Source organism: Microchirus variegatus (genome assembly GCF_963457635.1).
Source record: "Microchirus variegatus genome assembly, chromosome: 18".
Lineage (NCBI taxonomy): Eukaryota > Metazoa > Chordata > Actinopteri > Pleuronectiformes > Soleidae > Microchirus > Microchirus variegatus.
The window spans coordinates 3,518,360-3,590,448 of record NC_139819.1 but is presented as its reverse complement, the minus strand read 5'-3'; the positions used below and the strand labels follow the sequence as shown (position 1 = coordinate 3,590,448).

The 72,089-nt window shown below is 41.0% G+C and overlaps 4 protein-coding genes across 4 annotated transcripts in view; 3 read left to right on the top strand and 1 right to left on the bottom strand.

The window, feature by feature from the left end:
* adgrv1 (adhesion G protein-coupled receptor V1) overlaps positions 1–3,466 on the top strand; it is a gene marked incomplete at both ends in the record, with an annotated part of 129,106 nt that extends 125,640 nt beyond the window's left edge. Inside the window, one exon of the mRNA XM_083905111.1 lies at positions 3,348–3,466. Coding sequence (XP_083761237.1) covers positions 3,348–3,466 — 119 coding nt within the window. The remainder of the gene's footprint in view (positions 1–3,347) is intronic.
* Positions 3,467–39,833: 36,367 nt separating this feature from the next.
* On the bottom strand, positions 39,834–48,928 carry arrdc3a (arrestin domain containing 3a; the record flags this gene model as incomplete). The annotated part of the gene is made up of 7 exons (XM_083904388.1): positions 39,834–42,799; positions 42,890–43,032; positions 43,127–43,283; positions 44,346–44,705; positions 44,788–44,935; positions 45,405–45,486; positions 48,649–48,928. 7 exons carry the CDS (start codon positions 48,926–48,928, stop codon positions 42,731–42,733), a joined length of 1,239 nt encoding a protein of 412 aa, XP_083760514.1. The 3' UTR covers positions 39,834–42,730.
* Positions 48,929–52,060: 3,132 nt separating this feature from the next.
* arsk (arylsulfatase family, member K) lies at positions 52,061–56,069 on the top strand (the record flags this gene model as incomplete). The annotated part of the gene is made up of 8 exons (XM_083905109.1): positions 52,061–52,153; positions 52,708–52,837; positions 52,945–53,104; positions 53,204–53,486; positions 53,586–53,757; positions 54,112–54,336; positions 55,507–55,722; positions 55,795–56,069. The coding sequence occupies exons 1-8, from the start codon at positions 52,133–52,135 to the stop codon at positions 56,067–56,069; spliced, it is 1,482 nt and encodes a 493-aa protein (XP_083761235.1). The 5' UTR covers positions 52,061–52,132.
* Positions 56,070–56,661: 592 nt separating this feature from the next.
* Positions 56,662–71,128, top strand: skic3 (SKI3 subunit of superkiller complex). The gene is made up of 41 exons (XM_083905312.1): positions 56,662–56,689; positions 57,291–57,391; positions 57,510–57,653; positions 58,259–58,350; positions 58,452–58,527; positions 58,631–58,777; positions 58,919–59,017; positions 59,156–59,264; positions 59,370–59,510; positions 59,604–59,702; positions 60,068–60,192; positions 60,267–60,353; positions 60,468–60,571; positions 60,660–60,786; positions 60,908–61,087; positions 61,201–61,325; positions 61,422–61,672; positions 61,767–61,869; positions 61,978–62,160; positions 62,236–62,383; positions 62,474–62,552; positions 63,003–63,064; positions 63,139–63,195; positions 63,275–63,343; positions 63,440–63,514; positions 63,603–63,744; positions 64,313–64,406; positions 64,500–64,577; positions 64,662–64,786; positions 64,884–65,007; positions 65,893–66,117; positions 66,501–66,573; positions 66,740–66,793; positions 67,111–67,222; positions 67,337–67,465; positions 67,554–67,678; positions 68,328–68,492; positions 68,699–68,851; positions 69,376–69,506; positions 69,661–69,790; positions 70,648–71,128. The coding sequence occupies exons 2-41, from the start codon at positions 57,302–57,304 to the stop codon at positions 70,726–70,728; spliced, it is 4,713 nt and encodes a 1,570-aa protein (XP_083761438.1). The 5' UTR covers positions 56,662–56,689; positions 57,291–57,301; the 3' UTR covers positions 70,729–71,128.
* The last annotated feature ends 961 nt before the right edge of the window (positions 71,129–72,089 follow it).

Here is a 72,089-nt window from a genome sequence, read left to right as displayed (position 1 = left end):
ACTGCAACTAAAACAACAATAATATCATTCCAAAATGAATGTAAGTCAATGCAGTGTCCTCAGGAGAATAGCAGCATAAATCTGTGTGTGTGTAGAGAGAGTAAGTCATTGTGCTGCTGACCTTAAATCTCGCTGCTGCCAAGAAAACCATTCTTCCTTCACTGCCACATCAATGTTTAATGAGCTGAAGGCTCAGCCTGCTCACTGATTTATCATCAACACACGCACACACACACACACACACACACACACACACACACACACACACACACACACACACACACACACACACAGTGTCAACTCTGAAGCCACTGAGATCTTTGACCGCAGCATAAATTTGAAAATGTTCGCACGACTCGTTAAGTTTTGTCGAGCGTCAGCGATCAAAAACGTTCACGCAACGGACGACAAATGAGGCTTAAAACGAGGGTCGTGAAGCTCTTTGTAAAACAAGAGATTAACTCGTACGTTCTTATTGATTGTGTGGTGTTCAGGTCAAGGTGTGTGTGTGTGTGTGTAGGTGTAGGTGTCGTAATCTAATCCAGTGGTTCTACTCAAGTATCACCTGAGAAAATATTACATACAGTATATATAATAACATCATTATCACCAACGTTAGAATACAGTGGTTTTTAATAGATTGAAAAAAGTCACCTACAGAGTTTTCACAGGAGGCAGATTTATTCCCAATAAAATAATCTGCTCTCTCGTCATCCTCCTCTTCCTCACATATACACAGATTCCTCACATATACTTTCTATATGTAGAAAAAAGCCAGAATTCTAAGATTAAAGTCAGAATTCAGTCAGAATTATCAGATTAAAGTCAGAATTATCGGATTATAGTAAGAATTCATCAGAATTCTGAGGAAAAAGTCAGAACTCTCAGATTAAAGTCAGAATTCTCAGATTATAGTAAGAATTCATCAGAATTCTGAGGAAAAAGTCTGAATTCTCAGATTAAGGTCAGAATTCAGTGAGAATTCTCAGATTTAAATTAGAATTCAGTCAGAATTCTCAGATTTAAGTCAGAATTCAGTCAGAATTCTCAGATTAAAGTCATAATTCATCAGAATGTTCAGATTAAAGTCAGTATTCTCAGATTAAAGTCAGAATTCAGTCAGAATTCTGAGTTTTAAAAAAACAATGCTAAGTCCACATTCTTAGAAAAAGTCAGAATTCTCAGATTAAAGTCAGAATTCATCAGAATGTTCAGATTAAAGTCAGAATTCAGTCAGAATTCTGAGTTTTAAAAAAGAATGCTAAATAAAAGTCAGAATTCTGAGATAAAAGTCAGGATTCAGTCAGAATTCTCAGATTAAAGTCCACATTATTAGAAAAAGTCTGAATTCTCAGATTAAAGTCAGAATTCATCAGAATGTTCAGATTGAAGTCAGAATTCAGTCAGATTTCTGAGTTTAAAAAAAAGTTAGAATGCTAAATTAAAGTCAGAATTCTGAGATTAAAGTCAGGATTCATTCAGAATTCTCAGATCAAAGTCAAAATTCTGAGAAAAAGGTCAGAATTCAGTCAGAATCATATACCCTGGTATACACAGTAGAGCAGTACCACCAGAGGAAGCGTACCACAGTTTGAGAACCATAGATCTAATCTAACAGTGAAATCAGTGGTACATGTTTTCCTCTCTGTGTCACTGAACGTCAAATGACCTCTGAGCTGCATCGAAACAACAATTAAATCCTGAAAACTCAGCGGAGTGAAGCGGTCGTTCAGAGCGTAGCTACGACGCTAACTCTGTGGATGTAACTGTAACGGTGGACACTTGATCTCTGCTGATAAACTTCTGTTATGATTTAAACCCTCGTGGGTTCATAAGATGCCGACCACGACGTCGGGTTCATCCAATACTTCGATACAGTTTTTCGAAACGGAACAAAATGTTCTGGTTCTCCTCGCTGCAGCAGATAAAGGACGTTGGACTCGTCCCTTATGCGGTCGTTCAGCGGAGCGCGCAACACAAACGCGACATTCATCCTCAGTCGTTCTTTACAGCTCACAAGGCCTCGCTCTCTCCGCTCACACTTTCCCTGTGGCTGCGGGCGGTGAACTCTGACCTTTTTCACACACACACACACTCCGTAACCTGGTTTTTAATCTGTGCGCGGTCAGTGAGCAGTAAAGATAATAGCATCATCACAATTACATAACCCTGTGATGACCGTCTTCACACTTCATTTGGTCGTCAACCATTAACACACGCGCGCGCGCGCACACGGTGGATCAGTGGTGCTGAACATTAACATGTTTTACAGTCGCCGTGGACCCGAGTGTCTCCACGCTCCTGAGATTATTTAGAGTTTAGTCATGTGACTCTTAAAAGTTAATTATTACACTACAAAAATGACTGCAGTTAAAAAAGTAACAACCTTACATCACAGCACTTCAGCGATAACGGGAAATTATTTTATAGTCGAGAGCTAATTTAAAGATAATGACTTTACCATCATTGCCCTTAAGATAACAAAGACATGGATACAATCATGAATTATAATATATTGAACCATAAAACAGAGTTTACAGTAAAAGAGTGTGTGATCGCAGCTTTAAAAATATCCAAATCTATTGAAATCTGTTCAAAATAAACTTAAATTAAGAGGAGATTATAATTATATAAAGAGGTTGTTTTTATTTGATTGTAAAATTGTAAAAATTGTAAAAAATTATTGTCAATTGTAAAATGAGTACAAACGACGTGTTTCAGTGTCGAGTTAAAATGGCGTTGCTCTCTGTTTTTTACGATACAGAAAAAGCCTCAAACAGCAAAATAATAAAGTATAAGTAAGTATAAATTAAGAGAATGTGAGTTAAGTGTTGTTGTGTACTTTTGTTTTGTTATTGTTGCTGATATTCTTTGTTATCTACAGGCAGAAAATAAGCTAATTTTTAGTGATTTCACCAATTTTGAGTTGGAGATTCTGAGATTGTGATATATTTTTCTGTTACCACCAGGGGGCGCTATTTTAAAAACGGAATATTTTCACATACACATCCTCCGGGGTGAAATATAATTAATAATAGCAAGTTTGGTTCAGATAGGACTTTGTATCGCAAAGTTATAACGGTTTTTGTTTGTTTGTTTTTTTCGCATTTTTTACGCTACGTCATTATATTCATCAGAAATAATCTACACAATGTGATTTGACCAATTTCGCGTTGGATTATGATGATAATCCCCGTTGGAACAACGTACAGAATTGTGAAACTTATTTTTCTGTTACCAGCAGAGGGCGCTGTTTTTTAAAACGTAATAATATCGTACCTTTTATTAGCATCATATGTTTTGTTGCTCTGACTGAACCCTGGGGCTTTTATCCCGTTCTCTTTCAGGAACCGGCCTCAACTTGAGCGATAACGAGTCCATTCCCGGAAGCCACGACGGAGGGAGCGTCACCAACTCCCAGATCGTGGAGCTGCGACGGATTCCTATCGCAGACACTCACCTCTGACCTTTTCACCTCACACACACACACACACATCCTGAATGAGAAAAAATAAAGTTACTGTCCAGTATTTTTATAATGTAAAAAGCTTTTGCACTAAAATCCCCCTCCCCTTTTTTAAATTTTCATATAGATGTTTGATACTGTATGTGATTTTTACTGTACTGTTTTTATATATGTTTGTACATATATGTATAATCCGATACATAAATGTTTGACTAAATTAATTTTTTTTTAAAGAGTTGTTTTGTGAATGTAGAGAGACTTTAGACGACGATAAAAACCCAGATGTGCCCCCTTTAGCACAAATGCTGCTGCTGAGGATGGAGAATGTGTAACATTGTTAATAAATAATTGACTTTATATTTACGTATGGACGTGCGGAATGCATTTTTTTTTTACGGCTCGTAAAGTTTTGATCCTAGAGAGAGAGGGAGGTTTTGTCTCTGTGACGGTTATGTAAGTGGGGTCAAAGGTCACGCCCTCACTAGGGCCGGTTCAAGTTTTGTGATGACTTGGGTTTCACAACCTGGTGAAACCAGGAGATGCCGGACTGCTCTGGTGTCTGCACAGAGCAATAAATCCGTCCGGACGCTTGAAGTGCTTTAAAAGTGTAATCAGTCGTACTGAATCTGTTTAACGTTAGCTTGTACCGCATTCATGTTGGACCTGTGTGAATTTGCTAATTTCTTCTTCTACGTCTGCTTCATTTTTGGCATCAACACATCATCATTTCCCGTGGGGAACAATAAGATGCGCCATTCCCCCATCGGTCCCGGAAAACCTGATGTGGAAAAGTGTGGCTACTTAGCTGTAGCGGTAACGACTTGACAGACTATGTTTAAAAAAAAAAAGTGTAATTTTACTAATTTTACTAATTTTACCAAACAAACACAAGCGTCTAAAACATGAAAACATTTGTTTTATAGAGAAATAACCACCTACGGAAAGTCTGACTGGAAAGAGGATAAATTCAACTGAAGCAGTGTTGAGAAGGGTGAGTTAGCTTAGCGGAGGCTAATCAAACGCTCACAGCCGCACATGAACCGAGGTTCCCTGACACTTCTGTGTCTGTCGTGTAAGATATTAGCATAAAACTCCAACCTTGGTTGTTTAAACTACTAAATTATACATGAACAAAACAAACACAAGCTTCTAAAACATGAAAAACATTTGTTTTATAGAAAAAATAACCACGAAAACAGTTGGATGTATGGAAAGACTGACTGGAAAAAGGATCAATTCAACTGAAACAGTGTTGAGAAGGGTGAGTTAGCTTAGCGGAGGCTAATCAAGCGCTCACAGCCACACATGTTATCTAAGATATTAGCATAAAACTCCAACCTTGGTTGTTAAACTACTTATATACTTAAATATATACTACTAATATACGTGAACAAAACAGGACCTGTGTGAATTTGCTAATTTCTTCTTCTTCGTCTGCTTCATTTTTGGCATCAACACATCATCATTTCCCATGGGGAACGATATGACGCGCCATTGCCCGATCGGTACCGGAAACCTGATGTGGAAAAGTGTGGCTACTTAGCTGTAGCGGTAACGACTTGACAGACGATGTAAAAAAAAAGTGTAATTTTACTAATTTTACCAAACAAACACAAGCGTCTAAAACATGAAAACATTTGTTTTATAGAGAAATAACCACCTACGAAAGACTGACTGGAAAGAGAATAAATTCAACTGAAGCAGTGTTGAGAAGGGTGAGTTAGCTTAGCGGAGGCTAATCAAACGCTCACAGCCACACATGAACCGAGGTTTCCTGACACTTCTGTGTCTGTTGTGTAAGATATTAGCATAAAAGTCCAACCTTGGTTGTTTAAACTACTAAATTATACATGAACAAAACAAACACAAGCTTCTAAAACATGAAAAACATTTGTTTTATAGAGAAATAACCACCTACGGAAAGACTGACTGAGGATAAATTCGACTAAAGCAGTGTTGAGAAGGGTGAGTTAGCTTAGCGGAGGCTAATCAAACGCTCACAGCCACACATGAACCGAGGTTTCCTGACACTTCTGTGTCTGTTGTGTAAGATATTAGCATAAAACTCCAACCTTAGTTACTTAAACTACTAAATAATACATGAACAAAACAAACACAAGCTTCTAAAACATGAAAAACATTTGTTTTATAGAAAAAATAACCACGAAAACAGTTGGATGTATGGAAAGACTGACTGGAAAAAGGATCAATTCAACTGAAACAGTGTTGAGAAGGGTGAGTTAGCTTAGCGGAGGCTAATCAAGCGCTCACAGCCACACATGTTATCTAAGATATTAGCATAAAACTCCAACCTTGGTTGTTAAACTACTTATATACTTAAATATATACTACTAATATACGTGAACAAAACAGGACTTGTGTGAATTTGCTAATTTCTTCTTCTTCGTCTGCTTCATTTTTGGCATCAACACATCATCATTTCCTGTGGGGAACGTTATGACGAGCCATTGCCCCATCGGTACCGGAAACCTGATGTGGAAAAGTGTGGCTACTTAGCTGTAGCAGTAACGACTTTACAGACGAAAAAAAAAAAAAATAGTGTAATTTTACTACTTTTACCAAACAAACACAAGCGTCTAAAACATGACAACATTTGTTTTATAGAGAAATAACCACCTACGGAAAGACTGACTGAGGATAAATTCGACTGAAGCAGTGTTGAGAAGGGTGAGTTAGCTTAGCGGAGGCTAATCAAACGCTCACAGCCGCACATGAACCGAGGTTCCATGACACTTCTGTGTCTGTCGTGTAAGATATTAGCATAAAACTCCAACCTTGGTTGTTTAAACTACTAAATTATACATGAACAAAACAAACACAAGCTTCTAAAACATGAAAAACATTTGTTTTATAGAAAAAATAACCACGAAAACAGTTGGATGTATAGAAAAGACTGACTGGAAAAAGGATCAATTCAACTGAAACAGTGTTGAGAAGGGTGAGTTAGCTTAGCGGAGGCTAATCAAACGCTCACAGCCACACATGTTATCTAAGATATTAGCATAAAACTCCAACCTTGGTTGTTAAACTACTTATATACGTATATATATACTACTAATATACGTGAACAAAACAGGACCTGTGTGAATTTGCTAATTTCTTCTTCGTCTGCTTAATTTTTGGCATCAACAAATCATCGTTTCCCGGGGGAACGTTATGACGCGCCATTGCCCGATCGGTACCGGAAACCTGATGTTGAAAAGTAAGTGTGGCTACTTAGCTGTAGCGGTAACGACTTTACAGACGATGTAAAAAAAAAAAAAAAAAGTGTAATTTTACCAAACAAACGCAAGCTTCTAAAAAATGAAAACATTTGTTTTATAGACAAAAAAAACATGAAAACAGTTGGATGTATGGAAAGACTGACTGGAAAATGGATCAATTCAACTGAAACAGTGTTGAGAAGGGTGAGTTAGCTTAGCGGAGGCTAATCAAACGCTCACAGCCACACATGACACTTCTGTGTCTGTTATGTAAGATATTAGCATAAAACTCCAACCTTGGTTGTTAAACTACTTATATATTTATACTACTAATATACGTGAACAAAACAGACATTTTGAAAATGACAAAGGAAGTTGAGAAGCTGTTGACTGTTAAATCGCCATTTTCTTTAGAAGAACTTCTCCCCCCCACTGGCTAATGTGAGATTGAGGGGAAGGAAATAATTAAATTACCTTTTCTTTGACACATGAATAGTTAAGAAGAGCAGAATTCTCTCTCAGCTCACAAGTCCAGAGTTTTTCTTTGTTTGAGAGCAAACTTTCTGAAAATAAATTTAAAAAAACCTGTTTTTGAGCTTCATATTTCAATGAGAGGAGACCACATTTTAGACTCACTATTTACTCTTTCCTCATGGGGGTTTACAACAACAAAAAACACTGATGTAATGAGCAATTATTCATTGGACAAGCTAACACTCCATGGCTACAGCCTTCTGGGTTTTATTCTCTCCTGCTGCTAATGAGCTCGTAACAGCGCGGCACAAACTTTTGATTGTCGTCTAACATTTCCACGGAGGTTTTTTAATTGTTCACGTCCGTCTGAAAAAAAAAAAAAACACACAAACATTTTTCCATTTTCATACGCTATCGTCGGCTGCCGTCGCGACATCAGCACAACCTCCCGTCGTACTCTCGTATTCCAGCGCCGCGCGCGTTAGCGTGAACCGTATTGCTTGTGCTTGTGTGTATTATGTCAGCGTTGTTAATGAGGCGCGGTTGAGCGCGAGGCGGAAACACTCGCTGACCTTTGGTCAGATGTGCTGATAAGTGCCGACGTATAATGCGCCGACGGCTCGTTAACTCCGTGCGCTTGTCATTTTTAGCTAACCCCCACGTGCTAGCTATGCCATTATAACTACATTATATGCTGCTTTTATTACTTTATTTACTTATGTAACCTTCTCTTAACAACTCATTGAGATTGAAATTATCTTTTGATAAGACAATATAGTCTGTACTTATACAGCACTTTTCCAGACTTCCAAAGGATCCAAAGGAAAGAGAAGACAGATGCTAACTGCAAATGAAATTATGAAATAAAGCTAAAATACGAGAACAAACAAACAGCTTTTGTGAAAACAAAAGTCCATAATATTCGTTTACAGAATGTTATTTAGAATTAAGAAGGTTTAGAAGTTGTTAATTCATAAAATGCTTCATTATTCACATGCTAGTGGCACATTGAGTCATGTGACAGCTATAGAAGCAGGAAGTGGTGTTCGATGTTGTGATTTATAAAGTGAGGTGAACAGTCAAGTGCATCCTGTTGTCTTTATTTAAAGAATTCTGCTTTAACTGTAATCAACAACTGCTATAAAACACCACAACAAATAAGAATCGTACGACATCGTAGCAGAACTTAACAGGCCCCTTTTTTTTCCCCACTCATCTGAACAGGAAGTGAAGGGGGGAGGGGTAAATCAGTGACACCTGTGAGTGAAAGAGTGGGAAACTAACAAAGTAAGTTTAGAGGAGGGTTGAAGTTTGGGAAATAATGGAAAAATTAGGAAATAATCTCAAATTTTATTCAGTTTTTGGAAAAAAAGAAGAAAATGAACTGCGACGCAAACTGGAAACAAGACTCTGGAGAAACGAGATGATCCTGAAGCTGGTTCTACTCTGACAACACAACTAACAGATAAGTCCAAACTTTTCTCTGAAACTCTCCTGGCTTCTCCTGACCTCTGACCTCTGACCTCAACAGAATATGTAGCTGTAGTAGTTGTTTCCTCCTGTATTTATTTTTATTTGTCATTTGCTCTAAGTATAAATGAAGCCTGACAAAGACATATTATGTGACAGTTAGAGGACGATGTGTTTGCTGTGTTTACTCAGACCAAACAAATCCCAGCTGTTTGTCGGGTGTTGTCAAACTTCTCCAATGTATTAATTTCCGACAAATGACTCTTGTCCTGTCTGATGCCTGACATTATTATGGTCTGTTTGAGAAGCTCACACAGATCATGTGGATTAAATGCTCAGATTATAGCCCCATTTGGACGTGGATTAGTTTTTATTAAGGAGAGGTGGAGTTTCTCTGAGATTTTAGTCCAGTATCCAGAGTGTCTTATGTCGGTAATCATTACCGGACGATGTCGGTTAAGATCGGGCGACATTTGAGTAAAAAAAAAAAAAAAACGTTGTAAAAAGGTCTAGAAATAGTCCTGTGCGAATAGACCAACAGTAAATATGTGCGTAAATATTGTGTCATATCCAGTTTACAGGTAGTTTTCCACAGCTTTTCAAGCATTGACAAGTTAGAAAAGCATTTTGTTTAGCACTGAGTGGTCAGATAAGTCCAAACCTTGGGTGTTTTTTCGGGAATACGACAAACACCGTTCTGAACCAAACGTCTGACTTCTGATTGATTTAGAAACCGATGTTCTCCCCAAACTGAAGTTAAACGGCGTTTTATCCCTGGTCTGGTTTCACATTTTAGGCTTTTTAGCATTTTTTTTCTGTGCTACGTTGTCGTACGAACACGACGCCCAGGAGGTTGACGTCGTTGCGTACGTCGTTTGGCCCCTCCCACTCGTGCTAGTGTCACTGAGATGTCTTATCCCGTGTGAATTGGCCTTTAATATCGCAGATTACGCCACCTAATCCCGTCTGAAGAGCGTTATGACTCAACACAACAACAACAACAAAGTCGCTGTCATGCGAAGCCTCAACATCCTTGATTCCTAAACTGTCCGACTAAATAAAGAAGGGAACAGGATGAGGAAAAAGAGCACGTCCTCCCTGCAGTTATGTCCTATTTAAAGAACAATCCGTGATGCATATCTCTCGCCCCCTTAACAATTCGCCCGTCTTTGTTCGTAAAGTTACGACTGGGGTTTTTTTTGTGTTAAAGTGAAAGCTTATGATATGAAGTTACACCGGCGCACAATAACTAATGGCTGTGCGGTTATAGACACTCAAAGTGACGTGTGACAACGCCGATATCCACGGGTTACATCATTCTTTTAATTCAATGGGGGAAGAAACGCGATAATGTCGCCTGTTCACTGTTTCCTGTCACTCAAAAAAAAACATAATGTAAGGTAAGACGACCTGTCTTTATGTTTTTGTCAGTTAATGCACAGTTTGAAATGAACAAGTCGAACCTTTTTTTTAAAGGAACACACTGACCCAGATCCACCCGCACAATAAGGCCCAGCTTTGTCAGCCTCTGAGTGAGCGAGGGATCTTTGGCTCTGGGATGAATAGAAGACGTCAGAGGAATAATTACCTTCGTGTCCTTGTTAAAGCTTTCCTGTTTTCGCATTTCCTTAAAATAAATCGGTGTTCCTGTGGAAACTCGCCTCGTTACGTGCGCCGTGTTTATCACTGTGAACACTGATGTCAGTGTGTTCACAGTGTAACAGGATAGGAAATCAACTTTCTTTCGCCCCTTTTAAAATATGTTTCCGGTTATGTCTCCACTTAATTTAGCCTCGTGTGACGGCAGGCATATACAGGGTAACCTCAGGTGACTATAATGCCGTGTTTCCATCATAGTACGGTACAGCTTGGAATGGTAAAGTCCTGGGTCAGGCTTGTGTTTAGAATGAAAACGGTACCTTTTACTTGGTCGTGCGGGTGTGGGCTGTGTCCGATAGCTTGTTGTGGCGTTAAAGAACGACAATATTGAGCGCATTACACAGACTTTTTGAGTTTAATTTTAAAGCAACACAATGTTGGATTTGCTCCCTGGGTGCCCCTACAGTTGCGAAATGGTATTGTTGAAAAAAATTCAATAAAAGCAGGAAAACAAAGTGACTTTGAGGATCAGTCACTTATACAGGAAGTGAGCAGAAGCTCACGATCCTGCTGCTCCACAATCTCCTTAATCTAGGTGTTATATTATTGTTTTGATTGAGAGAGTGACTCCTAGTGGCAGAAATGAAATACATACAATGCATATATAAAGAAATCGCAATTGAAATGGTGGCGCAGTGGCTAGCGTTGTTACCTCATAGCTACATCCGAGTGTGTTAAAAGTTTCATTCATGCTCTTTTCAAAAACAGTTTATTTTCTATTTATGCTAGTTTCCTAGCCTGCAGCGTAATTATAATATTTAAAGACTTTCTTACAGGTCCAACATGCAAATGTTGACACCAGTGGAGTTAGACATTAAGGAATAACATTCTCTCACATTACTGTAATTAGGTTGTTTTCCCTAACCCTAACCCTGGGTTATTTGGAGAAAGTCACAAACTCCTTGACTTGTTTGATTTGTAGATTTGCAGTATGACTGTTGCTAAAGACAAGTCTACAGACTCTTACACGTGAGTCTGCATGTGGCACATTGTACCTCCTTAAATGTCCCGGTTTTATTTTCTTATTGACAGTCAGCATGCGGCATTGAGAGTCAGAATGTTAGACTCGGGTAACGAGGACGCCGGTCGTGCGTCACACCGTCAGTCAGTGAGCGTATCTCACTCACCTAACAGATAACAGCTCGTTTCTTCTCATACAAAAAATCCATGACCTTTAGAACTGGGTCAAGTTCAGGTACCGACTCGTTCCGTGTGAATCTGCGTCTTACGCACATGGCACTTGGTTTCGCTCACTACATTCCCCATGTCCCCGTCAGTGGGATCTGTTGCCATTAAAGTCAACAGATGCTTCTTTCGTGTGTGCAGAGCTGGATCAGGTGAGGTGAGAGGTGTGGCTCTGAACTCGGGTAAACATGTTTATTTGCACGAAGGTGCTCGTGTGTGTACCGTGTGTTTGCATGTGCTGAAGTTATCGTCCGTCTCGTAGCGTCTTCAGAAAACTTTCTCTATGAGGAAACTCGTGTTCTGGGCCTTCAGTCTTTACTTATGTACATTTTTGCACTAGTTTTCACTGTGTTGAGTGTTTCTCTCTCTTGTCTTTGCAGCTCTTGGAGTTTGCATGTCCAGGCTCTTTGGTTTCCTCCCACAGTCCAAAAACATGCAGATTTTGGGGATTAGGCAAAATTTGGACACAAGTGTGAGAGTGAATGACTGGCGACCTGTCCAGGATGTAACCCCCTACTGAGATACTACTTTTAGGTTTTACTGCAGGACTGATAAAGGACCAACTTATTTATTTATTAAAGGGATCGTTCGGAATTTTGGACATAAGACCTATTTTCCAACTCAGCCGGTGTGATGGAGACGTCGGGATACGTTTTCAAGAAATTTCATTCAGTTCTTCCAGATGCCGAGTTCGCTGGTGCTATGGCTAGCGCAAGTCAATGGTACACGCTAGCGTCGCATTTGAAAAACTCATACCGACTCCACACTGCACCCGAGGCAAATCGATTGTAACGGCAGACTATCGATGTACATATCTGTGTTGATGGAATGTTTGAAATAAAACCAACCTTGCAATTTGAAGGATTTATGTCTCAGCAGCAGCTGCAGCAGCGCGTCATACTTCCTGTTAGGCTATGGCAGCGGCGGACTGATTCCGCTGCTGCTGAGAAAGTAGTCCCTCAAAAATTCATGCGATGCGAGGTTAGTTTTGTTTCAAATATTATTCCATCAACACAGACGTGTACATCGATAGTCTACCGTTACAATTGGTTTGCCTCCGTGCTCTGTGGAGTCGGTATGAGTGTTTCTAATGCCATGCTAGCTGGTACCATTGACTTGCGCTAGCCATAGCACCAGCGAACTCGACAACTAGAAGAACTGAATGAAATGTCATGAAAACGTCTCCAGACGTCTCCATCACACCGGCTGAGTTGGAAAATAGGTCTTATGTCCAAAATTCCGAACTATCCCTTTAACTCTAACAGACCGCACAGGAGGACATCCAGCAGCTCTTTTTCCCCCCTTGCTCGGTTTGTGGCTGTTTATATCAACAAGACGTCAAGCTTTTTTATGAGAATAGGCCTTTAATCTCAGACCAATTAACCAATTACTGTTTATTGCCTTCACCCCGGGTTTAAAAATCCTTGGTATACCCATTACTTTTATTGTGAAAATGTACAAAGTACGTCCAAAAAGTGTCACAAATATGAATAATCAGTCATAGATTAGTCAGAGAATGAAAATGAATGAATGAATAAGCAGCAATTATAATATGAAGAGGTTCAAATCATGAAATAAAAGAAATGCAAATATATATACTCGGGTTATTAGGAGTCTGACGTCTGCAGAAAGTCCTCAGCAGAGCCAGTGATTCTCAAACCTCTCGTATGTCTCTATTATTGGGTGAATTCAGACGTAGACTTTGGTCTCTCGTGGCCTAATATGGACGCGTCTAAGAGCAGGTAGCACTTTTAATATAGAGAGAGTGTTAATAATAGATTTACAAGTTCAAAAGCATCGTAAAAACCTTTGTAGGTCAACGACGGCATCTTTGCAGATAACGGCTTATTTTACCACCTGACAACAGCAGCAGCCACTGACTGACCAAATATGATGTTTTATTTCATGACAGAAATGCAGTAAATGATTATAATAAAAACAATTATATCAGCCAAAACACAGTCGGTCATACTTTGGAGGTCTGGACTTTTTAAAATAACTGGATTGTGTGATCGTGTTTCCGTCTCAGGGTTAACTTTCGCTCAAAGATACAAAAATGGATTTTAATTGAAATCAAATGCTCGCGATTCTTCTCCGTCACTCACTTTCAGCTTAATTAAAATTGTTGCGATGCACTCGAGCGCTCGGATGTCGGTTGTCAAACATCCGCTCACTCTTTTTAAATATATATATTTGAAGCTGCTGACAGGCCGCTCAGATAACACGACCTTTGCACTCTTTCCGTCCACCGGCTCCAAAGGTCGGGGGCAGATTTCCAGAGAGCCTCGAGGACAGGAGAGTTACAAAGTGCCTCGTCTTCAGTTCCAGTTTTGGAAATCGTAGATCGATATCGTGCTGAAATGACGCTGCAGAGGAGGAGGAATGAGGAAAAGATAGAAGGAGAAAATAAACAGGACAGACAGACTTTTTTTTTCCAGTTGGGTCTTTGATGCCTTGTGTTGTGGCTGCTCTGGGATACATGATTCTGCAAAATGAAAGACGAGACCCTTTCACGGAGGCTTTGCCAACATGGCTGACCCTTTGCCAGCGTGAGTGCGTGTGTGCGTGTTCTTGTACTTGCGGCATACTGAGGACCAGTGAGGGTTTTTAACCAACAAAGTGAGGTCATTTTTATGGAGTGAGGACATTTTGGCCGGTCCTCACTTTGTTTTCATTGAAATCACTTCCTTAGGTTGCTATAAAATGCTATACTCAATTTGTCAAAAATTTAAATTTTGGACGACTTTTTCTCAAATTTTGGACCATAATTTTTTTTTCAAATTTTGGACCAAATTATTATTTATTTTTTTCGACCAAATTTTTTTTTTTCACATTTTGGACCATTTTTTTTTTTTAATTTTGGATCAAATTTTTTTTTTTTCAAATTTTGGACCAAATTTTTTTTTTTAATTTTTTTTTCAACCTTAGGACGACATAGTATAGAATAACGTTTTTGTCAAATTTTGGACCAAAAATTTTGGGTCAAATTTTTTTCTCAAATTTTGGACGACATAGTATAGAATGACATTTTTGTCAAATGTTGGACCAAATATTTTGGGTCAATTTTTTTTTTTAAATTTTGGGTAAAAAATTTTTTTAAAATTTTGGGTAAAAAAATTGTTTTCAAATTTTGGGTAAAAAAATTGTTTTCAAATTTTGGGTAAAACATTTTTTTTCACATTTTGGAAGACATAGTATAGTATGACGTTTTTGTCAAATTTTGAACCAAAATTTTTTTGTCAAATTCTTTTTAAAATTTTGGTCGACATAGTATAGTATGACGTTTTTGTAAAATGTTGGACCAAAAATTTAAAAAATAAAATAAAATCGAAAAAGTTTTTCAGCCCTTTTTGCTCTTGGGCTCCACCTGCAGACATTTTATGGTACTGCAACCAGTAGTTCTTTGTAGATGTCATTCATGAAGTAGATATTTGTAATTGCGTTGATTTATAAAGTGGAAATGCGGGTCCTCAGTATGCAGCAAGTACAAGAGTGTGTGTGTGTGTGTGTGTGTGTGTGTGTGTGTGTGTGTGTGTGTGTGTGTGTGTGTGTGTGTGTGTGTGTGTGTGTGTGTGTGTGTGTGTGTGTGTGTGTGTGTGTGTGTGTGTGTGTGTGTGTGTGTGTGTGTGTGTGTGTGTGTGTGTGTGTGTGTGTGTGTGTAAATGCAGGGTTGGACGCGGCGTAAACGTATCGGGTCTGCGTACAACGCACTGTCTGGTTCTCACTATGCCGTCTGACTGGCACAGAAACCAGACCTCTGGCATGTGCCTCGCTTGTGCTTGTGCTTGTGCTTGTGCTTGTGTGTGTGTAAATTAATGTATGGCCGTATGTTTGTTTGTCCACACGCTTGTTAATGTGTTTACCCTCACGGCGTCGTTCTCCCGTGTTGTCTTTGCATGCGTGGTTTTCATGTGCGCTTGAAAGTTGACACCAGGGCCTCTGTAAATATATACGCGTATGATTTTAACCCCCGCAGCTTGAAATAGTCGTCACGTTTGAGAATTGAGGTCAACGGAGCAGCAGTGAGACCTGGAACCTGTTGAGCCACACTTTTATTCCTAGTGTCCGTGTGCTATAATGTGTTCTGTTTGCTTGTTACAACTCCATGTGTGTGTGTGTGTGTGTGGGAGCTTACCCTCCGCAGGCTCAGACCAGTTCTTACTGCTGTGACACAGAGATCTGAGCTCTGCTGTCGTCTTCTGCCTCGTTCAGCTGTTTCTCATCTAGAATCCAGGGCTGCGTGATATCAGGGAAACAATCCACATGCAATATTGTTGAATATTGCGCTGACTTAAATGACATGCAATACGTAAAAGAGTATATTGTTTTTATGCCAGAGAGAGGAACCCATGATAAACACTGATCAAACTGCATTATTTCCATTCCATTCCAGCAACGTGGCTTTATTTATAGAATAGAATAGAAAGCCTTTATTGTCATTGTACAGGAACAGTAAATGTATGGGCTGAAATATGTGCCACCAGAAACTGGATGTTTAATTTGAATGATTGCATTGAAAAACTAAATCCCTGAACTACCCGGATGTCTGTCACAGTAATTTGAATCTGAATTGTGAGAACTGAATGCGAAGAGATATGAAGTGTTGAATTTGAAAAATTAAATTTCAAATTATACTATTCAGATTTAGTTTTTCAGTGCAATAATTCAAAATCAACAATACACATTCAAATTATGTGAGAAACTGTTGGAATTTTCCCGATAGCACAAACCGTCGCGTAATTACGCTAATGCAAAGCGCGCTACTTTAGGCAAGGGCCTTGATTTATGGCGGCGGCCATCTTGTGCCGCCATGTTTCTACAGAAGCCTGAACAGAGCGTGTGTTTTTACATTGAAGCAAAACGGTGCTGGGCGCGTTAGCGTTGATGCCGCGTTTCCATGACGACTGACCGGAAAAAGACTTGCGTGACGTCATGTTTACGTGACTCGGGATTGTTAAAAATTTGTCTCTAAAGTAACGCTAAAATTAAACTTTTTGTTTAATAAACAGACCGCTCCAGTTCAACTGTAGGCGCGCTAACGGCGCTAATGCAGCTAATGGAGCTAACTGGTAAACGGTGCCTTGACTCCAGTGTCGCGGCACGTAAACATGACGTAATGTGCATCTTTTTCCGGTCAGTCGTCATGGAAACGCGTCATGCGTTATCATGTGTTAAAATGCATTAACGTGCGCTAACCTAGTGCCCAGCACTACTAAAAACTATGCAGAAGCCGCTGTAGTTGAGTTAAATCACCATCTGATGTGACTTTATAACACACTGGACCTTTAACGTAAGTAAGAATAAATAACCCTGTCATTCAAATGGCTGAATGTTGTTTGTGCGGAGATTAAAAAGCAACTTCCTGACCTCAGTGCTAAGGATGCACTCTCTCTATAAATACACCGACCTTAGCACAATAAGTGGAAATGTGGTTGTAGCGTGCTAGCAGTTCTGTTAGCGTTAACAGACTCGGTTCAGTGGCTGTAGAGGGAGAATACGAAGGGAAATCGGCGTTGACCTCAGTGTAAGAGAAGGGTGACCTTTCCACAGGAAGTGACACATCAGAAGAGAGAACCTCAGCAGGTCACACTGGTTCATCTGTGTGTGTGTGTGTGTGTGTGTGTTCAGCCAGACTCTGCTGGTTTGATCCAGTGCTTCATCTACAGCAGCTTCGCGTGAGCCTGAGACGGCGTAACCGGTCCCATCAGGATCTGACGGAACGCGCGGGACAATGTCGGCGATTGTTTTATTCGTGACGCGTCCGTGATGAAATGTCACAAAGCGAAGGCAGTCGGGGTCAGCGCCCTGAAGGTCGGTGCTGGGGAAGCTGGGCTGACTGGAGACGGAAAACAATCGTCTCACTGTGAGGAAAATAAATAAATAAATAAGAGGCTTCTGATGAGTGAAATGTTCATTTAACGAGAACTCTCTTCAACTTCCCCGTGATTTCCCCGGAAATCGTCAGACATCAGTGTTCAAGCTGTTTGATGTTAGTGTAGTTTTCATCTGAAAACTCGGTCAACGCTTACGTTTGAGAACTCTGGACTTACTCGATTTACCGTTTTACTCAGTCACGTATTTGACAAACATCAGAATGGACCAAGGAGTCGATAAGCCAAAGTAGATCACTTAACTCTTAAGCTTTTCCATTTTTCCTTTCACCCCAACCCGTCTAGGCAGATGCTGCACATCTCTGAGTACGGTTCTGTCAGAGATTTCTACAATTCTACAATTTTTTACAACTCGCAGAGTCCGAGTATACGCGCGGAGTACGTCTGAATCTGCCTCCATAGGTGGCGCTGTATGTCTCTATAAGCTAGCAATTGTGAGAATAGTTAGCTTTTACTCAGAAAACTCAGAAAAACTGTTTTCTTAGTCTGACTAAAATCAGAATTTTTTTTTAACACACAGTAGACGGGAGGCATCTTGTGGTTTTATTCATTTTCATTTTTATCACTCAGTGGTTGGTGTTTTGAAATATAATTTCCTTGCCTAAAAAATGTTATTATTTGAAAACTACATACAAAACTACTTAAAGATGGTAATGCAAGTTAATTTAATTGAATATATTCCACCCATAGTGGTGCTGCAGTATTGCTTATTGGACTCTTTGTTGTTTCTGATGTTCTGAAAAGCTCAGAAACCTGACTGAGGGAGCATTTGTGTGTATACAGCAGCAGTGCAGGGGCGGGTGGGAACAAGAGGCATTCATTTTTTTTTACCATCAAACCACTGCATGACTGCGTGAATTCACATCTGAGCTTCTTTTGTGTTTTCACTCTTACGTCTGTGCCGCCGTTGCCTGCGTCCGTTGTGACATAAAACAAACGACCTCCAGTGTGCAGTGACGTAACGTTGCCAGGCGACACGAGCTCTAAACGCCACTATTACTGAGAGTCGCGTGGAGCCGATGGACCTCTGTCAAAAATGGTGCGTGGAGCGTTTCTTCGTATTCAAAATTGTCCGACTGCAGCTTTTAAATTAAATAAACGGGTGCGTGTCTCCCACCCCGGTGTTAATTCTACCTTTAATATCCTTCCTGGAAGCTGTTGTTTCAGAGTCACTGTGGCTCATGGCGCATGCTTCACAGGTCACTCTGTTTACAGTCGCCCACCTGTTGCTGCTGATCCACGGTCGTGTGGCAGCGGCGGCGCAGAAGGGAAACACGTGCAGCGTCTAACCGTAGTAACTCCGCTGTTTGCCGAGTGGGCGTTCAGGTGCGTTCAGGTGCGTTCACCGGCCTCTGTGAAGAAAACAACCTGGAATGTGTTTGTGTTGAAGGTCTTTACTGAGGTCAGAGGGCAGAAGACGAGATATTTAATACATCAGCGTGGTTATTGTTGTTGTGTCGCTGCTGTTATGGTGCTTTATTTTAAAGGTGTTGCAGATTAATATTCAAGTGTGTTGTTGAGCCTTGAACTATATCACATCATACACTATGAGCAGAAACGGAGTGGAGTGCCGAAAACTCGAAAACAAGCTTAGCATAGCTTAGCTTAGCTTAGCCTTAGCCGGCTTCAGGCATGTACCGCTCTGAATCTCTGACCGGCAAATAATGGGAACTTACTGCTTGTCCTTTCCTTGTTTTTACTGCACGTTCCGGTATAATTTAGCACCATAGAAAACAACCCCGTGTAACTTGCAGTTCCGAGATGTATCCGCCAACTAATTCCTTATCGGGGATTTGTGTCCTTAGACAACTCACGCCGTCTGCTCATGGACGTGTCCGCTTCTCTCTGAGAAACAATGGCGGCATTGGCGAGAGAGCGAGCGCGGGGCATTCTGGGAGTTGTTGTCATTCGCGTACATGAGCGATAAATAAATTTTTCTGACTTTCTCAGCCAAGAAGGCACTTGCTTCAAATATTATTTCACATTTCTACTACATAGATGACCTAGTTTTAATAGACATTCATCTTCTCAACGGCGGAGTGTCCCTTTAACACCAAAATACAAGATTCGGGGGTAATGAGCTAGCTCTCCGCTGTTCCCCCATCTTTCCTTTCACCCCAACCTGTCTAGGCAGATGCTGCACATCTTTGTGTCCGGTCCTGTAAGAGATTTCTTCCTGAAATGCTGAAAATGGGCAGCAAATTCAACGTTTTCCGCGTCCCGTTAGCTCACGCCATTAGCATCACTTGATAATTTGTGTCCTACCTGGGGCTTGTGTTGTAGCAAACAAAAACATTCACAGTTTTAAGTTGTAATGTTCAAGAGAATGAGAATCGTTTCAAATTTTTAGGACGGAAAAAATAAACACGTTAATTTATCAAATTAAAGCTGCACCTTTGACGTTTGTTGACGTTATGATTCTGCCTCTGTTTGTTCTTCACGACATTACTGTTACTGCAGACTGAGGGAGCGTTTGTGTGTATACAGCAGCAGAGCGGGGGCGGGCGGAGATAAGAAGATTTTCATCCCATTGACCAGTTGAACTCAAACCGGTTTGCAGCTGTCTCGCTTTATTATTGCCTCTATTTTGGCATTAAACAAAACCACTTCCTGTGTGCAGCGTGGCACCGTCAGTGGGCGACACAAGATCCAAACACACAGAGAGAGTCACGAGGAACTTGAACTCCACATCATCGCACAACAATTTGAACCTAACAGTCATGTTTAAATGTTATACGCAGCATAGTTTTAAATAATCGTAAAGTTAATAACGTTCCTGTAGCCGTGTGTCTTGAGCAACGAGTTCAACGTGATTTTAAAATAAACATCAGAGGAGAATCTGCGAGCACATGGCGAGCAGAGACCGCTGACATGTGTCACACATTCCTGTGTCAGACGCACACGGCGCGGCGATGATGAGCGAGCGCTCCTCATTTTGAGGGAAAACAGAGTCGCTGCCAAATCCTGACTCAGTTTGATGAAATGAGAGAGAGAGGCCTTTTAGTCCATTTTTCTCTCTCTCTTTCTTTCACTGGGCAGTCGTCCCAAATGATTAAAATGAGTCACAGAACTGGAGTAGACTGGACTGGACTGCCCTTGTCCTAAAATGACTCTAGTGTGTGTGTGTGTGTGTGTCTCGTAGATTATAGTCTCAACACTTTGTAGCAGAGGGAGAGGATAAACTGAGCCGGGTTTTATTGTTGACAAGTAAAATAAGAAAACTAAAAAGTACAACTTTATATAGAGGTCAGATTCCATGACGGTTAAGAACAAGCACACTTCAGATTCACGTGGAGGACATAATACTGTGAGCTGTCGGAGGAGGAAGCAGCATGAGTGGACACAAAGTGAGGGTGCGGTCCATCCCCCCTTTACTGATTGGCTGAATTCTGTCAGCCGAAAAACTTTATCCACTGCCCAGAGACCCAGGACCTGCATGAGTCAGTGGTGATACTGTAGAAGCAGGAGAAGAAGAAGAAGGGACAGGAAGTGAGAACATATATATTTGGAGCTGCAGGGGAAAGTGAAAAGCAGAGGGAGAGATGTGACATGAGACATGACACTATTTTTTTTTTTTTTTTTAATCTTAACCCTGACCCAGGATCCACTCCCAGATCACCACCAACAAATCAAATCCTCTTTCCTTTCCCAGAAAATGTCATTAAAATCTGTTCTGCTCACAGACAGACGACCAAAAACATAACTTTGGTGTAGGAAATGAAAAGCAACAGAGTACTTGACACTTTTTTATTATTATTGTGTGTTTGTAGGAAATCAGGATTTAAATCAGGGTTGAAAAACATTATTGTTTACTGCAGCTTTCTAATATTACCAATTTTAACCACTATAAAGGTACAATATGTAGTATTTATGGGTTTATATAACCCAAAATCCACTTTTTTATACATATTATGTGCTCCTGCATTGTCTAGTCGCTGTATAATAGTTTTTGTTTCATTTTCGTAGTGTTTCAAAAAGTCATGTTAAATAACATGGTCACAGGCCGCGGTTGCATAGCCACTGTTAGCAGCAAGACGCCATATTTCTACCGGAGCCTGTAAGGACAAACGCGAGAGAACAAATCAAGCGTCTCTTTACTTGTAGCAGGAAGTCCCGCCTCCTCTCTCTCCGCTTCGTCTGCTACGGCCGCGGTAGCTCCGCCCTCTCCCTCGCCTCACGAACCTCATCTGCTGACACGGAGAAAGACGACGAGGACGACATTTGACCAGCTGAGGATACCGTAGCGCTCAGGGAAGGGAGGGGGTGAGCAGAGGAGCAGTTCTTTGTTGTAAATTTCAGCCTCTCCTCTAGATGGCACTATAAACTACTTTTTTCCCCTTTAACTTTACTTTTTAAAGATTTTTTTAATTTTAAAATAATGATTTTAAATTGCATTAATTTTTGCGAAGATATTTAAATTGTTTAATGTTTTAAATTGTTTTTAGTTCATAATTGATTTTTTAATTGATTGTGTTTTAATTTCAAATGTATTTCCTGCCTGTAAAGCACTATGAATTGTGGGATGGCGCTGTACAAATAAACTTGCCTTGCCTAGGAGGCATTGACACATAATTAGCACTAGCTAGCTTTACATGGACTCAAGTAATCGCAACAAAAGCCTGATAGGAATAAAACTATGTCCTGTAAACGTGTACACACAACACAATCGGATCGTTTCGTTTTGCGTCTATGTAAACGATGGAATCGTACATTCAAATCGCCGTGTTCCATTTGAGAAATGAGGGGAAAAAAACACGGAAGCTAACGTATGTGCGGCTAGCAATCGTTAGCCACTGTTAGCATAAACAGTTGATAACAATGCCGCGCTGTAAGTGGTACATTTTGATTTAACGGTAAAGAGGAGTTGGGGAAAAAAAACAGAAGGACATAGCTAACAATATCTATGACTGTAGGGTTTTGATATCTTAACGATATGTTTGCTACTCGTTTTCGTCGTAGAAGTTTATAAACCGAACCAAACCCCATAGCGAAAATCAGCCGTTTTGAAGCCAAAAGTGATATTGTACGACTTTGGTGTTTGAAATCATTAGTTCGATTTTACCAACGTGACATAATCTTATAAAACAAGGCAGACGTCGACCGGCGCCTTCTGTTTTTCCCCCATGAGCTAAAAACATTAATGTTCTCTGTGGACTTTTGTAAGGTTGTCGTCGAGGCTAAGAAAGAGAGAGAGAGATGAAGTGAAATTGATTACGATTATGTGAGCCATTTGTTAAGTGGCTAAAATTAGTTTTCCCTTCTGTCGCTGTTGGCAGCCATGTTTGCAGAGAGAGCAGAGCGAGGGTCCAGGGTCCAGGATCCAGGATCCAGGATTTGGTCCATGTGTTGGTTATGTTTCAGTAACTCACACAAACCAATGTAAACGGCACTTTTCAGAAAACTGAGGTGACGCTAACGGTGCTTTTTTTTTAGACGCACTTTTATGATATGTTGTTGTTGTTTTCGTCGTACGTTGTCTGTTGTGTAACTGTGATGTCACGGAGCCAAGTGAAAGCCCGTCGACATTTCAGCAGCTCTCACTTTGTTATTATTAATATCCTTCATGGCTTTCATCAAACTGTCATTGGGACGCAAGTGAAAATGTTGCCAGGGGACAGTGTGTGTGTGTGTGTGTGCTCTTGTACTTGCGGCATACTGAGGACCAGTGAGGGTTTTTCAAATTTTGGGTAAAATTTTGGACCAACAATTTTGGGTAAAATTTTGGACCAAAAATGTTGGGTAAAATTTTGGACCAATTTTTTTTTGTCAAATTTTTTTTGTCAAATTTTGGACAAATTTTTTTTGTCAAATTTTGGGTCAAAATTTTCTCCTTTTTTTTTTTGGATGACATGGTATAGTAGGACGTTTCTGTCAAATTTTGGACCAAAATTATTTGGTCAAATTTTTTTTTTCATTTTGGTCGACATGGTATAAGTATGATGTTTTTATAAAAAAATTTGACCAAAAAAAAAAAAAAAAATCGAAACAGTTTTCCAGCCCTTTTTGCTCTGGGGCTCCACCTGCAGACATTTTATGGTACTGCAACCAGTAGTTCTATATAGATATTCATGAAGTAGATATCTGTAATTGTGTTGATTTATAAAGTGGAAATGCTGGTCCTCAGTATGCAGCAAGTACAAGAATGTGTGTGTGTGTGTGTGTGTGTGTGTGTGTGTGCGTGTGTGCGTGTGTGTTGTTGCCACCTGGCCGTTTCCAAACCATTCCGGGCGTTCGGTGACAGACGGCGTTGTTTACCGTGTCCAGTCCACACTGGACCGGACTAAACCCGGAGCATGACCCGGAGTCTCAGGATGTCTGGCAACACATTTAAGAGACGGGGGAATATAATATAAATCTTGCCGGTGAAGGAGATCAGATGTTTACACATGAGATGGTGATAAAGTCTTGGATTAGAGAAGAATTTTCCTAACTGGAGCTGCTTAATAACACATAAATTATGTAGTTTGTAACTTTTAAATAGGGATGTGAGTCTTTGGGTGGCTCACGATTCGATTCAAAGGCTATTCTCGATTCAAAAAATTGATACAATGCATAGTGTGTTAAGGCAAATTATGGCATCAAAACAATACAGTTTGTATAAGATAATGTGATAATGTGATCACACAAAGGCAAACTTAAGACAAAAGATAACATTTATTCATTCAAAACAAATAAAAACTCACTTACTGTATAAAAACTGTAAACTGTACACAAGAATTTTCAAAATTTTTCAAAATAGAAACACAAATATTTAATTCTATTTTTAAAGGTGCATTATGTTATAAATCTAAAGCAACTGGCCATAAAATCCTCCTAATATGTCACAGAGACTCAGGAATAATGTTCATATAACAAACTGAACTCACCAACAACAACAGTACAGACAAAATATTTTGCAGACTGCAAATCATGTTTATGTTTTGAAATCATGTTTTGGCATGTGGCGCCACCTACCGCCGTCTACCAACCAATGCAGTCAGTAGAGTCTCAGCCGTCGAGCAACCACGGGTTGCCAGTCACGTCAGAAAACGAAACCTAAAAGACTTAGGTATTTTGAATTTGAATGTAGTAACTGTTTTTGGCCACATTCTTACACATGGCGCCTTTAAGTTTACGAATCGATTCAGCATCGTAGATGATTAGAATCGCAATTTTTTTTTTCCCCCACCCCTACTTTTAAACATAAACAAATGTCTGTGTCATTAAAAAACATGACACTGATTAAGCCTCTCTCTCTCTCTCTCTCTCTCTCTCTCTCTCTCTCTCTCTCTCTCTCTCTCTCTCTCTGTTGTGCTCTGTATACGTTGTGTTGCTCGGCAACATTCCCACATTCACTGTGTGAGGAGGGGAATGATTTGTCTTCTGTCAAACTGTCCCTGTGCTGCTGCTGCTGCTATAGACACACAAATACACAAATGTGGAAGTGTAGTCGTTGGATGGATATTCTGACAAATATGGCATATGTATTATGTGCATAAATATGTATTTTAACACTCAATGTTGTCTCTAAACCTACTACTAAAAATGTTGTCTCTAGATGTTTACTTCAGATCCCACTGCAATTTGGAATTTGATCAACTTCTCGTGGATCACGTTTCACTTCAGCTCATTTATAGATGACGTTTCACACAGACGTTTTGTGACTTCTCCTCACTACAAAGACTGTTAGCGTCTTCGCGGCACAACAGCAAAGCTAAAGGTCACGTTAAAGTACGACCTCAAAGTAAAACAAAAAATGAATTCTGCCTCTGGCCTCCGTCTTTGTGAATTCCTGGAAAACATTTACTCAGCGCGGTAAAGTAAGCACGCATGCACACGGGGCCTCAGATATGTGTTTGAAAGGTGACCTGCAGTGTTTGCACAAGAGATAAGGAGACATTATGGGATTTACTTTTCTAGTTTTGCTTTTGCTTCACGGTGAAACCTTTTCAACAAGTAACACGCACGATCAAAAACCTCTCTAAAGTCTTGGTAAACACACGAGTTTGTTTCCCGACTGAAGCCGCACTGTACAACTTGGCCTATTTTGCGTCGTGGACAAGGCCACCGTGCTATTTTGGATGTCAGTAGGCTATCGCTCACAGAGGGTGTTGGAAAGAGATCTGGGTTAGAGAAGGAAAGGTCATGTGACGTCTGGAAACTACTGCGTGCACAACACTAGTGATGGGAAGCGTGTTAACTGTTAATCTCCACAAAACACATGACTGTGTTTTGTTGAAGTTCAGGAATAAAGTTTTTAAAAAATCACAATCAGGCCTCATTATAATCACTGAAATATCTGCATCTACAGGCTCATTTTGCAGGGAACTTCCCCAAGGGATGAATAAGTAGTTTCTATTTAATCTAATATATAACAGACTGTTTTTAAATAGGAACTTAAAGGTGCATTATGTAATAAATCTAAAGCAAATGGCCAAAAAATCCTGTCACAGAGACTCAGGAATAATGTTCATATAACAAACTGAACTCGCCAACAACAACAGTTCAGCCAAAATATTTGCATTAAAAAAAATATTTTGCAGACTGCAAGTCATGTTTTGGCATGTGGCGCCACCTACCGCCGTCATTGCAGTCAGTAGAGTCTCAGCTGCCGAGCAACCACGGGTTGCCAGTTACGGCTGAGCTACAATGGCGGAGAAAACGAAACCCTAAAAGACCTCGGTATTTCGAGTTTGAGTGCAGTAACCGTTTTTTGGCCACATTCTTACATATGGCGCCTTTAAGTTTACGAATCGATTCAGAATCGTGGATGATTGGAATCGCAATTTTTTTTTTTTCCCACCCCTACTTTTAAACATAAACAAATGTCCGTGACATTGAAAAAAAACACATTGTCATATGGCGCCTTTAATTCTGACTGAACCAGACTCAGAAAAGTGCAGCTATAACAAATGAGGGAATAAGAAATAGTGTCAGATCTGGATCCTGCAGCCCTGGTTGTTACAGGCATCTGCAGAACAAATATATATATAAACAAGTGTCAAATGACAAAATTGATAATATTATAATAATAATAAACCCATCAGCTCGACAGGACTCTGGCTCTGTGTTGTTTCTCACTAAAGTGGTGTTTAGATCCCGTTGCTAAACTTATGGCTCTTTTCCATAATACAGTTCTAGCACTACTCAGCCCAACTGTATGTGAATAAAAAAAAATACTATATATATTTAATATTTAGACTTACCACTAGTGGTAATAATGAGGTTTCACCCTGAAGCTAAAATAACAACAATAATATGTCAGATGTGGATCCTGCAGCCCTGGAGTCACAGGTGCCAGTTACAGGCTGATTTTTTTTACGTCACAGTAATATGAATATATGAATACAGAGGCAGAGGGGTTTTAAATTTAATTTAACAAGGTCGTCCTCACGGTATCGCTGTTGTTATTTGTCCGTCTCGCCCTCGCTGGGTCAGCGGAGAGGTGGAACAAGTGCACGGGTAGAGCAGGCGGCGGGTGAAAGGGTTTAGAGGTGGATAGGGAGGAGGTGACAGAAAGGATGTTTGGAACGCAGAGGGGTGAAATGACAGCGAGGAGCGAGTGGAGGGATCGGACGCGCTGCCCAGCAGACGGGTCACCCGCCGCCGCCGCCGCCCTCCTCCTCCTCCTCCTCCTCCTCCTCCTCCTCCTCCCTCTGCACCTGTTGTTTTTCAAGAGTAAGACACACGAGACACGGCGAGGGAGAGCTGCGTTCGCTCCCCGTGACTCAGGAGAATGTGAGCAGGGAAAAGAGGAGAGAGGGGAGTGAGCTGAGCAGGGACTTTGCACCAGACCCCAGAGGAGGAGGAGGAGGAGGAGGAGGAGGAGGAGGAGGTGGGACTGTGCTATGAGTCAGCTGTGGCTAAAAAAAGGAAACTGTGGTGTAAAATAAGACGAGTGGTGAAACGGCACTCTTCAGCCCTGACTCCTCATCATCCTTGAAACTCCACAGAAGGTGACCAAAATACGTACACGGTGCGGGCGGGGGGGGGGGGGGGGTGACGTCAGAGGGTTTCAGGTTACATCTGGATTAATCAAACTTAAAGGTGCCACATGTAAGAATGTGGCCAAAAACGGTTACTACATTCAAATTATAAATACCAAGGTCTTTTAGATTTCGTTTTTTTCTGAAGTTAACTGGCAACCCATGGTTGCTCGGGAACAGCTGAGACTCTACTGACTGCAATGATTGGTGATTATTATTATTATGTTATCAATTTTGTCATTTGACACTTGTTTATATATATTTGTGCAGGTGCCTGTAACCAGGGCTGCAGGATCCAGATCTGACACTATTTCTTATTCCCTCATTTGTTATGGCTGCACTCTTCCGAGTCTGGTTCAGTCAGAATTAAAGGCGCCATATGTAAGAATGTGGCCAAAAACGGTTACTGCACTCAAATTCAAAATACCGAGGTCTTTTAGTTTTTCCGCCATTGTAGCTCAGACGTAACTGGCAACCCGTGGTTGCTCGGCAGCTGAGACTCTACTGACCTGCAATGACGGCGGTAGGTGGCGCCACATGTCAAAACATGATTTGCAGTCTGCAAAATATTTTTTTAAATGCAAATATTTTATCTGTACTGTTGTTGTTGGTGAGTTCAGTTTGTTATATGAACATTATTCCTGAGTCTCTGTGACATATTAGGAGGATTTTATGGCCAGTTGCTTTAGATTAATTACATAATGCACCTTTAACTGGAGATGCACGTTGTTGGATATCCTGCATTATAACGCCACACACACACGCTGACTCTGTGTAATCTACCATCTCTGCTCCTGTTGAAGGAGATTATCGATGCTATATCAGGACATTTAAAATGCACTCGGCTACGAACGCAGACGTTTAATCAATTCTCCTTTTAACAAGGTATTAACTGCGATGTCTTCTGGGCTTCCATTGGCAGGCGTTCCCGCGTTCTTTTTTTAGGACGACAACGGGATTTCGTCCGCGCTGTGTTCGCGAGCCAAGTCCTCGGTGAATAACGGGACCAGGAGTGGGCGAATAAGATGTCTCCCATTCCTCTCTCTCCGAGAGTTCTCAGAATAGAGCGTTGCTCGCCATGGTTGAGGAAATGCCGTAATCTGAGTCACACGTTATATCGCTTAACGACGAGGGCTTGTGGTCATGGTCACTTTGCGTTTATGCCTATAGATCCATGTCATACTCGAGTTCTTAGAGGGGTAACATTCAGTATCCAGGTTTCTCCTGAAGCCAACCAGGAATGGTCAAGACAACCTGCTGAAGTTCAAAGAGAGGTTAAATTAAAGTGACTTTGACTGTGGTTGTTGGGCACTGACAGACTGCTCTGAGCATGTTCTCTAGGGTTTATAGAGAATATCCGGTTCTCTGGGTGAAATTGTGTTGTTGATGCCGTGGGTCAAAGGAGAACATTGTGAAGCTTGAAGCAAAAGTGCTACAGCAGCAGAAAACAGCACTGCGAGGCCATTTCCTGACACTTTATTTGGTGTTTGTAGTGATTTGGTGCTGCACAAATACACTACTGTTCAAAAGTTTGGGCAAACTAAGAAATGTAATGAATATAACATTAAAGGTGCATTACTATTATTATTATTATTCATGTAATAAATCTAAATCAACTGGCCATAAAATCCTCCTAATATGTCACAGAGACTCAGGAATAATGTTAATATAACAAACTGAACTCACCAACAACAACAGCACAGCTAAAATATTAGCATTAAAATAATATTTTGCAGACTGCAAATCATGTTTATGTTTTGAAATCATGTTTTGGCATGTGGCGCCACCTACCGCCGTCTACCAATCATTGCAGTCAGTAGAGTCTCAGCTGCCGAGCAACCACGGGTTGCCAGTTAGGTCAGAAAAAAACGAAACCTGAAAGACCTTGGTATTTTGAATTTGAATGTAGTAACCGTTTTTGGCCACATTCTTACATATGGCACCTTTAAATTAATCAGAAACACACTCCATACATTGTTAATGTGGTAAATGACTATTCTAGCTGCAAACGTCTAATTCTAATTTTAACGTTCTAATGGTACAGTGTGTTCACGTTAGAAGGCTGTTGGATGATTAGAAAACCCTTGTGCAATGACGTCAGCACAGCTGAAAACAGTTTTGCTGGTTCTCGTCAATGTCTTGACTATATTTTCTATTCGTTTTGCAACTGTTTTGATGAATAAAAGTGTGACTTTTAATGGAAAACACAAAAAGAATTGTGTAGGTGACCCCAAAAGCAGCTTTGGAAACACGTTGGGTGATTATTAGGTGACACTTTAGATGGAAACTCAACAGCGCGGCTGCTCGTCGTACTCGAGATGACGGAAAAAAAAGAGCGAGATCCAAATTGTGCGTCCGTCGCGGGCGAACTCCGTGCGACTCTTTCCACGTGTAGTTTGAACGTCCCGTAAATCAGGCCCGACAAAGTGTTTTGTTTTGCCTCTGCAGGCTGCGACGAGCGTTCAAACTGAGCATCGGGGGGCAGCACTTTTTAATCCCGTCTCCCTGCAGACTTTATAACACGAGTCAGACTAACGTCATCTCTGCAACTGAGCTCGTTTATGCGTGACAGAGTGGGCTCGGTTACAGCGGCCACTTAAAGCGCTCGATTCAAACAGCGGCGTCTTGTGTTTCACTGATGACTTTGAGGATTAATCTCACCGTGCTGTGTCTCTCTATGGACATTAAGATGACACCTAATCTTACCTCTGACCCCCGACCTCTTCCTTTAACTGCATCTATTTTAGACGTTAAAAATAAAAAGAGGTGCGAGCTGCACAGGACATCTCCCAGCGGTAGCAACTGCGAGGTTCTGAACTTGTAGTACGTTAGAGGTATGTGGATGCCAGATGAGGGCACTGGAGGTGTGTGTGTGTGTGTGTGTGTGTGTGTGTGTGTGTGTGTGTGTGTGTGTGTGTGTGTGTGTGTGTGTGTGTGTGTGTGTGTGTGTGTGTGGAGGCTGCTCAGGGGGTGGAATGCTGACCATGCTGGGACTTTGGTATGGCAGCGATGGAAGTCCTGGCTTTGGAACATGGCACAGACTCGCTGTGGCTATCGGGTTCCTCTCCATGCTAGAACACGGAGGGGCCTGAGCAGCACTTAGATTCTCCACTGAGAATCATTTGAAAGCATTTTCAATTAACACGCGCATCGTGAATTGCGATCCGTTGCCCGTGTGTCACGGGCGAGTTTGATATAATCACTGATGACCAGCAATCCTTTCATGGAGAGAGACACTCAACTCAAATGACCTGGGGATGATTAAAGTCATATCGCAATAATGGTTTTCGTTGCGATATTTCGTAGAACGTCAAAATAAAAGTGCCTGCTTTGATATGGAACGATAAATACACGTATTTGCGATGCAAAATGAGTCTGTAAATTAAAAAGTCGTTATAACTTGATATTAAAGGTGAAGTAAGTAGTTTATAGTGCCATCTAGAGGAGAGGCTGAAATTTACAACAACAAACTGCTCCTCTGCTCACCCCCTCCCTTCCCTGAGCGCTACGGTATCCTCAGCCGGTCAAATGTCGTCCTCGTCGTCTTTCTCCGTGGTGCGGGCGTACGGTCAGGTACTGGTGTTCCTTTATCTGCTGTAAAACACGCATGGTCCTCCGTTCTAAACGCGTTAAAAGATCCGCTCTCAGCCTCGTCTCGGGCGCTCAATTTGTTCTCTCGGGTTTGTCTGTACAGGCTCCCGTAGAAACATGGCGTCGTGGCAATGCAACCGCGGCCCGCGACCATGTTATTTTACATGACTTTTTGAAACACTACAAAAATGAAAGAAAAACTATTATACAGCGACTAGACAATGCAGGAGCACATAATATGTATATAAAAGTGAATTTTGGGTCATATAAATACTACGCAGTGTCCCTTTAAGTGGAAGGTCACATGAACTTGATTTGGGGGGGGGGGGACAACATCTACAGGGTCAGAAGATCTGCATAGGTTTTGAGATTTTCAGCATAATGCACATTTAAATGCTTATTTTCCTGCACAGTCCATGTATTTAACGGTTGTTTCTTAATGTTCACATCCCCTGACCCAAAAAACATCATTAGCTCATTCATTAACACCCCACTTATCACTTTTTGGAGTTATCATTCATATTTCTACAAATATGACAATCCAAAATCCCATCATTTTGTCTCTAAAGTGTCAACAAAGTGAAGGGAGAGAAGTTTAATGAGTATTTATCCCCTTCAACTGTTGTTGGAGTAAACAGTTTGTTCCCGACAAGGTCAAAAAACAGTCGGCGATGCTGCCGTCGACCTCTTCGCGAAGAGGTGAAAATAAACCAGCTGTCAAGAAACGGCACAAAGAAAAAGCGATTAAAAATGAGTGAACTTTGCTGCCTCCTCCACTTCTATCTGTTTTTCCCTCGGATCACATGTCTGCACTCTGGTGTGATGGACAGGGAGTGAGTATAGGGATAATGGGAAAATGCACTATAGTCTAGGACAGGGGTGTCAAAAAAATATATTTTCGTCCATAGGTTATTATGCTATTATTTTACTGGTCCGGCCCACTTGAGATCAAATTGTGCTGCGTGTGGTGGCCCCTGAACAAAAATGAGTTTGACACCTTCCGGTCTAGGATCATTTAAATGTGTTAAATTCCCATTTCGATTACATGGTGTCATGAGTGATCTAGTGTCCAAGTTCGCCTTATTGTCAAATTTAAGTCAAAGACATGTCATGTAGCTTCTGTGCAGCAGTCTGTTGTTAAGGCCACTAAATCTGACCTTTGACCTCCAATAACATTATCACACATTAATCTGCAAAAAGGTGGCTTTTCTTTCTTTTTCTAGTCATTTTCTGGTGGTTTTGTAACCGCTTCCCTGCAACACTTCAAAGTTCTCCAGCGCAGTTCAAAGCCTCGCTGACCAATTTCAAAGTAAACCACAAAGAACTGGGTTTAATCCTTTGAATCATCAAAGGACAAAAGTCTTTCTTTGTCTATAAAGTCAGCATATCGTCGAGTATGCAAGCTGTCATTAAGCTTTAGGATATAAGAAGAAGAAGAAGAAGAATGTAACATACAGTATTGCAGATGTTAAGACGGAGAACCAGCTGATGGAGCGTACGCTGAGTGATTGAGAAACTGAGAGACCAGGGAATAGTCAGGAAGCAGAAATCTGGGAGCTGGAACAGCTCAAAACATCGTCCAAAACCTGGACCTGCGATTATCAACCAGAGCAATCGGATCAAACATGGCTTACAAAGCTATCGGAGGTCTACTGGGGCAACTTCAAATGGAGAGAACCACAGCGAAAATACATTTCTGTCATTTGGTCGAGAGTATAACCTGGACTTACAAGACCCTGTCAGAGGAGGAGCTCAGAGACAGTTTTTACCGACTCAAAGTAGGAGCTGAGAAAGTCATGGAGGCGAATGAAAAGCTGGAAGCTGGACTCTTGGCAGAGCTAGAGGTGGTGCCCGACTTGACCAAACAGCAAAAGGCCGACCTCACGCAGACTGCAAACGAGTGCGAGCTGAAACTTAATGAGGTCAAAAGCCTCATCCGGGAGACTCTTTGGGTCAATTTTGGGAGCTGCAAGGTGTCGGCGGCGCTCCGGGCAGCAGTGTCGGGGTTCGAACACACGGCTGCCACTCAACCCGGCGGAAAGGAGACGTGCGAGTTCATGCTCAACCGCCTGCAAGGACTGATGAAGACCGCCAAGGAGATTTACGTCGACTGGAAACGGTGGATGCCGCAGGAAGACCAAGAGAGCATCCAGTCCACTCTGAGTCGCCTCGAGCTCCTCATTCCCAAGTTAATTTACGGCAAAGCTGACGTCAAACCACCGGCGGCCAGAGAAGATTCCGGAAGACGAGCGCACCGAGAGATTTCCCCGACCTACGCCGTGACAAATATCAAGGTGAAACCGACCGCTCCTCCCAAGTTCAACGGCAACAGGTTTGATTTACACGGTTTCAAAAAGGACTGGGAACCAGTGAGGAATCAGACCAAGTCGGACTCCGGTCCCACGGGCTGCGTCGTCTGCGGCAACGCGAAGCACAAGAAGAAGCTCTTCTTCTGCAAGCAGTTCAGAAACCTGGAGCTGGCGGAGAGGAAGGCCGCGGTGACGAAGCTGGGAGCGTGCACCAAATGCCTGGAGGTTCACAACAACAGCGGACCTTACAGCTGCAAGCTCGTCCATCTGTGCAAAAGCGAGGGGTGCGAGGACGAGCATCACTTCTACCTGTGTCCCAGCGCCGAGCCGTGCAAAGGCGGAGAGCACCAGAAGAACGGCCGGGCCGCGCCGGGTCCGGAGGTTCTCGGAAGGACCGTCGTCACGAGACACCGACCGGCGATGTTGACGTGTTGTTCGCAAATGTTGACCTCGGAGTTCGCAACCTGGCAGAACTTTGACGCGTCGGCCGAGCAACTGATGCACCACCGAGCTCCGGGGGTCATGAACTTCAACAACTAACAATGGAGGTAAAGTTGTGGGAGGTGGGGGGAGGGGGAGAAAAGCCACAGCATGAAATCACATCAGCGTGCCAGGTATCATCGGACAGAAGATCCAACAAACAGCTGAGGACAACTTTCTGAGAACAGAGAAGACGGAAAATGATTTAGGCGAACGCCGAGCGAGCGCCTTTGATGCATGAGCCATCTGCTTTACCACGGCAACACACACACAGACATCAAAGTCACACGATGGCAAACAAAAATGCAGAAAAATGGGTGCGTTCCACTTAACTTTCAAAGCTAAAGAGTCACAACTGAGTTGGGCGATAGCCATTGTTAGCCGTACCAGCCGATAACAACACAAGTCTGTTAACAGAAAAAATTTATCTAAGAGTCAGGAAACAATACGCACAACTGTATTTAAAACACCACACAAGCGTATATACATATATCTATGTGTAATTTAATGTTGAGCAGAGGAGTTCGTGGGCCACTCTTTCATGATAACATGATAAATCGATTTGTGGGCCGTCACTTTGACGCCTCCGCTACGCCACGTCTAAAGATCGAACAGCGCTATGTGTACGACTTATTTAACGTGAAACAAATAAAACAGAAGTGCAATCATCGACAACAACAAAAAGAAATCCGAGCGATTTTGCTGTCGACTTCTACGTTGTTTGTTTTGTCCAGTTGAAGGAACGTCGCCTTAACTCGGGAAATTTCCGACTTCCGACTACAACTGGAACGCACCGAAAAGGTTTTATGTTTCATCCGAATATTTGTGTATTTATTTCTATCCTATAAATGTCTGACAAAAGCCTAAATGTTTGAAAGTGAACATCGGAGTATGGATGGAAGGGATCTTCCCAATCTGCTTTGTTCCTGTGACAAACAAACAAACATTAGCTTAGCGCTAATAAGCTAATTTGACGCCATGTGAGTGATTTAAGAGTCTGCCAGACATTGATTGATGTCTACATACAGTACGTTTTGTTTTTTTAAACAAATCCCAACAGACTCACGAAAGATCTACACGTCTAACAAATAACAAATAGCGGCCACTGACAAATCAAGCTGTTGAAGTTGGAAATGGTTCAGTCCGTGAATGGAAACCACTTTTGTATCTTAGGTTAAATGCATCGAGTTTTTACGAGTGGGGAAATCTTGACATTGCCAATGGGTTTGAACCCTTAAATACTCGATTTAATACTACGATTATTCCCAATAATACAAGTAACAATGGAAACAAGTGGTTAATCCCACAATTACTAACACATGCTAACATTATAAAAACGGTCAGCTGTGTTTATTAAAGCTGTTCATAAAATCTGTAAGAACTGCGTAAAAGATGTGTTTAAATTCAGTGTTGAAGAATGTGTGTATGAAATGGTGTTTTTTTGTCATTGTTAAAATATAAGTGATAATAAGTAGACACCGATTGATCTTTTCTGTTAACTCCGCAACTCAAACGATAAATCTGTATCTGCAGTGTTTGTTCAACAAGAGTTTTAATAAAGAAGAACTGATCGTCATGAATTGGTGCGTTTTTGAAATGTTGTGCTGGTGATGACTCGTAATTTAAAAAGTCCCAAAAGCAACTGTTGCAGTAAGGACGGGTAATATCTTAAACTTCTATCATGATATCGATTTAAAAATGGTCTGTGTTGATGTGGAACAATATGTAGTTCACAATAAGAGTGTCTTTATGATTCATAATTAATTTAGTATTCAAAGAACATATGAAAAGATAGCATAGCATCGGGTAGGACGGAACAATTTTGTCTAAATATCTTAATTGTGATTGCGATATGATTTGCGATATCAGAGGGAATGGTCATTTTCCCTTTTACCTTTTAGTTTGAATAATATTTAAAATGATGACTTCAGTCTGTAGAATATGATGTGTGTGTACAATATTTAGCTTTTTGTGCGGTCGGCAAATAAATTTGCAAGATTTATTTAAAGGCGCCATATGTAAGAATGTGGCCAAAAACAGTTACTACACTCAAATTCAAAACACCGAGGTCTTTTAGGTTTCGTTTTTCTGACGTAACTGGCAACCCGTGGTTGCTCGGCAGCGGAGACTCTACTGACTGTGATGATTGGTAGACGGCGGTAGGTGGCGCCACATGACACCAAAACATGATTTAAAAACATAAACATGATTTGCAGTCTGCAAAATATATTTTTTAATGCAAATATTTTGTCTGTACTGTTGTTGTTGGTGAGTTCAGTTTGTTATATGAACATTATTCCTGAGTCTCTGTGACATAATAGGAGGATTTTATGAGTATAACATTTTATAAGTTTAAACACTCCAGAAAATGTATATTTAGCACCATTTTGCTCTTGTTGTATATGAATAGAGTTGTTTATTTAAGAATATAAAATAATATGAAAGAACATTTGGGGATTTATTAAATCTCTACTTGGATTTATTCTAAGTTCCTGTGTGTGGATCCTGAGTTTTGTCCGATTTGTCGTGATACTGCACTTTCCATTGTTTCCTGGAACGTGTGAACTCACAAAAGACACTGAGCTCAGTGTGTGTGTGAATGTGTGTGAATGTGTGTATTACTATTATGTCACAGTGATGATGTGGCAAGTGTACGGGGGGCCGGGAGCCGGGGGGGCCCCTCCGTCCGTCCGCCCGTCCGTCCAAATCTATCCCCTCCGTGCTGAATGTGCCCGGTCACAGCAGAACCTCGCTGGGAACCTCTGGATCACAGCGGCTTCTGGGCGCTGGGATTAACTGGTGAGAGGAAACAGCTGAGGCCTGTTCAGCGTCAGCACTTGCTAATCAACACACACACACAGACACACACAGACACGCACGTACACCCAAATCTATGCTCTCCTTGCATAATTCCCTCCTCCCTTTTTTGTGTCAGTCCACTGGGGTCAGACACCCACAAAGGCCTGGGCACACAAAAGTCAAACTGGGAGTTGCAGACGCACTGTGAAGTGCTTGGTCAGAGCTGACAGGACTGCTGAGTCATCACTGTTTCGTGTTTTAACGTGACCCGTTTAAAGGTACAGCGCGTAACACTTATCGCATAGTTGAATATAGGCCACATTATACTTCTCCGACTGCGTAATGCGTTATCCGTCTGCGTCACCACGTAGACCACTCGAGCCTTCATACTTCTGCGTCGTGGTGACGGATAGGCGCTGCAATTTCCCGCCCGATCAGTAGGGGTCGCTGCGCAAGGTTGTTGTGCTTCTGGCTACAGTGAGCAATGGCGTCCGAGGGAGAAAGACTGTTGTTGTTGAAACAGTGGCCGTTTGTCACTTTTCTGTGTCCCGGAACGCAGTTTTAAGATAATTTGAGGCGAGAAATTGGCCATTTAGAGTCTAAACATGTGCTGTGTGTGTTAAGATATGACGTATTTATAGTTCGGCAGCGCCGAAGTCGGCGGTGTTCAGCTCCGCCCTCTGTGGACGCTCGGTGCTCACTGTGAGCCGGCTCTGTTGTCCCTTGACGGAGTGATGGACACTTAAAAAATATTCTGTGAAGCCGGAGATGACGCAGAGACTCTACAACAGGTTCTGCATCGACGCAGAGGACCCTGCGTGGCCTACGCAGAGCACTTTACGCAGGAGTATAAATTGGGCTTATCGCTCGCTTCACGCTGCCCTTCCAAGTGTGTCGGTGAAGCTACGTAGCCTTCAGTTAGCGTCAAAACTCCATAATACTCTACTTGTTGTTTTTTTTTTTTGGGGGGGGGGGGGGGGTCATACCTGGTGCTTGTTTTAGTAGCTGCTCTGTTGAGGACAGGATAAAGAAATAGAAGAAAAGACGAAGTCACGGAGGAGTCGACGTTAGCATCGTTGTTTAGCTAGTCCGGCAACGACCCCGCCTTTTCGCTCCATATCAGCTGAGATAAAGTGTGTAACATTTAGGCACATGTATTGCATAGTATCCCTCACTTCACGCTATGTGTCGGTGAAGCTACGTAGCCTTCTGTTAGCGTCAAAACTCCATAATTGAGTTCTAGCATGGCTCGACTCTAATTGTTGTTTTTGGGATAGTACCTGGTGCTTTTCTTAGTACCCGCTCTGGTGAGGACAGGATAAACAAATAGAAGAAAAGACAAAGTAACGGAGGAGTCGACGTTAGCATCGCTGTTTAGCTAGTTCGTCTACTTCCTGTCGTCTTCTGACCACGCCTCACGCCCTTTGTCAACTGATATAAATTGTGTAACATTTAGGAAAATTTATCGCATAGTTGAGTATCCCTCACTTCACGCTGCCCTTCCAAGTGTGTCGGTGAAGCTACGTAGCCTTCAGTTAGCGTCAAAACTCCATAATTGAGTTCTAGCATGGCTCGACTCTAATTGTTGTTTTTGGGATAGTACCTGGTGCTTTTCTTAGTACCTGCTCTGGTGAGGACAGGATAAACAAATAGAAGAAAAGACAAAGTAACGGAGGAGTTGACGTTAGCATCGCTGTTTAGCTAGTTCGTCTACTTCCTGTCGTCTTCTGACCACGCCCTGTCCGCTGATATAAATTGTGTAACATTTAGGAACATGTATCGCATTGTTGAGTATCTCTCACTTCACGCTGCCCTTCCAAGTGTGTCCATGAAGCTACGTAGCCTTCAGTTAGCGTCAAAGCTCAAAAGATGTTTATGGCACTTTTCCACCTAATAGAGTTCTAGCGTAGCTCGTCTCTACTTGTTGTTTTTGGGATCGTACCTGGTGCTTTTCCTATTACCGGCTCTGGTGAGGACAGGATAAACAAATAGAAGTGAAGACGAAGCCACGGAGGAGTCGACGTTAGCATCGTTGTTTAGCTAGTCAGACTACTTCCTGTCGTCTTCTGACCGCGCCTTTTGCCCTATGTCAGCTGAGATAAAGTGGTAAAAGATGGATACAAGAAAAGCAGAGAAATAGTAATTATGGTAGCCCCTCACGAAACGACCATCCAATCACAGACGAGATTCACCTTAGCTAACGTTTGACTGACAATTAACATGATTCCTAAACGGTTGAATAACTGCCAGATATTGAAAGTGAAAGTTATCTTGGATGAAGGTTCTTCTAGAAGGTTTCTAGAAGTAGTTTCCCTCTTTTCTACCCACAACAGTTGCCACAGTCTCTGCAGGTTTTTCGACATTTAGAAATCGAAACTAAAAGTTACGCAACGTTGCGAGCGTTCCAGCTTCTTCTTTCTTTAATTTGTTCATTTATCACTCTGTGCACTTTCCTGCCTCGACCTGCGAGGAGGAGACGACGACGACGTCTTCCTTCGCGTCCGGTTTTTAATTGAATCTGCCGAGCTATATTTGTGTTGCACGTCGTCCGCCTGCAGTTTGCAGCAACATCGATTAGCGGATAACCAGGCTGACGTAAAAACACGAGCGGACACACTGTGGCAGACCTTATTGACCGAGTGCTGCTCACACAACACACTGTTGATCGGCATAAATGGGTCATGTTGTAATACAGACCCCGCGTTTGTGTTTGTGGTCGAATAATAATGACAAACTTCAGGGTTGATTCAAATCAGGATTTGGTCGAACGTGCTTTGAAATGCAGTCGGTAACGAACCAGCAGTGTCGTAACTTCATTTAGTATTATTTTGTATTCTTCTTTTTTATATTGTGTATTTGTTGTCAAAGTTATTTCCCCCCTAATAGTAGTATTATTTTGTTTAATTCCCCCGTGATATGGATGAGGAGATCAGTGTGAAACTTTATTGTCAAAATAAAATAAACAAGAGGGTCACATTTACCTTTTTCCAGTTACAGTTGATCCAGTTAGAGCCTTATGGCTGCACTACCAATCAAACCACCTCTAGGGGCAGTGTTGTACTTGTTCAAGGACAACCTGTGTGCTTCTAATCTGAAGAGGTAAGAGGTATTTAGGGTAAACCAATAGATATTGACTAATCACTTGTATTTATCTGTGTTGAAGGGATATTTTTCAGTATGAAATTCACTCTGCATACATATTTATCGTGTGTCAAAGTCTGCATATGTGGTTGCACTTGTCGCACAAACACCCAAAGCACCGTTCGTTTATCGTTTTCAAACAAAAATGTTTATTTAAAATCAAAAAAGGAAGAACTAGACAAAAAGGTTAAATCATTCAGAACATAGCATATTCATAGAATACCTATACACTGTCGTATATTAACGGACAAAAAAAAAAAAAAAAGAGAGAAAAGACATAAAACAAAAAAAAACACAAAATACAAATGGAGAATGAAGAAAAATTCAGTGAGTAAATATTGCACTTTGTCTCTAAAATGTTTCAGATCCCATCTCCTGGGGTGTTTTTTTTTGTGTGTTTTTAAAAAAAAAAAAAACTCTGAACATTTCAGCTCCCGCCTTTTAAACAGATCAGGAGTTTTAGCTTAGTTTTGACACTGGACTACTCTGAGGCCCAAGCGAATGGACTATGGAATCGACCAACCTGAATATGTGAAGCTTATTCTTTACCGTGTAGCTTTAGTCTCGTTTCCCTAAGATACGATCCAAACAAATAGAAACAGGACGTGTGTGCGTGTGTGTGTGTGTGTGTGTGTGTTGTCCCGTGTTACCTAAACGGTTCATCAGTGGGAAGCGCTGGTCAACAGCTGCCAACCCCAGGCCTGAGGGGGGGGGGGTCAGAGGTCACAGAGACCAACTCAAGCCTACATGTCTTTACACCAATGCCCAGAAATACATGGAAACAATTTTTTTTTTTTTTTTTTTTTTTTTTTATACCTCTTCCCTTTTTGTCCTTTTTGAATAAACACGGGGGAAAAAGGTTGTAAAACATGAAAACAAGTGTTAACAAACGTAACAAAACAAAGAAAAAGGAGAAGACGAGTTAACGTAGACACGATCAGGTCTGTTCTGTGTCAAGGCCACGAAGATAAGATCACTTTCATTAAACGCGGTTCGTCGATTTACTGGATCTCGATAACAGCATGCACACACACACACACACACACACACACACAACGCATACAAACGTGTGTCACATATGTTTAAATGTAAACTTTAAAAAAAAAAAAAAGGATCAAATAATGCATTTATGTCCTACACTTTGTTTTTCTCCAGACCTTCACCACTGAATGCTTGCGTTTGTTTTTCTTGTTTTCTTATCAAAAAAGTGCTGTTTTTCTTCTCTTTTCAGTATTTTCCCGCTGACTTTTGTCAAACCTCTGTTGCAGCCGGCCGGTTTTTGTCGAATGAGTTAGAAAACCAATGTATTACTCATGTCGACCTACTACTACTTGTTCTGAGCGATCTGAACAGAGGTTTAGCAACGTCTAACCCCAGCTTTTCATTTGTGCCGGGTTTGCTTCTTGAATGCAGAAGCTGCGTCTTTTCCTCTTTTCTTTTCCTTTTCTTTTTTTTAATATAACAAGCATTCTGGTTTCACTGGTCTGGTAAAAAAAAAAAAATCTCAGTGTTGGTTGACTGAACTGGGCAAGTGCAGCAGGACAAAAAGGGAATGTGATTCATCTCAGAAAGCTGCCTTGCTTCTCTACAGGTCTGTTCTCTCATTTTGGTAGTTAAAAACAAAACAAAAAAAAACAAAAACTTGTCATTATTTTTTTTTAAACAGTGCAACTTAAAATAAACCCTAATGTTTGTTTTTTCTCTTTTTTCCCAACCGTTTTGGCAAATGAGAAAAACCACCTGAGACAGTGCTTTTGGGGCAGTTACGCAAAACCCCCGGTTTGCCCTGAGATTGGGATTAGAGAGGAGCTGCAGGCGAGTCGCTCCACAAATGCAATCGCCTTTCTCTTTAACGCGCAAACTCGCAAAGCGCTCGTCTGGTCGGCTACAATTTTAAGCGGCAAATGCAGGACTGCAGCCGTCTCCTCGTCCAAACCCAGAGCAACCACAACACGTAAAAAAAAAAGCTAAAAAGCTATTCTATGATTGGAGCTAAATACAACAACAGAATAACAAAAAGAAAAAACGGGGGGAGGGCAAAGCCACACTTGGATCCAAGCTGAAGAGGAGACATTTCAAAAAGAGCTTCCAGATGAAAACAGTGTGCTGCAGTGGCTGCAAAAGTCCAGTCTTCTTCTTGTTGTTGTTGTAAGTCACTGAGGAAAAGAAAACTCTTCAACGGCTTAAAACAAAATCAGTGCGTTGTTCTTGACCTTTTACGTCCAAAAAAAAAAAGAAAATCAAATCCTGTTCTCAGTGACGCTCAAAGTTATGCAGAAGAAAGTCTTAAAAAGTTAAGCCCGCAGTCTTATTCATTACAAGGCTGAAACCAAAACTACTAGTGATTTTTTTTTTTCTTTTTCGTCTTTTTTTTTTTTCTCATCATTAAACGGAGCCACACAAACTCAAGTAAAGAATAAAATGTGCAAAACAAAATCCCAAATGAGGCAGGAGGACATAAGTCTTTGCTCTGGTTGAAAACTCCCATTCATCCGGACCGCGGTGGTGAGAACGCGTTGTTTTTCTGTAGGTGATTCGGCCTGGACATGATTCGTCTTTGCCCTTTTGTGTGAGGAGCCATGTCTGTTATGTGCCATGAGTGCAGAAGAATCAAGGGTGAAAGAGAAACACGGCAGGCCGAGCCATGGAGACTCTTCCTCGTCAATACCATCACCGGGGATTTGGCTACTAGTGGGTGTTTTTTTGTTTGTTTTTCCTTCTTCGTCGTCGTCGTCGTATATAGACTGAATGTGTTCATCTGTACACATCCCCGCCCTCAGCGGGCAAACGCGGGAAGAAAGTGATACCGCAGACGCGTATCTCCCGTTTGTGTCACTGAGGGAGGGCAGCAACAGATCCAACCCAACTCAACTGTGGTGATTTTGTCCATGATTTCGATGGTTGGTTGGTTGGTTGGAGACTTTGTTTTTTGTTTTTTTCTCTTTCTCCGCGCGTCAACAGCGTAGCGTGAACGCCGTCGTTGGAGATGACTAAACAAAGCTGAGCCTCGCAAATAAGGTTCCCGAGAGTTCCTCAAAAAAATCAGTCAGGGGGAATTTTCGGGGGGGGGTTCCCTTCAGCGTGACGGACAAGCGTCGAGCCTGCGCTCCTCTGTACGCCTGGCGTGATCTGGATTCGGATCAATCTGGAGTAGAAAGAGAAACGGGAGGCGTTAAATAACTGATGCACTTATTCTGGAATGGAAAGTGTTTGCTCAGTGGTGTTAGATGTTTACCTCAGAGTACAGGGGAGGTGGCTGGAAGCGGAACTCGTGAATATAGGCGAACAGAGGTCCATCCAGCTCCTCGCGGGCTGCCGGAACATCTGCGACGCTCTGCCGCTGTTCTTCTGTGACGATTTCTGCATAGCTTGGAGGAGCTGCAGAGGAGATCGCATGTCAGCATTCTTGGGAGTTATCTTTACAATAGAAAATGCGATGCGATGCGATTCAGGACCACGGGTCCTAACCTACCTTCTGGTCGCTCAGGCAGACCCATGCCCAGCCAGCTCATGCTGCACTGGCTGCTGACGCTGGAGGTACGGGAACCAAACGGGTGGAGGGGGATGGTTCCGATGACCAGCGGCAGGTTCAGGGACAGATTAATTGCCCCAGGTATGTCCACGTATACCTGAACACAGACACGACAACAACAAGATCGGGTTATACACTCCTGCAAAGTCATTAGGAAAGCACCAATCACATTTCCCTCCCTTTTACCCTCACCGCTTGTCCTTTGGAACTGAGATACAAGCAGCAGTAGTGGTTGAAATCTAGCCCTACAAAATGTGACACCCTTTCAAGAAAGTGATACATCATCACGTAAGCACGAGTGACAACATTTCTGCCAGCTACGCAACTTCCTGTCGTTGGCTTTGGTCTGAGAAAACCTCCGTTTGACCTAGATCCCCGAAAAATGTCACCCTACCTGCACCAAGGATCAGGACACTCTATGGCACATGTGTCAAACTCAAGGCCCGGGGGCCAGATGTGGCCCGCCACGTCATTTTATGTGGCCCGCGAGTGATTCATTGGTCTAAAAAATCGGTGTTAAAATAGCTTTAAGGCGTGCGCTGACCATAAACTACATTTCCCACAATGCATGGCGATCGTGTTACCCGCAAAGTGACGGCACCGCCACTAGATCGAAGTGTATCATTGTATGTAATAAATACAGAAAGTTATTTAGCAATATTTTACGGTGTAGTTACCTTTATTTAACATTATATTTAGTTACATTTATTCTGTATGACGGTAACATCTGGCCCTTTGAGGGTAACAATTATGCTGATGTGGCCCTCAGTGAAAATGAGTTTGACTCCCCTGCTCTATGGCAAAAGGGATTGAGGCTAAGGTTTGCTAAATTTGCTAAATAGCAGAATAATATGTGGGTCAATGTCTTGTGGTCAGTTGCTTATTACAGCCCTCGTCCGTCTGTTCACACGGTAAAGAGGTTACACGCACCTTCAGGGAAGGCGTTACCACATATATTCTGAGCTAATGCTCTTAGCAGCGTGTGGTAATGACACCTGGTGCAATCCAAGGTCCTGATTTCGCCCGGTGCTCACCGAGTCACCAAGAGACACTGGCTTACCGAGAAGTATTGATTCTGAACTGATAATTGCACAGAGTCGTGTCGATCATACAGGAAACGTTTGCGCCAAATCAAACAGAAAAGAGCAGCTGTACTCACCATGAGTGAATACTCCACTCTGATGATGCTGCAGTCCAGGATGGAAGGCGACACCGGTGGGATCTTGAGCATCTTGCCGCTCCAGGTTTCCGTTTTGCCCGACGACAGAGACTCTCCCCGCAGGTTTGCCACCAGGTGCTTGACCTCCTTCATCTTCCCTTTGGCGTAGAAGGTCTGGGTCTGGTAGATGGCCGCCTTCGGCACCACAATGCGGGATGAGCAGTTTTCAATCTCGGCAAAGATCTGGATCGACTCTCCTGGTGTGTATCCCTTCCTTTCGATTTTGGCACTTAGGGAAATAGGACCTGAGGTACAGAACCAACAGCAAAGCGTCTTGTCCTTTGTGCCGGCCTGTGGTGACTGGAGAAGAAAAAGACACGAGTATGTAAGCGACGGGACCCTCTTTTCGTATCATGTATTGATTTATCGAACATTTGCTTACCAGCAGTAGTGGAGTGTTGATGTCGATGTGCTCAAAGACTGTAAATTCCTTCTTGGTCTTCATCGGCAGGAGCCATGGCCTGTGAAGTTCTGCCTTCACCCAGTAGCGAACACTGCCATGCTTCCCTTCGAAAGAGGTAGCCAGAGGTCTACAGGAGAGAAGAGGAAGAGGAGGAGGAAGCAGATTAGAGTCACGTTCAGTGCCAAAATCTCTGGCTGAAACAATAACGGTCACGGTATTTAAAGGTGCCATATGTAAGAATGTGGCCAAAAACGGTTACAAATTCAAAATACCGAGGTTTCGTTTTCTGACGTAACTGGCAACCCGTGGTTGCTCGGCAGCTGAGACTCTACTGACTGCAATGATTGGTAGACGGCGGTAGGTGGCGCCACATGCCAAAACATGATTTCAAAACATAAACATGATTTGCAGTCTGCAAAATAATTTTTTTTAATGCAAGTATTTTGTCTGTACTGTTGTTGTTGGTGAGTTCAGTTTGTTATATGAACATTATTCCTGAGTCTCTGTGACATATTAGGAGGATTTTATGGCCAGTTTGCTTTAGATTTATTACATAATGCACCTTTAACCTGCGAGTGTGGCATCGAGACACTTACGTCTGTGGAAGCTCCAGGCTGAACGCGTACTCGTGTCTTCCTGAATGGATAGTGGTGAGTCCTTCCTCAGAGTTGTCATCGTCTGAAAGACAAGGAGGACAATATTCCAAACACATGTATACCATACCTGTGTAAAATGCTCTACGAGGACATCTGAAAAGTCATACAAAAAAGAAAAAAGAAAAAAGAAAAAAAAAAAGAAAACAACATAGGGTGGGGGGGAGGAAAAAAGAGAATAAATAGATTTAACTATTGTATGTCTGTCCTTAAAAGAAATTAATGTATTGATAGATAAAGAGGCAAACCAATAATTAGAGCACACCCAAAAAAAAAAAAAGATTATTTGAGAGGAAAAGATTGAAACTGAGGGTGGAGGAAGAGAAACTGTTGTTGTGTTACTGTAAGAACAGAGACTGTAACGTCACATCAAGATCACTGTGCTGCCAGGGAAACTCCAATATTCCTAACCTGCACATAAATCGATCGTAAAAAAAAGGTGTGACGTGAACTCGACGATGACTCAAATTCACTTAATGAATGATCTTATCCAAGGAAATGCAACGAACGACAAACTCCACTGACAAAATCTTTCGGTTTCAGTTGATGGAGACGTTTATAAACCTCAAAGGATGAAGAACAACAAGTTACCGGTCACTATGAACTGGACCTTCACGTTAAACTGTGTGTAGAGCTGGGCAACATGAAATGTTTTCTTTTAAATCATAATCGATGAATCGAGTGTCTGTTTGGTCCAAAAAAGGTCGATCGGATGTTGTCAAATGTCTCGTTATGTCCACAAACCAGAATGATTTAGTTTTATTGCTTTCTTTGTGATATGGAGCCAAAATATGCACATTTAAGAAGCTGTGTTTTAGACATTTAAAAACAATTCTAGAACTGAATAATGGATTATCAAAATAGTTGATCTAACAATAGTTGCAGCCCTTAAAAATTATATAGCTATAATTATCGTTATTTAATGACTACCCAGCTCTAATTTTACTGTTTTGTATAGAGCTGCGACTAACGATTATTTTCGTAATCGATTAATCGTTTGGTCCATAAAATAAATCAGAAAATGTTTTTTAAAAAAAACGTTGATCAGTGTTTGTCAAAGCTGGAAATGATGATGTTGTCGAACGTCTTGTTTTGTTCACAAACCAAAATGATTCCGTTTGAATGATTTCTTTGTTTATGTGAAGCGAAAATATTCACGTTTAAGAAGCTAAAACAATCAGAAATCTTGTTTTAATGGTGAAAAAAAGCTTCAAACCGATTATCGATTATCAAAATAGTTGGCGATTGATTTAGTCATCGATTAATCATCGTTTCAGCTCTAGATCGGATGTTTTGTGCACAAACCAAAACGATTCAGTTTTATTGCTTTCTTTGTGATATGGAGCCAAAATATTCACATTTAAGAAGCTGTGTTTTAGTCATTTATAAACAACTCTACGTCTGAATAATGGATAATCAAAACAGTTGATCGAGCAATCATTGCAGTCCTAGATAAAAACATATATAGCTGTAATTATCGTTATTTAACGACTACCCAGCCCTAACTGTACTGTTTTATAACTGTTGTATTTCATCACATGGTTGTAAAACTCGCCTCTGGCCATAGACAGAAGAAACCCTGCATTGTCGACCTCTACCGAGGATGCTGCTCATACTTTCGGTTTTAAATGAATCTTTTAATACATTATTGTATTGAGTTTAGTTTGTTTATCAGTTCCTTGGAGTGCTTCTTCTTCTTTCTTTCTTTCTTTCTTTCTTTCTTTCTTTCTGCCAGCTCAGCACTCCCTCCCTCCCCCAGCAGCAGCAGCAGCAGCAGCAGTGTGGTAAACAAGTGCGGAGCTGTCAGTCAAACTGCAGACTCCAGCAGGAGGAGACCGGCCTAAACCGGTGTGAGCAGCTTCCCTCAGCTGCTCTGAAGCGGCTCTGCGCTCATTACGCATTCACTGTGCGACGCCGCAGTCCTCGCTTTACTACGACAGCCTGTGCATAACTGGACTCAGCCAGACCAACAACAGCAGCATTTTCCTAGCATTTCATCACTCACTACGTACTTAAATCGCCATATTCACGACGTTTATCCCCACTTTACACCTCACTAAAAACAATAATAATAAGAAGCACCACAGCCGAATTAAACCAGCAGCTAAACCACAAACTTATTCAACAACAAAAACGCCACCAAGCTAAACTGGAACCATTTTAATAACGACAAACATAATCCTAATCCACCATTATGTGTTAAATTAAAATAATCCATTATTTAAATCATTGCACGTTATCCATCACATATTACGTACATGTAATATAGCCTCAACACTGCACTAGAACCGCAAAATGGTCCATATTTTTTTTTATAATAACGTGTGTTTTGTTTCATTTCCGTGTTTCGTTTTACAGTCGCACACTGCGAATAGCAAATAAAGCCTCTTCGATGTCGACTCCACACGTTTCCTGCACAAAGCTGCGGTTGTATTTATTCATTACGTGCACATTAGAATGTTAATATGTGTTTTTAAATGGCGATTTGCGTCGAATAAAGCCGCACGAGCGTGCACGTCCGCTCCTATTTTTGCAGCTGCTTTCCTAATTAAAAAGTTGCAGATTATCTTTTCTTTTCCTGCATAGAGCGTGACGTCATCGGCCACACATGAGCACCTTAGCCAATGGGCGCGCGGCGAGGGCGGGGCCTGTGGCCCATTGGCCACGCCCCTTCCAGGTCCAGTTTTCTGAACAGGATTGAACCGCTTTGAACAATGGGGTGGAAACTTCAGGGGGAAAAACCTACAAAGAAACGCAGAAAAACGACACGTTCTGCGGCGAAAACGTCCGACAAAAGGGCCGAGGCGTCGGCGTCAAGTATCGCCCTAACGTCCCGCGGGTCGACAACGGTTGAAAACGCTCGTTTTGCCACTTAAAACACTTTGAAAAACAGGGACATGGCGACACGGAGGTGCCTGTCATTCATTCCGACACCTTGACACAAACAAGTGGCGACGGAGCTGAAAACGCAGCAAAATGTTCACCAAAACTGACGCAACTAATAATATAAACTAGACAGACTTTAATGTCAAATGTTGGTGAATATTAACAAACATTTACGTGTGGAATTCTGGGGGGAAAAAAACCAACAGCATCCTCTCCCCGTTTACCTGAACCACAGCCCGCACAAAGAGCATCTCTCACAGTCTCACACAAAAAAAGGACTTAATTTTTAATAAACTCTTACCTCTCTCGTGTCCAATTAAGATGTCCTTGTGATTCAGATATTCCACTTCTTCCGTGTAATTCTGCGTGTAGGCAGTGTTGGAGCCGGCGTTCCTCGACTCCGTCCAGCGAACTTTGGCGAAGCCCTTCGCGTGGATCTTCAGCGACTTGACGCGAATTTCTCCCGTGACCTCGATGGTCACTCTCCCTGAGACGCAGTCCCCGCTGGAGAAGACGGGCACGTTGCTGTCATGGTGACAGTCGTAGCTGACGGTGAAGCTCTTCACCTTTCCTAGCACCATGGTGGAAAGAGGCTTGTTTGCCTTGAAATTAATTAAAAAAAAAAAAAAAAAGAGTGGAAAAATATGATATTTTTTTTCTATTTTGTTAAAAAAAAACAAAAAAAAAGGTGCGGTGGGAGAAGATACACTAGTGTGTATCTCTGCCCTGCAAAAAGCAGTAGGCACGATCAGTGGCTTCTGTGCGAGCAGTTCATCGAGATGAAGGCTGCTGAATAACAGCAGTGGATGCTGTTATCGTGCGCCTCTGTGCATGATGGTCTCCAGTCCAAGACAAGGAAAAGCAGAGCGGCTCTGCTCACTTTAAGGGGAACGGGCTGTGTGAAAAACAAGCCTGTGCACATGCGCAGCCGCGTCACTGCCCCCTCCTTCCGCCTTCTGCTGCTGCTGCTGCTGCTGCTGCCTTGTTCCAGAAGCAGAGAGAGAGGAGAGAGGAGAGAGGTGCTGTGGCACAAAGCCACAATGACAAGTTTGGACAAACAGCTGAAACACTGCACAAAGACACGTTCACCTGCACTCAGTCCTCACTCCAGGAGTTAAAAGACAACATAAACATGTAAGGGAACAGCTTTACTGGAGCATCAGAGGGGTTTTAAAGCCAGGAATTGCTGTTTTCGGATTGAAAAAACACTTACATTTCAGTGTAGATGACACACACACACACACACACATAGGTCCTTAAACCAGAAGCTGCAACCAACAAGTATTCTAATAATAGTCTGTTGATTTTTTCTTTTTTTTGATTTAAAATGTCAGGAAATCTTTGAAGAAATAAGTTATGCAAACCTGGACATGATGTTCCCGAACGTCTTGGTTTTGCCACAAACCAAAAATGAATCAGTTTTAATGATTTATTTGTTATATGGAGCAAAGACACTAGAAAATACTCACATTTAAGAAGAGTAAAAATCCAAAATCGGGTTTAATCGAGTACCGAAATAGAGAGATCTCAAACTTGCGGCCTTCACAGTGCTCTGTGGCCCTAAGCTTATAATTCATAACAATAATAATAATCATACAAAAATACATAGGGTTATGTTTATCACACTAAATGCGACATTTCATTATTATATACAAGCTCCTCTACTGTTTTAATTACAATTGCGATTACATGTTATTATCGATTATATTTTTTTATAAAACACTTTTATTTTGAAATCATGATGGACTATCATGATGGATTATCAAGACAATATCAGTGAAAACAGCTGTTTGCACTTCCTCTGTCCTCCGTTGTGTTACACAACTGTGTTGCATTTAACTTTATAATTATTTTTTGAGATGTTTTGTCGGCAACTAACGGTTATTTTCCTTAATCGAGTACTTGTTTGTTTGGTCGTTAAAATGTCAGAAAATCTTGGAAAATATTTACCAAACCTGGAAACGACATTGTTTTTGCATGTTTGCACATTTAAGAAGCTGGAAAAACCAGAAAACTTGTATTAAGCGTTGCAGCCCTACAGTCATTAATAAAAAATAAATAAATAAATAAAATATAGTACTTAGACTTACATTGCAAAAAAATATAGTCAATAACAACAGAAATAGTAATAATAATGATAATTTGCAATTATGTGAAGCTCAATATTAAGGTGATGCTGCACTTGCACGTGTGTGCTTGTCCATATAGATAATAATAATGATAATAATGCATAAGAAATAAGTAAATGTAGGATGTTAGATTAATTTAGAGGAACAGGCAGTTGTATAGTCCATAATTTGAGAAGATGAAAATCTGCAGATTGATGATATTAAATGCTGTAAAATAATCCTACAAACAAACCCCATATCTGAAAGTCGATATCATGAATAATCAGACAAAATTATCCTCACACTGTGTAATTGTACAGATCTTTACGTCTTATTCCCCTTGTCATGCATTCAAGAGTGATATAATCCATACATATATGGTCTGCCATACATCCCAGTGCAGTGAGCAACAGCAGCAGCAGCAGCAGGGAAAACAACAGAGCTGCTGCTTGTGTTGTGGCTGCAGCTCAGGCCGCCTGTAAACAATGATAAAGGATAATAATGTCGGCGCACGATAACAGCTGGTGGTCGAGCTTTAAGAAAAGCTTCCTATGCACGAGGTTAACGTATATTGTTTTTGGATTAAGATTAGAATGATCCATGCACACAGGGGCTGAGGGGGTGATGGTGGTGGTGGTGGTGGTGGAGGGGCTCTTATTGTGTAGAAGGCTGTTTTTCAGAAAAACAAGGCTCAGAGACCCTGAACGCCACCTGCTGGTCATGAAGAGCTCCTCACAGAGATGACATGCAACTATCACCTGTTGCTAACAGCTAAGTCATGTGAACTTTCCGTTTGGGAAGAGGTATTAAAAAACAATTTAACTAATAATTTAATGTCATAGAAGTAAATTAAATGTTATTTTTGGTTATTTCATTACTATGCCTCACTTTTCTAATGACAGTGTACTTTTCTTTTACTTTTAGTATTGTTATTATATATGTATTATGTTTTTCCTTTTTAAAAATATAAATTAAGTGACTAGAATTGATTAATAAATGTATGTTTTAGGGCTCAAATCTTACATTTATGTTCAAAAGCCTACCGTTCATTCATAAAGCATCACTTTAAGAGGCATTTACTCATTCATATACTTATAATAATACATATAATAATATAACATGAGATTAGATTACACTTTATTGATCTAACACTGGGGAAATTCACATGCAGCCGTTCGCAAATGAGCTGACTCGACAAAACTGGGGTGTATTTGTTTTTAAAGATAAATGCTGCCCTCTAGGGCTTGATGATGTCATTACATGGTAAATAAGACTTGATTTTACTTCGTAACGGTTACTAATATTGGGAGTAAAACATTAACGTACTTATATTTATACCTTTGGTGTCCTATATAAAACATTTAACCGTCTTTATTTGGTGTTTATTATTTTACTTCATCGTATTTGCAGGACTGTTGAGTTTGAAAGTAAGACTCTTATTTTGAAAGCGTGACCGGGATGTTCATCAGAACCAGCATCAGGAGGCAAAAGCGGAAGTTTTTCAGTGTTTGTTTGACTTCAAATTCATCTCATCAACAACAACAACAACAACGTAATCTGAATAGTAGGAAGTGAAACGCTGCCATGAATTCATCACCACTCACTTTGACTTTTATTTTTCTGCTTCAAACTTACCGTCAAAGTTTTTGCCAAAGTGGAAGCAAACCTAACATTGTGATGGTGATGAGTGATGCATTTGTGAGTTTGACTCTTAAGTTACTACTGTTTTATTCCAGTATAACACCAAACAGTGTGTAAAATGTTGTTGAAATTACTTTAATTAGGCTTTTATTTATGCGTTTTTCCACTTGATTGGAAACATTCTTGTTTTTTATTGCTCAAACTCTCTGCTAAATAAAATAAAATAAAATGTATATCAAGGGATGGCCCAGCTCTGCTGTTTTGGACCACCATGTTGTTGTTTTTTTTGTTTTTTTACAGTAGCCCACAATGGACAAAACTAAACATATTTTGAGTCTTGATGCTAACGTAGGTTTTCCAACAGTGGAATACAGTGGGTGAGGTGAGGGATATCCAGCTGCAAAAACAAATAATTAAAACTAATTGTTCTTTCAAGAACATAATGGACAGATTTGTTAATTATAAAAGAAGTAAATATTTACAGCCCTAAACCGTAAATAGTGTGTATTTACGACCGCAGACAGAACACGACGATGCGATGAATCGCTGTGTGTGTACTGTTTATTTCACCAGTTTCTATGTTTGATTTGAATGTTTTCATCTTTCTCGAGGATGGACGGCTGACCTTTGACCCCGGCAGCAGAGTTGTGCAGCTGCCGTTTACCAACTACCTGAGGCAGCTCGGTTCCACGTTCGTCAACGCCTACACGAACTCCCCCATCTGCTGCCCTTCAAGAGCAGGTGAGTAGTAGCATCCTAGTGTAGGATAGAGCGGTAGAAAGTGAATGAATGAACGAATGTGGAAACTCTCAATTTCAATATTTCGACTGTTTAAACTTTGTTTTCAGCAATGTGGAGCGGTCGGTTCGTTCACCTCACCGAGTCGTGGAACAACTTCAAATGCCTCGACGCGAACGCGTCCACGTGGATGGATTTACTGCAGGCAAACGGATACCGCACCAAGATGATGGGCAAACTGGACTTCACCTCAGGGAGTCACTCTGTCAGGTGGGCAGACGCGGTCAGGGAGTATTTTTAAGTGTATGTATTTGTATTATAACATATGTTATTCGTTGTTTTTATTTGAATTGCATCTATGTCCTCAAGCAATCGCGTTGAGGCCTGGACGCGAGACGTCGGCTTCCTCCTGCGTCAGGAGGGCCGACCGCTGACGCAGCTCGTCGGGAACACGTCCACCGTGAGGATCATGGGAAAAGACTGGAAAAACACGGACGAGGCTGCGCAGTGGATACGCAGAACGGCCGCGTCCGCACACCAGCCTTTCGCTCTTTATCTCGGCCTAAATTTACCTCACCCGTACAAAACTGAATCCCTGGGACCCACGGCGGGAGGATCCACCTTCCTCACCTCACCGTACTGGCTCTCGAAGGCAAAGGGTTTTTTGTTGTTGTTGTGACACAATCACAGAGTTTTGTTTATAAAAGTCATTGAAAAATGTCTTTATTTTTGCGCGCACACACACACACAGGTCTCCTCTGATCTGGTCGCTGTTCCAAAATGGCTGCCCACGGCTGCCATGCACCCCGTCGATTACTACTCCACCTTCACCAAAAACTGCAGCGGGGCTTTCACTGAGGACGAGGTCAGAAGCATTCGGGCGTTTTACTACGCCATGTGTGCGGAGGCTGATGCCATGCTGGGTAAGAGGAAGGAGTGGTGACAGATCAAATTAAATCAAATTTTATTTATATAGCCCACAATTACAAAACACAATTACCACAAATAAGGAGTAAAAAAGTATATAGATACCAGGATCCATCTGGATCACTGGGTTTGTCGCGGCCTGTAGTGAAGGTTCTTCTGGTCAGAGATTTGGGGGATGACCTGATGAGTCCTCGTATCCGTCCTGGCCTCATCCCGTTCGCTGGTGACAGCAGAAAGCAGTAGTGGCCTCAAAACTGGATCTGGATCCTGCAACCTGCAAAATCAGGACACAGTGATACTTTACGTTACTGTACTTGAGTACAACCACACTCTGTCTTCTGTCTGAGCAGGTCAGGTGATTTCAGCCCTGAGAGAAACTGGGCTGCTCAACAACACCGTCGTGATCTTCACGTCCGACCACGGAGAGTTAGCCATGGAGCACCGGCAGTTCTACAAGATGTCCATGTTTGAAGGCAGTTCCCACGTTCCCCTGCTGGTCATGGGACCTGGGCTGATGTCGGGTCGACGGGTCGATCAGCTTGTGTCTCTGGTCGATCTCTATCCCACTGTTCTGGGTACGATTTTTTTTTAGGAAATTTTGGCAACTTTTTTTTGGATCAAAATTTGACAAAGACATACAATACTATGTCGTCCAAAATTTGACAATTTTTTTGATAATTTTTTTTTTGGTCCAAATTTGACAAAAACATCATACTATACTATGTTGTCCAAAATTTGAAAAAAAATTTGACAAATTTTTTTTGGGTCCAAATTTGACAAAAACATCATACTATACTATGTTGTCCAAATTTGACAATTTTTTTGACAAATTTTTTTTGGTTCCAAATTTGACAAAAACATCATACTTTACTATGTCGTCCAAAATTTGACAATTTTTTTGAAAAAAATTTTTTGGGTCCAAATTTGACAAAAACATCATACTATACTATGTTGTCCAAAATTTGACAATTTTTTTGACAATTTTTTTTTGGGTCCAAATTTGACAAAAACATCATACTATACTATGTCGTCCAAATTTGACAATTTTTTTGACACATTTTTTTGGGTACCAAATTTGACAAAAACATAATACTTTACTATGTTGTCCAAATTTGACAATTTTTTTGACCATTTTTTTTTTGGTCCAAATTTGACAAAAACATCATACTATACTATGTTGTCCAAAATTTGACAATTTTTTTGACAATTTTTTTTGGGGTCCAAATTTGACAAAAACATCATACTATACTATGTTGTCCAAATTTGACAATTTTTTTGACAAATTTTTTTGGGTACCAAATTTGACAAAAACATCATACTTTACTATGTTGTCCAAATTTGACAATTTTTTTGACCATTTTTTTTGGGTCCAAATTTGACAAAAACATCATACTTTACTATGTCGTCCAAAATTTGACAATTTATTTGACAATTTTTTTTTGGTCCGAAATTTGACAAAAACGTCATACTGTACTATGTCGTCCAAAATTTGACAATTTTTCGGAAAAATATTTTTTGGTCCAAAATTTCACATAAACGTCATACGTCTCCTTTTACTATAATTAACGTCATTAAATCAACGTCTTAAGGAAGTAAAACGCTGGTTTTCTCTGTGGACTTTGGTGCAGGAAGAGAGAGCAGTTTACAAACTTCAGTTTCTTAGAATGTCTTAGAATTAAGCAGGCATAATTGGCTTTAAAAACAACAGATGCTTTTAAATATGACACATTTGTTTTATTTTGCAGACGTCGCTGGTATTGCGTCCGTGGGTGATCTCAGTGGTCACTCCCTGCTGCCTCTGCTGTCCAAGTCTGGAGCTTTTCCCAAGAAGCCACGTCCAGACTGGGTCCTGAGTGAATATCATGGCTGTAACGTCAATGCTTCTACGTACATGCTGAGAAGCGGCAAGTGGAAATACATCGCCTACTCAGACGGCCGGAGTGTCCCTCCACAGCTTTTTGGTGAGCATTCAGAATCTGAACGAAAGGAAAACCCAGCATCAAATTCTTATCACTTTATTTCATCTTCTGTAGATCTTTCCCGGGACAAAGAAGAACTTTACGACGTGGTCCTCAAACACCCAGCTGTGAAGCAGCATCTGGACAATCTGTTGCGCAGCATCGTGGACTATCCCAGAGTCTCTGAGACCGTCCATCGCTACAATAAAAGAGCGTTTACTGCCTGGCGTGATAGTCTGGGAAGAAATTACAGCCAGGTTATTGCTAATCTCAGGTGGCATGTAGACTGGCAAAAAGACGCGTTATCTAATGAGAGAGCGATTGACAGCTGGCTTTATGGCTTTCAATGAGGGTTAAATGGGTTTGTTATTTTATGAGAGATAAGAAATGGTGATAAATGCTTTTATTGTCAGACAAAGGTCTACAATTGTTCTTTTGCACGTTGTTTCAAGTATGTTAAATGCCTTTGCTAAGTGTTTTAAAAATAAAATGAATAATCTTTTTTATATATTTTGTTGGTCTTGGGTGTAACTTTTGTAATTATGCATGCTTTTTGCCTACAGTGGATGGTTTTACTATTTTTATTTTCTGCAATGAAGCTTTTTGGGTGTTAAACGGAGAACAGATTGAGAATATATGTATAATATTGTTGAATGAGAACAATTAAACTATTGTTTTCTGTGTATTAATATGAAGTTTAACCCTGTAAAAATGCCTGTTAGGTCTGATAAGTTATTTATATTTAACAACAAATGTAAATACTTTCATATTTGTAAATTATAAGCCACAAATTGATCCTTTAGTGGTGAAGTTGTGTTGGGGGCAGCAAATTCCAGTCTTTTCAGCAGCAACAAAATAGTAATGAGCCGGCCGTGCGCCTACGTGCTCTTATTTTGAAAAGTGTAGCTACGCTTCATTCACTTCCGTGTCACGACAGAAACCAGGAGGCAGCAGGTTGTCAACGCGAACAGTGGGTGGCACCAAGTTGTTGTTTTACTTTCACGAAACATACGTAAATAACAGTTAACCGAACCAACGTAATGTTATTAATAATGTACAGATAAATGTTTGTTATACGCTGTTCTTCCTCATAGCGCCTCTGACAAGCTAACGGCTAATGCTACACTGCGTCCAGAGAGTTAGGTAAACACGGCTAACACAGACAATAATACTCTTCTTTAGTTACTTTCCTCTGTAAAGTCAATTTGGCAGCGGAGGATTAAATGTTTAGGGACCTTATTTGTTTGCATTTTAAGCGCTACATGAAACACAGTATCGATAGTTTGATTAAAAGCTACGCAGTGCTTATGTGGTACAGTACATGGTGTGTTAGCTGGGATATGTACTTTTAAATGTAAGACACAGTTCAAATAATGTTCAGGCTAATTGCTGTGATGATATACATTCTCTAAAAACTCGGGACCTATGTAGCGTTTGCACAAGTTTTCCACCTCTGTGAACAATAACAGACCATCATGTGCAGCTTTCTCGTTGACGCTTGGTAGTTTGTAAAACAGCAATGTTATTGTTTTGGACCCTGTGTCATTTGGCTGTTTTCTTGTTTCATGCAGGTCATCTCAAGATGGCCAGTAAAGAAGTGAAAAGTGAGCTGAAAAGTGCCAGAGAGGCCATTAAAAACAAAGAGTTCAAAGAGGCTCTAAAGCACTGCAAGGTAAGGTTTACCTGGACATTTTCTTTTCATCCAATGAGTCTGGATGCTGAGGGACTCAAAGCTTGTCTTGCCGCAGAGATATTCTGTCGTTAACTTGCTTTCTTTAATGTGTTTTCAGGCAGTTTTGAAACTGGACAAGACCAATTATAATGCGTGGGTATTCATCGGCCTGGCAGCCAGTGAAATGGAGCAATCGGACCAGTCAAACTCAGCCTACAAGAAGGCAGTGGAGCTGGAGCCTGAGCAGCTGCTGGCATGGCAGGTAAGAGACTGGGTTAGGATAGTTACACTGACATCGTCATGCAAAAACCTCTGAACCACACAAGGGAGCATGTTCATTTTCCAGCACAGCCATTGTTTTTGCCATAACCACAGAAATTAGTGAGCTGAAACGTCAACAAAGACTGTTCATTATTTTAATCCTGAAGTTAAATTCTAATCATTTCTTACACAGGCCATAACCTACATTAACCTACACTTTTTGAGCTATTAATGAAACACTCAATCCCAGATTAGCCTACAGCTGGTTGTGACATGGCATAAAAGTGTGAAGTGGAATTTTCAATTCTGCCACAAAAAGAAATAATGAAACAGAAATGCATTGAAGGTATATGTTTAAAACTGCATCCATAAAATGGAGTTGAAGAGATTATCAAACATATCTCTAGGAAAATTTGTGGAAAATATTAAATGTTACAGAAATGGCAATAAAAGTAGTTAAAAGTGTTGTATTGTATGCAAATTAAATTAGCCCTATTTACATTGTGAATTTGGTTGCCATTCTTTTGTTATCTTTAAAAAGTGTATCCCAGGAGTGGCTTACAATTCATTGTATATTTAATTATGATTTTTTTGTTTGTGCTGCAGGGCTTAGCCAATCTTTATGAAAAGACGGATCAGTGGGATTTCAAAGTTGAGCTCCCCAACATTTATCAGAAGCTAGTTGACCTGTATGCCAGGTAAGATGTGGAAGCTGTTTTATCGACGCATGTTTCCCATAAAATATGATCACAATTCTTACATCCGATGTCGTTAATTTCACCATGTTCTCCAATCACAGCGCAGACAGAAAGAAATGTTACGAGGTGATCAAAAAGCTGTCGGACAGTTATCAGTCTGACAAAGATTACAGTAAGGTATGTAACCTTACATGTGATGCATGTGGTCCGTAATAATAATAATTAAAAACAAGAGAAGCTGAAGTGTCGATATATGAATGCATTTGTGTGTCGGAAACAGCTTGCAAAGGTTTGGCTGCAGCTCATTCAGCTGAAGGAGGAAGACGCTGTGGACAAGAAGGAGTTGCTGCAGTTGTGGCAGGAAATGACCCAAGTCCTGTCAGACTGTATTAAAGAGGAAGAGCAGAACACTGAAGTACAACAGCATGTCAGTAAGATTTCTACAAATGTGGATTTATTCTCAATTGTCAAAATGTTCAATTTCCCCCTAAAACACACAAAACAATAAAGCTCATATTCTCCTTAATGTTTGTTTTTTTGGTAATTGTTGTTTGTTTGTGGTCAACAGTTAATCACGGCCTTTGAGAAGAGCATGCTCCTCATGGATCCTGTACCAGGAGAGAAACACCAGAAGATCTCAGCTGATTATATTCAGCGTCTTTCAAAAGTAAGCACACTTTCTCTCCTCTCAATCAAATACAAAGACCACGTCGTCTTTCCTTAATCATCTGATCATTTAAACATCCGAACAATTACATTTTGGGGTTTCACACTATTCATTATTATTTATACTTTTATCTTTTAGCTTCCACAAGAGGAAACCAAAATGAAAGAGGCCTGTGAGGCGATGTCTTCCCTTTACCCCAAGCAAAGTTATCCTCTTGAGGTCCTTTGTTCTCATTACCTAAAAACAGGTAAGGTATTTTTGAAAATGTACTAAATGAAATGAATGTGTATGGCCCTTATAATTTAGAGGGTATGTTTTTACATGTTACTACATGTTCTGTTTTCATTCAAAGGTGTCCTGACTGAAGACACAGTCGGCCGTTTCTCCCGCCTCCTCGAACTTGTCCCTGACTCTGGGTTAGGTCACTTAGGCCTGGGCACTAAAGCACTTCAGGAAGGAAGATATAAAGACGCCATTAACAGCCTTTCACAAGGTCAGTTTGAGCTGCGACAAAAAGACTGAAATAGACATTCATGACTGTGGTAACGAATGAGAGGGATGGTTCATCTATTTCTGTTTTTATCAGGCTTGAAGAAGATGAGCTGCAGCACAGCGTGGTACAGTTTGGCTGAAGCTCAGGTTAAGATGCACAGATATACAGACACTGCTGCGTCATGCTCCCAAGGTACGTGTTGTCTACGGTGCTATATATATATAATAAATAACTATAGCCCATCCATAACAGCATGAAATGTCTAATCTTGTCCAAAAGAATATCTCAGATGAGAGTAATGAGAGTAATTAACAGTATGAGGGTTTATTGGCAGAAATTCTACATATCAATATCCTTATATTGTTGTAAGTGTATAATTGCCTCATGTGGTTGTTGTAGCTTTAGAATAAAACTTTGCATATACTGTGCAAAGACCACAGTCGTGCTACAAAAATGTGCAGTCTCACCATTCGCTGTCACTAATTTCCACATGCTGGACCTTTTATAAGTGTCTATGAACAATCTACTGAAGTTAAGTGTTTATCTGGTTCTTTTAGGTCTGACGACGTGTGTCTCTGGAGACGAGGAGCTGAGGGTCAAACTGCTGAAGCTGAAGCTTGAGACTTCAGTCAGAAGTGGAGGAGAAAAGGCTGCAGATCATGCGTTGGAGACCTTTTCACAGGTTACACGATTAACTAATCTGGACATTACATAATTGCTTAAAGCATTTATTTAACGCTTAAGTGGATTTTTCAGATTGCAGATGCTGAAAAAGACCCGGCCCTCGTTGCCTTTAAAGGTCGTGCACACGTGAATAAAGGGCAGCTTGATCAAGCACTTACGGTATTTTTGAATTCTGTCATATTGAATTTATGAGAATAATTTGGAACACAATATTTAATTTTTATATCCAAGTGTCTTTCACTACAAATTGTACTATTTTCTCTTTCCTTCCAGGTGTCATCACAGTTAGTGGCCTCCAACCCCAGCCTGGACCAGGCTTTAGCTCTTAGAGGACTCGTACATAGCGCTGAGGGCCAGCAGCAGCTGGCAGAGCAGAGGTAAGTTCACAGCCTTCATCTTAATCCTTTTCAGTTTTCCTGTATATAATTATAAAACTAATACTGTTTAAATTCATGTTTTATGTAGCTTTCTAAAGGCAGCTGCCGAGAGTCCAGACTGTGCAGAGTATTACTTTTTGCTGGGTCAACTCTACTGGGACATGGGAGAGGAGAGCCGTAAAGACCGGAGCAAAGCTCAAACACACTTACTAAAGGTTAGTCCAATAATTTAACATAATCTCTCTACTTTTGTACATTTTAGATACATTTAGTACTCTCTGTTGCCATTTTTTGCACTGTTGAGTGTTTAATTTGAGTTTAATTTGTCCATTTCAGGCTGCAAAGTTAGATCCACACCTTGGCTCTGCGTTCCGCTACCTCGGGCATTTTTACAGGGAGGTCGCTAACGATCGTGGTCGTGCACGTGGTTGTTATAAGAAGGCCTTTGATTTGGACAATGAGGACGCTGAGTCGGGAGGTGCCTCGGTGGACCTCAGTATGGAGCTGGAGGACATGGTGAGTGGCCACGGTGATCTGAGATTTGAGTTTTGTTGTTCTTCACCGTTTCCTTAAAGGCACCTCTAACTCTCTTGCTTTATCCTGTCCTTCCTCTTCCTTTAATCGTCTAGGACACTGCGTTAGCAACACTTGAGTCAGTGATAGCGAAAGCCACTCCGGGATCCGCTAAGTGGGCCTGGATGAGACGAGGCCTTTACTACCTGAAGATCGGAGAGCATCAACAGGCTGTGGCAGAGTACGGATTTTAAAATCCGAGACAACTAAGATTCAGACCTCGGTTTTTACCTTTACACGTGTTGAGCGTTACTGACTCTGGAGTTCTTGTTTGCAGTCTCCAGGCAGCACTGAGAGCCGACCCAGAAGACTGGGTGTGTTGGGAGTGTTTGGGCGAGGCCTACCTGAACCGCCGAAGCTTCACCGCCGCTCTGAAGGCCTTTGGCAAAGCTCATCAACTTCAGCCGTCCTCCATCTACAGCGTTTACCAGGCTGCTGCAATCAAACAGACCCTGGGCAAGTTCAAAGAGGCCGTGGCAGAGTATTTGCAGATCACAGCGCAGCAGGACTATGTTCCTGCCCTTAAAGGTAGGCGTTTGTTTCATTTGACTAAAGATTTAGTGTTGTGTTGTATTTATTTCTCAGTTATAATGTGGAATTTGATTTGTGTGGGTTGGTTCAGGCCTTGGGGAGTGTCAGCTGTCTCTGGCAAAGAGTTTAATGGAGGACTGTAGAGATGGAGGAGCCATCGATCTCATTCAGCAAGCGATACAGAACCTCTTCAGGTGACTGTTTGACATTAATGTGATATGATGCCCGTTCTGTGAGTCGTTACACATCACTATCACATTCCCCGCGGTGTATCAGATGTCCTCATTTCTCATTTCTGCTAGAGCTGTGGAGCTGCGTCCAGACCTCTCCTGTTTGTGGAAGCTGCTGGGCGACGCTTGCACCGCAGTCAGCGCCGTTTCACCAGACAGAGCTCAGGTTCCTGTGCCTGCCCTGCTCGCTGGTTTAGAGCCCAACACACAGAGCCACGTGCAGAACCAGGCCCAGACTCTCAAAATTGGCGAGAGGTAGCTGCATGTCCACAGCCGTGTTTTTCAGGCCGTCTGTAATGTCGAACACAAAATACAAATATTTGTCCGCAGGTGCTACGTCCACGCTCTGAAGCTGATGTCTGAGGTGCCTAGCCTGTGGTACGACCTCGGACTGAACTACTATCACCAGGCGAGGCTGCCATGTCCCACAGAGGGAGACCAGAACTCCCAATCCCTGCTCCTACAGAAGGCTGAGCAGGTAATCCACTGGGTTACACGCAGCAGTTCTGCATTATTTGCTTCCACGTGTGCTCTTTTAAGAGTTTCTTATTCCCCCCCGTCTTGTCAGTGTTTAAAAAAGGCCATCATGATGGACAGCGGGAATCACAGTTACTGGAACACCCTAGGAGTCATATCAACAAACAAAGGTAACAACACACAACAGTATTAATTATTATAATAATTATAACATAAGTCATACTGATTTAAAGCATCGTGAGGACTAGCTAGGATTGTTCCTGTGCACTGAACTCAGCAATAATGCCCTTACATTGTGTTCTATTCAAGTATCAAGAAATACTTGTAAAGAATTGTATAAATTGAAAATAATCTGATTAAGACGCCATCTATTCAGCCTAAAACCAGTATTTCGTCATATGATAAACATAATAATCAATAATCTTGGTGCTCCCCTTTTTGCACAGTGCAGTAAATGTTGAATTAAGTCATCACAAATATAAATAAATAAATAAATAAATAAATAAAAGCATGCAAGTTTGAATCTGAGGTTTAATAGCAATATCAATGGGAAACGTGTCCCATTTGCATCTGAATGACCACAAAATTCTGTTCTTGTCACTTTCTCTCTGTCACCTCAGGTCTTGAGAACTTTGCTCTGGCTCAACATTGCTTCATCAAGTCCATACAAGTGGAGCCAAATGTACGTACAGCAGCTTTAGCCTGGTAATGAGAAGTATCATCAGAAAATATGCAAATAATAATATCTCCTTCCAGAATGTTGTTGCCTGGACAAACCTTGGCACCGTCTATTTGAAAAAGGACAATATAGAGGTATGTGTGTGTGCGATCATTTCCTCTTTTTCCTCTTTTACCGTATATGGCATTTTCAAGTCTGGTCTTTTTGTTGTAGCTTGCACATGAAGCCTTCAAGATTGCTCAGTCCTTGGAGCCGCTGTATGTCAACTGCTGGATTGGACAGGTAACGAACTGCACTCGTATGTTATCTGACAAAAACATCATGAAGCGATGGTGACCCCTTTGACCCCTTTGTCTATTTTTTTTTTTTTTTTACCAGGCCCTGATCGCAGAGAGAGTGGGAAGCTATGACACCATGGATCTTTTCAGACACACCACTGAACTAAGCACACACGTACGTGATGTTGGAAAAAATACTTTGGGGTTTGCAGCGTTGTATCATTTACTGTATTTAACTCGCCTCCCCCCCCCCCCCCCAACAGATGGAGGGAGTTAAAGGTTATGCCTACTGGGTTTGTTCCACCCTGTTGGATAAGAGCAACAGAGACTCTGAGCTGTACCGCTACAACATAGTCCAGATGAACGCCATCACCGCTGCTCACGTGGCACTCAGCAAGTACACAGGTACACATTCTTATTACTGTAGCTCTCTAGGTCTCCATTTTTACACCTGGTATAAACATTAACAAGTAGATGTCTTAACACAATCGGATCACATCTTGAAGCCATAAGATTTCCTCTTAAATAAACATCAGGATCTACTGAATAAGAGTTTAAATTAGCAATTGAGACCATTAACTCCTCAGGAAAATGTTTACAGGTGCTATAAAGCAAGTAAGAAGCAAGTAAGTTCATTTTCTCATAGACTTCCATTCAAATTTAGTTTCTTTCTACTTTTCAGGCCTCACTTTTCAAACCAGACGATTACATCCATTTTATATACAATATTCATGTTGCAGCAGCTGAGCTGTGTTATGCATGGTTCACTCAGCTCCTCCTAACACATTTTTCTATCCCGTCACTCACATAATTATGCACAAACGCAATGACACGAGACGCTTCTGCACAGTCGGTCACGTTTAAAACATCATTTTGACCTTGTCAATATGATGTCGGTGTGTATTTAAATACACGTTGGGAGAAAAGCCAGGTTTGAACTGTTGACATGATTTTTCCTCTTGTTTCTTCTCAGAGAGGATTCAGTCTGACCCCGAAGCCTTCATCATGCTTGGATACCTGAACGAGCATCTGCAGCTGAAGAGACAGGCCTTACAGGCGTACCAAAGGTTTCTATCCTATTTACACTGACAGGTAAAGCAGCGCAACAAGAGGAGAAACACATTTTTAAAACTTAATTGTTTTTAATTGTCTTCCCTCAGAGCGGTCGAGCTGCTGCGGTCCATGTCCTCAACAGAAGAACTGGCCTTTGCTCTGGGCAGCTATGGCCGTGCTTTGTGGTAACGGCTAGCTTATGTCATAACAAAGCACTTTTTTTTTTAACCATTCCCAGCTTCTTCAGTACCACCCTTTGTGTTGTGCAGCACCTCAGGTCAGTGGGAAGAGGCAGTGAAGGTCTATAATTCGACTCCGCTGCAGGAGCTCAGTGATCTGACCGGACTGGCTCTGGCCTACTTCAGGGCTGGACTTGTCCCAGAAAGCATCAGCGGTGAGAGACTGTGGGAGGACGCTCTGTAATCTGAGATGATGTACGGTATGTTTGAGTAACTGGGAATAACCTGTAAACTGTTGTGTTTGAAATGCAGCCTATGAACGTGCCTTGGCTGTGGCTCCCAGTGAGAAGGACAAGGCGTACATCTTAACAGCTCTGGCCCTGTTGCAGCACCGACAGGGGAATCTGGACTCAGCCAAGACTTTGCTGTTCAAATGGTGAGAGTCCACACTGGTTTTGTAGGAGACCGTAGATAGTCCACTCTTAGGGCCAATTCCAATTCCTATCTTAACCCTCAAGCTCAACCCTTAATCTTAACTGGCCCTCAAAACCAAGTGTTGAGGATTATTTTGTCACTTAGAAATGGGACACCCCTTAAATGCAGATACATCTTCAGACTGTAGGGGGCAGAATAACGCGAAAGCTGCGTCCAGTCTGTCAACTCCAAAAAAGAAGAAGAAGAAGAAGAACACATTTACGTCAGGATTATTTATTACGATCCGTTTGTCAGTCAAGTTATTAGGTTGTCAGTTAGTTATAAGATGATACTCATACAAATACCACAACCACGGACATATTCAGCTGACAGTTACCACACACCACGGCTTATTGAAAAGTAAACCATAGCAAACGATCGCTTGTCCACACCGGCCGGCTATTGACAAAAGATCGTAAAATAAAAACAATGACGTCAGTAGTCCATAATATGGGCCTAAACTAAGATAATACAATGGTTTTCATCATTTTTATATCTCTATTAACAAAGAAAATTACTCGTTTTGCTGCTTTCGACGCCATCTTTGTTATGTGAAAAACACGCAAAGCATTCTGGGTAGCCCTTGCTCCCAAGGGTGGTCTCGGAAAATCTCAATATTGAGGGCGATACAGCCCTTAAACTTGCCCCTCAACTTCATTTTTCTGAGAATCGGGACAGCACTTGCACTAGAGGGAGCGCACATCTTTGAGATTGAGGGTTAAGCAAGGAATTGGAATTCACCCTTAGTATCCATCATAGTCATCTTCAGTTGTTGGACTTGTGCTGTCCAGTACGTACTGTACTTGCAAGCTGACAAAAGGGTTTTCTCTTATTTCCGTCTCCACAGCTCCGTGTTAAAGGAGCCAATCTCAGAGTCTCTGCTGTGTTTATGTGCCCTGGGTTTGGTCCACGGGGACGTCACGCTATCTGCCGCCGCACTGACGGAGCTTCTGAAGCAAGGTTCGGCATCGGGCAGTGTTGTCGAGCAGCGGTGTTTACTCACGTGCACCCTGCTGGCTCTTCAGGGTAACTACAGTGCCGTGCAGAGAGAGGCCTCCAGAGCTGTTCACAGGTACGCTGCTCGTCAGAACTGTTTTGAGCACTTTAATGATGGACTGTACTGCGATGATTAGTGATAATTTGCATGTCTGCATGTTTTTTTCATATTCTACAGACTGCATAAATATCACACGGTAATCATTTTGCATATGTGTTCAAATGAAAATGGCCATTTCCTCGCACTTTCAGTCACAATAATCACAATTATTGAAAGTCATTAAGCCCTACACAACCTGTGAAAACAACTTTATTCATCTTTTTTCCACTGTCTTGACCTTGTTTACATTCCTAAATGAGTAACTACCATTTGACAGGCTGAACAGATATTTGTTTAAACCAGTAGTTGATGCTCTCCGCGTACTAAATCTTTCTCCGACTGCTTTTTCTGACTTGTAGAAATCCTGGAAACCCGTCTTTGTGGGCGCTGCTGTCTCGAGTGGTGCCGCGGTTCTACCCCAGGAAGGCAAAGGTAAACCTGTGTTTACAGTGAACACACATACACACACACACATTCATTCTTTACAATCATCATTAGTATGAACATAGGAAATGATCAGTTTAATTCACTCTTGCTGACATTTTGATTCATTGTCCTGTTGGTTTTGTTCATGGTTTGGTTTTTCTGTGGATTCCAGGGTGGAGCGGTCGCCGGTCATGTTGCCTGTCTCTCCAGTATGACCCAAGGAAAGGTAATAATAAGAGTTAATAAGAGTTCTATTGCAATGGATATAACTAAATAACAAAAACGCATGTGGGAATGTAATGCAGGTACAGAAAAATGTTTAAAAATGTAATTATTCTGTCAAAACCACAGGCTGAATACACAGAAATATGTAAGTAATTATGTTAAAATGGTGAAGGTTTATGTCACAGTCACAAATTTAGTCCTGTTTACTTTACTGCCTTTTTTATTATGTTCAACGTATTGCAGGAGAAAATAGTTTCCTCCTTATTTTAACCCTGCCATGTTGTTCGTTTGTTGTTTGTTTGTTGTGTGTTCCTGCAGAGGGCGCTGCTGTACAGCGGAGTGAACCAGCTGGCCATTGGACGACACTCGGGAGAGGACAGTCAAAGGAACGCGCTGAGAACTCTGCAGAGAGCCGTGCTGCTCTGTCCTGGTAGATACACATCGTTTTCACAGCACTAGTTCATTTTTAATGCATAAAACCACCTTACATCAAAGGAAGACTGTGAAACACTGCTGTAAATGTTCCTTTCCTCTCGTCTTTCAGACGATCCATCAGCGTGGGCAGGGTTAATGGCTGCCTGTCACACAGAAAACACATCCTGTTACCTTTCAGGCTCAGCTCCGTGCAGACGAGGCCTGGAGAAAACTCTTATGTCTGTGGTTTCTGAGAAAGGTGTGTGTTGATGCATTGTCCTGTGTGTTTGTGTGTATATACTCGATGTGTGCGTGCATAGATGTGTAACTGATGCTTTGTTTCGCAGTGCACGGTGTGGAGGAGATAAAGCGACCTCTGGCCCAGACTCTGGAGGGATGGGTTCTACAACAGGCAGTCTCTGGTCTGGTGTTGGGAGGACAACTGGAGCAGGCTGAAGCCCTCTGCTCACAGGTATGAAAACACAAACACAGGTCGACACAGCTGTCCTTTTCAAAAAAAAGTTTATTTTTTCAAAAAAAAGTTTATTTTTTCAAAAAAAAGTTTATTTTTTCAAAAAAAAGTTTATTTTTTCAAAAAAAAGTAATTTTTTTCAAAAAAAGTAATTTTTTTCAAAAAAAGTAATTTTTTTCAAAAAGTAATTTTTTTCAAAAAGTAATTTTTTTCAAAAAAAGTAATTTTTTTCAAAAAAAGTAATTTTTTTCAAAAAAAGTAATTTTTTTCAAAAGTAATTTTTTTCAAAAGTAATTTTTTCAAAAAAAGTAATTTTTTTCAAAGAAAGTATTTTTTTTCAAAAAAAGTTTATTTTTTCAATTTTTTTTTTTCAACAAAAACTTTTTTTAAAGGTATTTCTTCAAATAAAAAATGATTAAAAATTCATTAAAAAAAAAGTTGATTTAAAAAAAATAAATGAATTGAAATTTTTTTCCAAAAAAAGTATCTTACCATACAAGAACACACACACACAAACTAGTTTTTATATCTTAGTGAGGACACATCATTAACCCATATCTTAACCATCATAACTAAGTGTCTAACCCTATATATTTATTGCTTGTGAGGACCGATGTGTTATTTCTGAAGAACTTCATTCGTGTCCCAGGTGCTGAGCGTTTCCCCAGAACACCCCGCAGTGATACTGTCACTGAGACAGGTACAATGTCAGCGCCTCCTTGTGGCCAACAGTGGTGCTGTCCTCCCAGACTCTGTGCTGGAGCAGCTCAGCAACGCGGTGATGATGAACCCCACCAATATAGGGGCATGGCATGTAAGTGGACACACGGACGTTTCACTCTGTCATATGTTTTTTTTTCATTCTCACGTTCAGTTTTAGTCCACGTTTGTCACCAGTTTGAATGTTGAAGCAGTAAATACTTTCAAAGTCATCACAGCATTTGATTCATGCGACTTCTGTGGCTTCACCTCCCATATTTCTGTCTAAATCCTCTCTTTTGACCCCTTTTCTCTTCTCAGTGGCTGGCTGAAGTGTATCGTAGCCAGGGTCTGCTGGTCCAGGCAGTGATGTCTTACAGACAGAGTCTGCAGCTCGCCTCACAGCTCGGCCTGCACAGTTGCCAGGTCGCCAGTCTGCTCAGATTAGCTCTGCTCGCTCTGGGACCCTGTGTGGTGAGTTTCCATGAAGACACCACTCTCAATACTTTAAACTACAATATAGTTTAATTGTGATCCTCTTCCTTCTGCCTTAACCTGTATCCTCCAGAAAATGTAGGTTTGATGCTCAAATGTCGGCATAAACATTAGAGGAATGGTCTTTTACTTGAATTTTAGAATAATGACAGGCAGATTTGAAATCAAATCAAATTGTATTTGTATAGTGCTGATGTTTAACAGTTCTATTGTGTACTGTTTTTAGTAGTTTCTAAAGACACTGCAATACTTTTTATACTGTAATAATGTTATTCATACAAGTAGTGGCAGGAATTGAGGTAGAAATTAGACTGATATCAATTTAAATCCTTATAAAGACAACAATACTGCTATTACAATAATAATCTTGCAACTTGATCTGGATCCTGCAGCGATCTGCAGAGTGAGGACATTTTTAGATTTGAATATAGTATAGTATATGTATATTACTACACACACACACAAACTTAATATTATTTTAATTTTTATATGCGTCTTCTCAGGCCAAGGTCCCAGGAGACGAGTGGAAGGACCTGGTAGTAGAAGCCACCACTGAGGTTTTGAAGCTGGACTCGTCGCCTGTGTCTTTGCTCGTCCAGGCTTTGCTCCAGTATGTGACCAAGATGGCAGCAAGGTCAGTACCTTTCACGGTTTCACCCCCCCCCGGGTGTATCTTATTAGTACGTTTACATGAAAATGACTATAAATTCATAAAAGCATGACTGAAATTGTCCTAAATTGGATTTCTCAAAGTCAGAATAACTCAAACCCAAATGTGTCTTTTACAGGGAAACAAGACGTTTGTTGGAGAGGCTGGTGTACGTGTCGTCTCCAGACTTCCCAGTGACGGTGGTTCAGGTGGCCAGCTGGTACCTTCTTAGACACCTGCATGCCAAAAATGACGAGGAGCTGATCAATGTAAGCACACACCTGCCTTAGATAGTCATGTACTGTTAACCCTAACCCAATAATAGGATTGAAATTTGACAAAAACGTCATACTATAATATGTCGTCCACAATTTGACAAAAACGTCGTACTCTACTATGTCGTCCAAAATTTGAAAAACATTTTAGAAAAATATTTTTTGGTCCAAAATATGATTTTGAACGTCATACTATACTATGTCGTCCAAAATTTTACAATTTTTTGTAAAAAATATTTTTTGGTCCAAAATTTGACAAAAATGACATACTATACTATGTCGTCCAAAATGTGAAAAAAATAAATTAACAATACTTTTGGTCTAAAATTGGACAAAAACGTCATACTACACTATGTCGTCCAAAATGTGAAAAAAAAAATTGAAAAATATTTTTGGTCTAAAATTTGACAAAAACGTCATACTGGGCATTCCAAGCAAAAATTCCATTTGAATATTAAATGGGATTAGCCATTGAATTATTCAAAATCAAATAGAATCAAATACCCCCTAAAATCCTATTACAACTTGGTACTTGACTGTGAAGTTAGTTCAAAGTGCTAGAGTGCTCATCTTAGTCCTACGAGATCGACTTTATTTCACGTTTCTACGTCAGAGGGAAATTCTCCACTTCAAGAAAACAAAGAAAAACAAACTCAAGCACCAACTGAGTAAATGTCATCACTTCTGCAAACACGTATGCAGTCTACTAATTTAATCTTTCACGCCCTTCCTTCACTTCCTGAATATAATATTTTCAATTATCCATGATGTCTCAATGGTAAACCTGCCTTATTTCTTGAGTTCTTACATTGCTTGTTGACTTGTATGACATGTATTTTTTTTTTATATAGGTCCTTTTGCAACACGCCAAAAAGAAGGGAGATCAAAGACTACTGGAGTTTCATTCAGTCCTTGCCTCCGCTGCATCCTGAATTATGCAAATCAACAAGAAACTCACAAATCATGTCGCTGACGGGGTTCATAAATTAAACTGTTCTGGGTCTGTTAAAGGTACAGTAGGCAGGATTTTGTTATATTTCCACTATGATCTTTCAGCAGAATGTAGATCAACTGCTCAACAAACAATTATATCATAAAACACATCAACAATAAATGACTTTACTAGGATCCTGCCGACTGTATATTTAACTCACTGCATTAATTAAACTGGGCATTAGAGGTCTGATATTTTAAACATCATACAGTGTTGAGCTGATCAGGAAATCAAACATTTTTTAACATGATCATGTTTCTGTTTCTTCAACATGGATTTTAAAATATTCCACCATCCACACTGAGGCTGAAATAAATGTACTTTGCTTCATATGTAATGACAGTTTGACTTTGATTGATTGAACGTGAACAACAAATAAAAGACGCAGACGAACACGGATTCCTTTATTGTCTTTGTGCAGCGTACAAAGAATCTGAAGAATAAACCTTTTTCCTTGACTCATTTACAAACATGTTACACAAAGAAACAGATAAACTCTCAGTAAAGAATTTACTTGTTTCAGTAAAAGTAAAAAAAGAGAAATGTCGTCCAAAATCGATAATTTATTTGAAAAAAATAAATTGGTCCAAAATTTGACAAAAACGACATACTATACTATGTCGTCCAAAATCTGCAATTTTTTTTGAAGAACGTTTTTTGGTCCAAAACTTGACAAAAACGTCATACTATACTATGTAGTACGTCCTACTATACTATGTCGTCCAAAATCTGACCATTTTTTTGAAAAACTTTTTTTGGTCCAAAACTTGACAAAAACATCATACTATACTATGTAGTACGTTCTACTATACTATGTGGTCCAAAATCTGACACCTTTTTTGAAAAACATTTTTTTGGTCCAAAACTTGACAAAAACGGCCAACTATACTATGTAGTATGTTATACTATACTATGTCTCCAAAATGTGACCATTTTTTGAAAAAAAAAGATTTGGTCCAAATTTGACAAAAACGACATACTATACTATGTAGTACGTCCTACTATACTATGTGGTCCATAATGTGACCATTTTTGGAAAAAGCAAATTGGTCCAAAATTTGACAGAAACGACATATTATACTATGTCGTCCAAAATCTGACAATTTTTTTGAAAAAGTTTTTTTGGTCCAAAACTTGACAAAAACATCATACTATACTATGTAGTACGTCTAACTATACTATGTGGTCCATAATGTGACCATTTTTTGAAGAATTTTTTTTTTCAAAATTTGACAAAAACGACATACTATACTATGTCGTCCAAAATCTGACCATTTTTTTGAAAAACGTTTTTTTGGT

Coding starts and splice junctions, on each gene's coding strand:
- skic3 (XM_083905312.1), top strand. CDS start 57,302: ATGGCCAGTAAAGAAGTGAAAAGTGAGCTGAAAAGTGCCAGAGAGGCC. Junction 60,787..60,907: donor CTCAAACACACTTACTAAAG/GTTAGTCCAATA, acceptor TGTCCATTTCAG/GCTGCAAAGTTAGATCCACA. Junction 67,679..68,327: donor CTGAAGCCCTCTGCTCACAG/GTATGAAAACAC, acceptor TTCGTGTCCCAG/GTGCTGAGCGTTTCCCCAGA.